The sequence below is a fragment of the Labrus mixtus genome, chromosome 16 (genome assembly GCF_963584025.1).
Source record: "Labrus mixtus chromosome 16, fLabMix1.1, whole genome shotgun sequence".
NCBI classification, from domain to species: Eukaryota; Metazoa; Chordata; class Actinopteri; order Labriformes; family Labridae; genus Labrus; species Labrus mixtus.
The window spans coordinates 6,116,385-6,180,671 of record NC_083627.1 but is presented as its reverse complement, the minus strand read 5'-3'; the positions used below and the strand labels follow the sequence as shown (position 1 = coordinate 6,180,671).

General features: G+C 41.9%; 4 protein-coding genes across 5 annotated transcripts in view; 2 read left to right on the top strand and 2 right to left on the bottom strand.

The window, feature by feature from the left end:
* Positions 1–24,894, bottom strand: part of rnf19b (ring finger protein 19B) — a 36,995-nt gene extending 12,101 nt beyond the window's left edge. The window contains exons 1-2 of the mRNA XM_061058978.1: positions 24,602–24,894; positions 8,695–9,961 (exon numbers count right to left, since the gene is read on the bottom strand). Of these exons, the coding sequence (XP_060914961.1) occupies positions 8,695–9,365 (671 nt within the window). The 5' untranslated portion in view covers positions 9,366–9,961; positions 24,602–24,894. The remainder of the gene's footprint in view (positions 1–8,694; positions 9,962–24,601) is intronic.
* Positions 24,895–26,744: 1,850 nt separating this feature from the next.
* Positions 26,745–40,024, bottom strand: ak2 (adenylate kinase 2). Of its 2 annotated transcripts, none has more exons than XM_061060529.1 (7): positions 39,822–40,024; positions 37,349–37,474; positions 35,568–35,678; positions 34,667–34,761; positions 32,631–32,703; positions 30,041–30,271; positions 26,745–26,980 (listed from the first exon to the last, which is right to left on the bottom strand). In XM_061060529.1, exons 1-7 carry the CDS (start codon positions 39,918–39,920, stop codon positions 26,966–26,968), a joined length of 750 nt encoding a protein of 249 aa, XP_060916512.1. In that variant the 5' UTR covers positions 39,921–40,024; the 3' UTR covers positions 26,745–26,965. The 2 variants fall into 2 exon arrangements, with proteins under 2 accessions (XP_060916512.1, XP_060916513.1); XM_061060530.1 differs by having other exon boundaries at positions 30,052–30,271.
* Positions 40,025–42,543: 2,519 nt separating this feature from the next.
* Positions 42,544–50,471, top strand: LOC132990924 (C-type lectin domain family 4 member D-like). The gene is made up of 8 exons (XM_061059415.1): positions 42,544–42,683; positions 42,901–43,020; positions 45,377–45,484; positions 46,661–46,738; positions 47,815–47,865; positions 48,049–48,200; positions 48,313–48,437; positions 49,898–50,471. Exons 1-8 carry the CDS (start codon positions 42,620–42,622, stop codon positions 50,085–50,087), a joined length of 888 nt encoding a protein of 295 aa, XP_060915398.1. The 5' UTR covers positions 42,544–42,619; the 3' UTR covers positions 50,088–50,471.
* A 2,082-nt stretch (positions 50,472–52,553) lies between these two features.
* Positions 52,554–57,323, top strand: LOC132990925 (hepatic lectin-like). Its single transcript, XM_061059416.1, has 6 exons — positions 52,554–52,690; positions 53,660–53,785; positions 54,709–54,783; positions 55,097–55,248; positions 55,360–55,484; positions 55,806–57,323. Exons 1-6 carry the CDS (start codon positions 52,663–52,665, stop codon positions 55,987–55,989), a joined length of 690 nt encoding a protein of 229 aa, XP_060915399.1. The 5' UTR covers positions 52,554–52,662; the 3' UTR covers positions 55,990–57,323.
* The last annotated feature ends 6,964 nt before the right edge of the window (positions 57,324–64,287 follow it).

Below are 64,287 nucleotides of genomic sequence, written 5' to 3'. Positions count from 1 at the left end.
AGATGGGTTTTTTTTTCAGCCATCTTACCTTTATTTATTTAGAGAGAGGAAACCTTAGGAGGAGAGGGAGGGAACGACATGCAGCAAAGGGCCGAGTTGGGATTCGAACCCACGACCGCTGCGATGATGACCACAGCCTCTGTACATGGGGCGCGCACCATAACCACTAGACTAAACAATGCCCCAAGCTGTTTATTTCTGCTGTGAAGTTGGGGAGTTTAAAATGGGATCTAATGGAGATTCTTTGGTTTTTTGAGCCAGCCTCAAGTGGACACTCAAGGAACTGCAGTTTTTATTTTTGCACTTTTGCTTTGGCTTCATTTTTTAAAACACCAGAAGTGGCCGCCTGGTTTAACACTGATTAGTTATGTGCAACATTTTGGGACTTGTAGCTAAGTATTCAGAGTTAAATTTAGCCGACAGGTTGACATTTTAAAACAATACAGGCAACAAAAAAAGGCAATTAAAAAGAGTGAGAGAAGGAAGCTGTCAATCACTGACGGAATCACAAAAGAGCCCGGTCATCAAATATTGTCACCAAGCAAAGTGTGGAGGAGGGAAAACAAAAGCAAACAGGGATTTAAACATTTTCTGCTGTCACACAAAGACGATGCCAGTTTAGTGCACGCTCCTCAGCTGCTTCAGTTATACTATTAGAAGAGAACAAGAGCGCGGGCACAAAGTGATTATTTGGCAAACTTGTAATTGTTTTGGAACGCCTCCAACACACCAGCGCCAACACGTCACTCACTTCCACCTCTTCAAAGAGCGTGATGGGCCCGTTGTCAGGGTGGACTAAATGAAACGATATCAGAGGAGACAGGAGGACAAGATGAGACAGGGAGCGTCATTCCTGCAGAGACGTCTCACTCTGCTCCTAAGACAGATAAAACCTGATGAAGCTGACTGGATCCACATCAGGCCTCAGAGGTCAGCCGGTCACCACACTGACTCCACTTTTAAATCCCAAAGTTTAAAACTTTCAATTCAACCAAGAGAAACAAAAACACAGAGATGCCAGTTTGGCATTTTTTCCTGCAGCGTCAGCGCTCTGCTTTGAGCTCGTCTAAACAGAAACAGAGCAGCAGAGGTTCAGATGACTAATGAACAAACTCCGCACTAGAAACACGACCTCTTCACCAATTCCTTTTTTTTTTTTTTCTAATCTGGCTCTTACCACCATGTGGAAACCTCACTTTTACATTTATGAAAAACCCGTTAGTCACTGTCTGGTATTTCCCAGACCACAAGAGTCCCCATGACCCGACCCGACCCCCCCCCCCCCCCCCCCCCCCCCCCCCCCCGTGATCATCTGATGTTCTACATATGTCTTTCTAGCTTCATATCGAACCTTTTGATTAAAGTATTCTCTCTATATTGTGACCAGGACTCAAAAAGAAAATTTATGGATGAATAAAAAGGGTTAGGGAGTTGTTGATGTTTTTAGAGGACTTTGGTTGTTAGCACAGGAAGTGGACTTCTCAGAACCACGTCTGTTTCTGCTGCAGCATACTTCAGCTGATCATTTGGTGATCAAAGTGGATACTTGCACGAGAAAAGGTCATCGCATCATTTTCTTTTAATCGTTTCTTAACTTTATTCATTTCTATCGTTTGATTGATTTCATTTCTGTGTTGCTTTAACTCCTTTGTGCCTAACTCATTGTCTTTGACTGATCTTTTTATGGCTCTTATTCTAACTTCTTTGCTTCCTCTTTGCTGTTTTTAAACATTTTTTTGCATCTTTTGTCCCCTTGGTCTCACTTCTGGTCATGGTGCGCCGGTTATTTCCTTGCCCCTCGGAGTTTCCTGATTTGCTTGTTTTTGTGATTTTCTTGTTAAAATTGGATTCGCTTTGCTTGTAAATCCATTTTAAAACGTGATTTAAAGCGTCTTATGGTTACTGTAGTAAAGGAAACATCAGTATCTTTTTACAGTCCTCTTCTTGGAGTCACCAATTTGAGCAACATTTTGCGGCATCAGTTTCAAAAAAGACACTGAGATATTTCAGTCCGGGTAAAATCACATGACAGGAAGAGACAGACACAGCCTCCCCTTCATCCTTAGCTGCTAGCATGCTTAATGAAAACAATAAAGATTGAAAAGCCTGCGTGTCTATTGGCTAACTCGGGACTTGTTGCGGTACAAAGCACAGGTTGCCACGACACCTTTTTCCTGGGAGAGCGTCCCCCTTCAAACGCCGTCTCGCGATTGGTGGATTTTGACGAGTCGCTGAAGGCAAATTGAGCTGAAATGTCCAGGATGGAAAGAGGAGACAAAGGGGCAGAGAGTGACAGAAAAAGCAAGGTGGGTAAGAGCGGCTCGTGTGATGATGTGGATGTAAAACGTGAAGCAGAAGGAGACGAGAGTGAGGGGAGGAGAGGCGGGGGAGTTTTTATGAGTGCTGACACGCTGCGTGTGGAGAGGAAACATGCATAGACAGTCCTGACAGTGTTCAGCTCCACCAGCAGCCACCTGGGACTCCTGCTGAGCCTGTTAACACAACACACACACACACACACACACACACACACACACACACACACACACACACACACACACACACACACACACACACACACACACACACACACACACACACACACACACACACACACACACACACACACACACACGCACGCTAACAGCAGCTTGTTGAACTGAATGTGCAGCAGATTCAACAAACAAACATGACGTGACACCGACGACAAAAAAAAAAAAATCCAGAACAATGGCATGCCGCACCGCGCGTCCAGCGAGCACGTATTGATCTGTTTAATTAAGTCCCCAACTCTGGTTACCCCTGGCAACGCTCCCTCTACGCAGCATTGATAGTCGCCATGGAAACTGACAGCCAGGGGGGAAGGCAGAAGGACACTCAGACGTGACAATCACACAGGATGAGACCTCATTGGTCAGATAAGAAGAGCAGGAGAGAGGTGAACAAATGTGTTCTTGTGCTTTAACAGCCTCAGGTTTCTACGGAGACGAGGTGGATCTTTTTTTTTTTTTTTATATTTGGAAGAGATAAAAACGTCACCTCTAAAGAAAGTCACCCTGGTTTTTTTTGTCTGTTTTGTGTGATTTGTCTTGTTTGGTTGTAGCAGAGATCACTGATTTAATTTAGCCAGAAAAGCTCCACTGATGCTTTTCATGGTGTCTATGTTTCATATGTTTGGGGATGTCATTTTAAAACGTTTAGCAGCTCAGGTTAACCGTCACATCGTTCCAACGTCTGTTGAATTGTAGTCAAGTCGAGTCAAACGTATTTATAAAGGCAAATTAAAAAACAACATGCACTGACCGAAGTTCTGCACAGTAAAGGAAGGAAGTGACATTGAAATAAAATCATGATAAAAGCGTCCGCAAACACTTGACAAATGATTTTGTAGCTTGATGATTTTCAGTAAGTTGTTTGTGTACAAAAAAAATCCCTTTAGATTTCCTCTCAAAGCAGAAACAATGCTTTTCTTCAGCCGTGTAATTGGCAGAAGAACGGACTTAATATATTTGCTCATTGGGAGCTGAACAGTGCGCAGACCTTCCCCCTTTTGTTCTGCAGTTTAAATACCTTTTCTATCCTGCACCTGTACGCGATGTGTTTGGATGAGCACACTCGACAACGCCCTTAAAAACTAACCTTGTTTTATTTTTGATATGCTAAAGATGTGTGAGCAGGTGGTTGCACGTTTACTCATCCTGCAGACACAAAGCAATTATTCTAATCATTCGTAGGCGTGTTTCTGTTCAGTACAGTTTGGTACAGTTTGGTTTAGTACGGTATTTCCTGATCCTGCTTGTGTTACCACAGCTAACTGTAACTGGAGATCAAACAGGACGCCGGCAAACAGTCTATGGTCACAGACGTCACCGCCCCCTCCTGCTCGCTTATGCTGTGTTTCCTCATGGACTGAAATCTGAAAATATCCTAAGACTCCTAAACCCTCACTGTGGAACATTTAATGGATACGCGCCCGTGAGATGTGATATGTTAAATTTAAATGTTGTATCATATCTAATAGGACACATGTAGGTCATACATATGTAAACACTTATGTCATGTTTATCTGTAACTTGTCACTTACTGTTATGGAGGCAAGACACAAGAAGCAGGTCACATTTACATAACTCAGACAAGTGGGTCAATATGCTGCGCGCACACACACACACACACACACACACACACACACACACACACACAGAGGCGGCCACATTCTCATCTATAAACACTCTATTCACAGATATAATGAAGGAAACTCACACCTATTTAACTTTCTACGGGTGTCACCTCTCCAGTGACCGACAGTCTGAAGCTGTAGCTGCCAGGTGTGTGTGTGTGTGTGTGTGTGTGTGTGTGTGTGTGTGTGTGTGTGTGTGTGTGTGTGTGTGTGGTGTCTGGACTGTTTGTGGTGAATAATAATTTGGACTCCGACTTAAAGAGGCGGTGAGTCACTGCTGGCGTCAGACGCAGGATCATCTCAGTGGATATGTAGGTCAGCAGTGGTCAACCCCTGCTCTTATGATACCGCTGCTGCAAACACACACACACACACACACACCTACACACACTCTTGGTAGGGTTATTTTTTCATAAGGTAACTTATATTGACCTAGATCTTCAATCTACCCACGAGCTCTCCTTGAACCGATTCCCTTATTTGAACTCTAACTCTAAAATCCTTCTTTTTGTCAGCGAGGTTTGGCCAGACTGTGCTCACCCTGATCGTGCTGTCCCTTTAAGACAGAGAGAGAAAGTCACACAGGGACATAAACACATGTACGACTTCTAGAATAAGAGTTTGAACAGAAGTTAAACACCCCTCTAGATGTTGATTTTCCTCTCCACTGGGAGTGAAAACCATCCCTCTCACACTTTTATTCTCGGGCTCAGTCTTCGGCTGAACACACTCTTACTAAAAGGAGAAACTGTAAAAACAGAAATGGATGCTCACTGTGACTCAGAGGTCACGTTGTTTAGAGGAAAAAAAAAAAAACACCAAACCTTTTGAAACTTAAACGGGCCCAATGAAATGTCTAAGAAAATGTGTTTGAAGCACATTCAGAGGGTACAAATAGTCCTTTCTTTCAAATGTGATGGCAAGTTATTTATGATTGCCAGATGTTTAGCTGTGATGTGTAAGCAACATCTGGGCTGTTTCTTTAGCGTCATCTCCAGAAAGCAGTTGACTTCTAATTACTCGACTGCTTTAGAACTAACACAGAGCTGATTAAGTGAAACTATGAACCTCTGACTCTCTGTGTTAACCCAATAACGTGTTTATCTTTTAAAGGTCCAATCAGTAAGCTATCTACTGACTGAAATGATAAAGTGATCTTACTATATGATCAGACATTAAGGTAACATGCTATGTTGAAGTGCTGGCTTCTCTGACAACAATGCAGCAGCCAGTATGTCCTCCTTCTAACTTTAGATTCTGCTCCTGAACGCTCTGGATTTGTTTGGACCAGAGAAGGTAGGCGGTTTCAAGGCGCCCTCACATGGCCGTTTTGGACGCCCCTCAGGCAAAAGCCAAACCAACAGGTGTTGGTCCAAGTCCAACCTGCTGCTCCTTTTGCCGCATTTGATTCTCCACTCTCTCCCCCGCCCTGTCTATACGGTCTGATCTAAATAAAGATCCAAATATGACAAACATGAACCTTAAAAAAAGAAGGAGTTAGTGTCCTGTGACACACCTGTAGTGTAACATACTGAAGACATGCTAACAAACTACAGATGGTTACACAGGAACCATATTTAACTCACCACTGTCAGTAAAGTAGATCGTTTCTGAAGTTAGAATTACTGTGATCGTAATGCTAAATCTGTTAGCCCGTTAATGGCCTTTTCCATTCTGTGTTAGCATTCAGCTAACCAAAAAACAACACCAGGCCGCCACATCATCTTTTTGCTTTTAATCACCAAAAATTGAAAGAAAACTTCTGCACACTTTCTAAATTGCAGAAATACATTAGCTACTTATTTGTGCAACGTTTAAGTATCAAAGTGTTGCCGTTGTATTTTTTGCAAATTTAGACAGAGCGCTCTCTTTCTTTAAGTCACAGCAGCTTCTGGTTTAAACTATGACTGAAGGTCTGGAGATAATTTAAAGCTTCTGTACTTTTCAATACTATCCGTCACAAAAACATCTAATGTCTATCAATCAGTGGAGGAAAACGTAAGACCAAAAAACATCGGTATAAGTCATCCTGTGTATTTTAATGTTTGTAGCCCTATGAATCAAAGGCCTCCCTGAGTGCCTGGACCTGGATTATTTACACCGATGTTTTACGGTCTTAAGTTTTCCTCCATGAGCACCGGTGGTTTGAGGGATACCAGAAGCGCTCCTGTTCTCTCTTTTGGTCATCAATAAATCAGTGTTTGGATTGTAAACATGTGGTATACTAAAGAATTGAAGTATCAGAAATGTGGGCAACTTCAGCTTACACCAGCTAAACATGACAATCAGCAAAAAGCTGCAGTGTTGTGAACTAAACCAGCTTCTTGAATTCATGTTTTCATGTGAGATTATGAGATATATATATCTTTCTTTAATCATGTCCAGGAGATAAAACGAAAACTTAAGAATATTTTTAACACTTTTCCAAACTCTACAGGTGGTAAACTTTGTGCAAATTATTGTGCTTGTCATCATTTAAAGAGGACATTTACTGCTTTAATTTTGGGAAGCTGTCGCATCAACTGGTTGTGAATACTAAAAATGAAGAAAACCTCGGTAGTGTGCGTGCTTCGTGAAGAGATAAGACATGTAGCAACAGAGAAACAGAAACAAATGCAGACAGATCAACACTTAGAAATACAGATTTATGCAAAGTTACCACACAGACTCTCTGGCCTTCCCCTGTAACAGTACCTGTAACCAAACCGCAGCAGAAAAATATCACTGAAATCTGGGTTCCTCCTTCCCACACACACACACACACACACACACACACACATACACACACACACACACACACACACACACAGCAACACAAACACAATGAATCACTCCTGCCTCCTATGATAAAACAAACGCCTCTCATTTGTTCCAGAAAAACCCAACCAGAGCAGCTGCACCTCCAAACCTCATCGGACCCTCCCCTCCTCCGACCGCAGGGCCGACTTTACCCGTCTCTAACCCACTTGCAGTTTCCCTCTCTGTGACCTCCACTTTCAAATTCAACTTTCACACCTCGTCGTTCTCGCTCTAACAGACAGCGGAGCTCGCTGGTTCCTGTTGTGTCTAACAAAGGAAGGCCGTCATTACGGTGGAATATGAAGCAACGGCGTTCAACTCAATCAGGGGAATTACAGCAGAACAGAACGAGGAAACGACCGGGAACAACAGAAAACAGTAGAGACGATTACATCGGCCTGATTATGAAGATTTAACCTCCATCATCTCAGAAGCTAAGCTCGCACTAAGCTAACAAGCGATGCCTTCTTTGTGACAAAGCTGATTCTGTCTCCGCTTTAATCCCGATATAAATCACAAATCACAAACCAAACTACCGCCAACATCAACCGTCTGTGTCAGAACATGAAAAGTACCTGAAAGCTTTTGCAACACTTTCACTTCTTGTCTCGCTTAAAATCTTTCAGTTTCTGTTTTTCACACAGCTACACGACCTGAATCAAAAGAGCAGGACGGTAGATTTCAGCTGAGGCATCCAGACAAATTCTTTAGCGAGAAGTGCTCTCGGGTTGTTTGTTTTTATTCATCACCTTAAAGTCATTTTTTTTTTTTTTTTTAAACTAGCTTGATTTTGAAAGTAGCATTCCCTCTGTGCTCCCTCTAAGCCCCCCCCCCCCCCCCCCCCCCCTCCTCACTAACATGCACGGGCGCCGTCGCTCCAGAAGTGGACCTCAGCTCATCTCTCGCATTGTGTAGAAACTACGTCGTCTCACGTCTCATGAGAGGCGTCTGATTGGTTCATCAGGTTGGTACCTCGTGGCAGACATTGGTTGAAGTTTTTACAGGCTTACAAACTGATACAGATGACGGATTTTCTTTGTTCCTTTTTCAGAGAACATGAGTTATTAATGTCTGTCGGGACCTAAAGACAATTTACACCAGAATCTTTAAAAGCGGATCTGGAGGAAATTACCAACCCTGCCTTTAAATCTCTGATTGGACAACTTGATACAGAATCACAGGAAGTTGAGATGGAAACAAATAAAGTTGAAAGTGGTGCAGATGAGCCAAGACAAACAACTTTTAAGTTTACGCTCGCCTCCTCCAAAACAATCATTAACTTTCGTTCAGACAGAACATGATCTCAGTGTGAAGGTTGTTTGCTTAAAGACGCTTTGAGCTCTATTATGTTAGTTTTTCTTCTGGGTTTTGGAGCCTTATGACTTTTGGTGTCTTGTGTGAAGCACTTTGAATCGCCTTGTTGATGAAATGTGAGTTTGGGGTTTTCAGAGTTTGTGTTAAATACTTAAATGACCTCGACATGCTTGATCAAAATGTCAGATGCAACCCAACACCTAGCAACAAGAATATTAGTCGGAGAGATTGCACATTGGCCTTGTTGGTTTTAGTAGCCTTGGGCAGCAGAATTACAAAATACAGAATTATCTCAAACAAAAGGAAATCTAAAAACGAGCACAAACAAGCCAGCTGATGATTAAAGCTCAGCACTTCAACATGGAGTTCAGCAGTAAGAAGAATCATCGTGTGCAGTTTCTTACCCGCAGTCCGGCGCTGGGCACCATCGACAATCTGGATCAGAGGCGAGGCACCTCCGCAGCAGGAACTCCTCGTACTTTTCCAGCAGCGCCGCATCATCCAAGATGTCCGCCACCTGTTGCGGGGCGAGTCTCTCGGCGCACTCCGGGCAGCTGAGCTGGACTCGGCTCTCTGTGATCTCGATGCGGAGGTACTGTCGCAGGCAGCAGAGGCAGGAGCGGTGGCTGCAGCCCAGCAGCTCGGGGAGCTGTTCGGCGGGCTGGCGCACCAGGCACAGGGGGCACTCCAGGAGGTTGTTCTCGCCAGCAGCAGGGGCTCCGCCCAGGGACGGCTGGCTGGAGGACAGGGGCTTTGACGGGGTGCTGTTGGCGGCATCCTGCGGGGTCGTCGCGGCTGTGGTGGTGGTGGTGGTGGTTGTCGTTGGCGTGGCAGAGGCTGCGGCGGGCACTGAGCTCAAGGCAGACGGGATAAGCTGTTGCTGTGTGTGGAGATGATGGGTCAAAGGGGGGGCCACTCCTCCTTTGGGGCCCTTGGCGCCCCGGGAGCCTCGTTTGCTGTGGAACAGGCTGTGAAAGGAGATGCGGCCCTGGCGCTTGCCGGCCGCTCGGCACTTAGGGTTTGGGACGCCGCTCACCGAGGAGTGAGGCGACTCCGAGTCCTTTTCTGATCCCATTTTTCCCGGAGGACACGAAACAGTCGGCTAACTGTCCCCTGATTCACGATAACGTATCTCACAGGGACGCTCGGCTACACAAACACACACTCTGTCACACACACACACACACACACACACACAAGAGAGGATTTGTCCCCTTGTGAAAGCCAAAGTAGAATGAAAAAGCTTCTCAAGTTCCTGTTAGAGAAACTTGAGTGAGTCACCTCCTCTGCTTCCTTTTCAGAGAAACAAAAAAACGTTATCTCGAAACCACACGGGGAGATAACAGAAAGGGGGAAAAAACTGAGAAAAAAAAAGCGATCGTGAAAGTTCAAAAGGAAAAGAGTTCCCGTCAGAGTTCCTCTAAAACTCAACGGTCAAAAGGTTCAAAAAGAAGAAAAACTAAAAGTCTGTCGTCTACCAGGCAGATGTGGAGGTCACACGTTACTGTCAGACATAACCATTAATGTCACAAAAAAAAAAGGAGAAATCCACAGCGCAGTGTTTTTTATTCCTCAGTGTGGATTGATCCTCTTCAGCTGCATTCAGAGCGTCTCCTCTGCTCGCCTCCGTCTCCTTCTTGTTGAACGCCGGGTCTCTCTGAACGCTCTTTTCTGTCAGGAAGAAGAGAGCAGGAAGTTAACACAAAGAGCATGCTCAGTATGACACACACACTGCTCTCTCTCTCTCTCTCTCTCTCTCTCTCTCTCTGCTCTTCCTGAGTTTCAGTGTGATCATTAACTCTTGTGACCCTGAACTGATGGGCTAACACTTAAACACACAGACAGACTCACACACGCAGGAAAACATCACACAATATGTGTTTAGTGACAACGATTAAAGGTTAAAAACACAAAAGCCTGATTTTAACATCCATTAAATTCATGACATCATCCGCCGACCTGACCAATGCTGTGTGTTCATGTGAAACACCTCTCTCTCTCTCTCTCTCTCTTTTTCTCTCTCTCCATCACGCTGAGCAGCGCAAGCTCTTCCTCCACTTCACACTGCGCTGCTAGTGCCGTTGCCATGACGACGCTCACTATGAGCGAGGCAAAACAGCGACCCGCTCTGTGACTCTGGTGCTTATGTTTACGCACACACACACACACACACACACACACACACACACAAACACAGACACACACACACACACAGACACACACACACACACACACACACACACACAGACACACACACACACACACACACACACACACACACATCAGCGTGAGCACAGCAGAGCACACACACAGGTAAAGGATACACATTTAAAACACACACACATTGGCACACACATCATACTCACTCATTAGCGCATCTTAAGCAACATGGAAATGATAACACATTTTAAATAACACACACACAACTTATAGAAAGACATAACACATACACACACACAAATACACACTCCATATGCTCACAGGTCGGTAAACACTCATTGATCACACATATTAATGTTTATTGTTTTTTTATATAATGCACTCTCACACGCTCACTCTCTCTCTCTCTCACACACACACACACACACACGCTCACTCTCTCTCTCACACACACACACACACACACACACACACACACACACACACACACACACACTAACAAACACACACTCAGAGAGACACGTTCAAACCTCTTGAAAAAAACACACAGGTTGAAAATCATTTCCACTCACACACTATACGCAGACACACACACACAAGCACGCACACAAGCATGCACACACACACACACACACACACACACACACACAGAGGCTTCAAGTGATATTTAAACACTCACACACGTGCCTGATAATTACATCCTGTGTTCCCACTATAATCACAGGCTGTGAGAGCTGTGTTAAGTCATGTGTGTGTGTGTGTGTGTGGAGCTCTCCTGTGTTATTAACTTACATGTAGTGTGTGGTGGAGTCCTAACGTACGTGATGTGGTTGTGTGTTTTAAATTTAGACGAGGGGTTACAACCCCAAACTGCTAGGATGAAGTGCAAAAAAAACTAAAACACTGAAAGAGCAAGAAACAAGCAGACTAGCAAATATCTAACCAGCAAAGGCCACACACACACACACACACACACACACACACACACACACACACACACACACACACACACACACACACACACACACACACACACACACACACACACACACACAGTGTAGTGCTGACTCAGCAAATGTCACACCATTTAAGAAATCGTGACCCTGTGTGTGTTCTGTTCTGGGTGCAGTCTTGGAGTGATTGACAGGTGAGCTGAGCGTTCACTGAGGAGCAGACAGACTGTGTGGGCTTCAGTCTGAGTCTGTTCTCATTTATAGGTCATAAAAGACACAGACGGCCTTGGTTTGTAATCTATATTTTTCTTAAAGACTTGTTATTAAGACGACTACATTGACTGTTTTGGTGTATTCATAGTGGAGTCAGGCAGGCTGTTTCTAAGAAGGGATCTGCATTTTAAAAGGAGTTCTAATATTTGAGGAATTTCATCAAAGGGCTGCAACTAAAGAATATTTTGATAGTCGACTAGTCACCAATTATTGAAACAATTAACTGACTTCTCGGACAATGTTTTGCGTGATTACTTAAAGGCTCTTATTCAGCTTCAAAATTCAAAACATACCTCTTAAAAACTGAAAGCATGCCATTAAAAACTGTAATCCAAGCCATATTTTCTGTCCTGGCTTCGAATGTCAGACAGGTGCTTTTGTTTTCATGTTTGGCCTGGTTACTATGGTAACATGGTAAGAGTTTTGCTCTGCTGATGGAAAAATATGAAGAGTTCTTGGGGTAGAGAACGAAAATGTAAAAGGAACTGCGTGGTTGTAACTTCGGCCTGCTGTTGTCATAACCTGAGAAAAGGCGATCCGTAGCTTTAAGAAAGAGCAGAGTTGGATGTAGCCTAGCATACCGTTTAAAGCCGACAATCGACGCCTCAGCTCCCCAAGACCTCGTTATGACCACGTAGGCCTACAAAAGTTACACAATCAAAACAAAAAATAGGGGCATAATAAGATGACAAAATGCTGGGACATGATCAGGGCGTCTCTTCCCTGTCAGCAGACGTGCAGCCGCATTCTGGACAAGCTAGGGATGAAGAGACGACTTGTCAAGACCAAAAGATAGAGAATTAGAATTACACCCGTTAAAAAGCGGGAGATGTTGATAACCTACATTTTATTTCCGATACAGGAAGAGGACGGATACATTCTTCTGAGTCCCAGTCAAAGATCAATAAAAGAGGAGGAGTTCCACAGTTATACACAGTAAATGCTGCCTTTTTTATACACACACACACACACACACACACACACACACAAGTACCAACACATACTCATGCATCCGTCCAACAGTTGCCATGGCAGCCAGCACTCGCCATCCTCTCAGGGTCAAACCGGGTCTCCTCCGAAAATGTGCGTAAGTGTATAAAAAGCCCACAGTTCCTAAATATACCCTCCCACAGGCTGAGTGTGTAATGGCCCTCTCCTCTGCTGCACCCTGAGCATCGCACGCACACACACACACACACACACACACACACACACACACACAGATGGCAGATTTCAAAAGTTTGTGTGTGTTTGTGAGTTGTGACAGATCCCTGAGCGTCCGATGCTTTTTGAGATGAAACCTTTGATTTCACCCAAATTTTAACAAACTTGAACAGCAGATCTGTGTGTGTGTGTGTGTGTGTGTGTGTGTGTGTGTGTGTGTGTGTGTGTGTGTGTGTTTGTGTGAGTGAGCGTGTGTTTGCTTTCATCCTTATACACAACAGGACTCCCATTAGGCCCATTGATCAGTGCTCCATGTACTGGAATCAAACTGGTGAATCATAAAACGCATTTTAAACCTGTGATGTTGCTTCATAATAACAAGTGATCTGAACAAACAACCTGATAAAGAAACACCTCTCTCTCTCTCTCTCTCTCTCTCTCTCTCTCTGTGTGTGTCTCTAATAGCAACACAAACACAAACCTCCAAAGACCTGCTTTTGTTTTGTTTTTTTACAGAGCGCGGAGGCGACATGCTCGAGTGCTGATAAAAAAGATTTCTATCTTTTCAAGGAGCTTTCTTCAAACGACAGATCAGAAGAGAGGACTTCTTCATCTTCTTCTGTCTTTACTCTTGTTCCTCGCATTTCTAATTGAAGACTCACTCCTGATTTGCTGTCCTGGTTTTGATTATCTTTAAAGGAATCTCAAAGGGGGAATTCAACAAAGACTGAAAGGAAACCCTGGACACTGCCCAACAAATAGTATCTGATGATGCCATGCCCTATACCTTCCAGTCATCATCACAGCAATCCTTCACAGTGAGCCAGAAAGTTTGATCATCCAAAATAAGTCTCTTTATCATATCTTGTCATGATTATTAGAATCAGGGGCTTGATTGGTCCGAGGCTGTTGAGGCTAAAAGCTTCTTCAGTGCCATTTTGCAGAATTTGGATGGTTCAAGTTATCAGCATCCCGGTTACATAACGTTAGATTTTGTTCTGTAAAGACATTCATGTTCACAAAATGTGAACTAATGATTGAATAATCATGTTTATGTTCTCAGTGTGTGTGTGTGTGTGTGTGTGTGTGTGTGTGTGTGTGTGTGTGTGTGTGTGTGTGTGTGTGTTGTCGTTTGGCAGATCGGTCTGAACAGCCTGAGAACTTCACAATCTGGGATTGATTTTTTATCAACATGCTCACACACACACTTTGTTCCACACTTCTCCTCTCCTCCTACTCCACTGCTGCTCAATTCAGCTATCACACACGCACGCACACGCACACACACACACACACACACACACACACACACACACACACACACGCAACCTCTTTCTTCTATGGTTTCACTGGTTGTTTCAGTTGCTCTTTCATTCCTTTTCTCTCTCTCTCTATGGTTGCCCTCGTGCACTACTTAATATTTCTTTCCTCGACTTGTTCTCACATCAAAGCTTCAGAAAAAACTCAGAAAAAAAAGAAATACTCAGATCTTAAACCTCGATTAAAGGTAGCAAAAACTGTCAGTTAACAATCCTCCATTCAAAAAGTTACTTTGATAAAAACAATAAAAATAAGAGTACTCGTTATCCTGAATGGCCTTTTTCAGGATAACGTATGTATTTGGATTGCAAATAAAAATGTTTATAAACTTATGACTAGCTTGTAAATCTCTCCCTGTGGATTCAGAAAGTCTAAGGGCGCGGTCACACTGGCCATCTGTACCGTGCTGCACTCAAGCACGATTGCCCCTCCGCTGTGCCAATCCCACGCTGGCCGGCACGGCCCGCGGTCACACTGGCCAGGACTAACCGTGCCTAAAAGCACGAAGCATGAAGTCTAATGTGGTTTTATGATGCTGAAAACTGTTTATTTTAATCATGTAAAGGCCCTGAGATTGACGTGGCGAACAGTCCAGGGTGTAACCCCGCCTCTCGCCCAACGACAGCTGGGATTGGCTCCAGCCCCCTGGGACCCCGAACGGGTAAAAGCCGGATAGATAACGGATGGATGGATAGTTTATGTAAAGTCCTTGAAAGAGACACAGGTTAAAAAATGAGCAAAAGCTACAAACTTTCTGTGCAACACACACACACACACACACACACACACACACACACACACACACACACACTGTGCACGCTTTAAACACAAACAGATAATGATTCACCGCTCACACGTCCGCACAGGATTCGCTGTGAAACCCACATCATCAATCAAACAGAGGTTCAGACATGTCTAAGATTGTTATTCGCCATTGTTCAAGAAAAAAGTCTGTACTGTCCTACGCACTTATTTAACCAACGCTCAGGAACCAGAAGAATCTGCACGCTAATATCTTAAGTGCTTCGGCGGATTCCTTGGTCCGGTCCCATTGCATTACTAACAGTAACTGTTGGCTTTTAAATCCGTCACATCAAACATCTCTATCTTCCCGTGAACCAGACGCCATGTAAATGTTTGAACTAGCTATCTAGCCTTGAGACCTGACGCTGCGGTCTCACTGCATGTGACCAATTTGACTAAACAAAGCAGTAACCTTTCCGAGAATCTCAAAGGGAAAATGCACAAGCTGCAGTTCTTCACAAGTGTCCACTTGAGGCTTACGCCCATATCAAAATGTATAAAGTTAGGGCTGAGATAGCGTTTCCAATATGGCGACCACCGTCCATGGACTTCAGAATGTCTCTCTAACGAAGGACATAACTAAACTACATCCATGTTTTATTCAGGCTATGGCCTAAACTTGCGTCCGTCCTGCTCTGCTGCTCGTTTGTTGGAATGAATTGATGAGTTTTTTCACTCCCAACAAGGTTCACTTAATTAACAGTGTTTCAGCTGTTCTTTAAAAAGGATCATTTTCTGAAAAGTGGAGCAGGCGAACGACCAAGAGGAAGGCCTTTTTTCCTAACTGGTGGGGTTTGTAGACAGAATAGGGACTCATATTAGTGTTTGAAAAACATGGTGAAGTGCATTTTGCATAATATGTGAGCTTAAAAAAGATACAAATACAGCTGCCTGAGTACATTAGACTAAAGAACAACAAATGTTTTATAAGTAAAAGAGAGAAGTAGAGTAAAGCCTAAGTGCAGTACTTGTTTGTGTACTTAATCAGCTGTCAGTTACACACTGCGCCTTTTTCTGGCCATGATGGTGAAATAAGTTCCTCCCTCTTCTGTATTTCTGCCAAACACATTACCATCAAATGTCCTGAGGTTTGAATTTCCCAAGAACTTCACTGGAGTTTATTGTCTCTGCCGATTCACAGGAAAACGATTACGCTGCTCTGGCTCTGAAGTCTGGACTTCCTCAAAGCTTCACACTCCCGCAGCTGCACAACGTCTCGTAAATCTTATGAGTGCTTAATTTAAAAATCTAAACAGTATCTTGTGCACCCACCCTTGCATACTGTAAACAATCACACACACACACACACACACACACACACACACACACGTCTCTAAAACTGTGTGTCCATGAATTGAGTACAGATTAAACATGAAACTATTATGTAACCAAAAACAACAAACAGAACAGGCCTCTAAAAACCAGTTTGACAGTGTGTATGTGTAAGGAATAACATTTTAACTCTTTTCTCACTCGAACAAAAGCAGAACAATGCAACAAATGTTTAAGAAGAATGGGGAACATTTAAAAGAAATCAAGTATATCATCTTTAAAAGTCTCTCTGAGTCATGTCTGTCTACAATGAGTGAGAAGCTCGAGTCCCGCTGGCTGTGTTGTTGTCAGTTTACATGGATGGGCTGGCTGGCTCCTCCCCTTTTGTATAAAAGCTGTTTTAGTCAAGGACTAGAGAGAAGAACATACTCACTGATTGTTTAAATGTCATGTAAGCGTTTAGATCCAGGCATCCTGTGTCGATTTACATAGACACAGGTGACTGCAGCTCGAGCAAAGAACAATTTTGTCCGTTGCTTACGCTCGACTCTTTTGTGAGGGGAGAGGGGTTGGAGGTGTGTCGCTGGAGGAGAGCGGAGGCTTCAGTATGGCGGAGATGTGGCAAAACAGCAGTTTGTTTTGGTTTTCAGGCTGGTGCTCAAGGGCGACATCTACTGGATCCAAAAGTTTCACATTATTCCTTTAAAAAAATGTGTTAAACTAGAAACCTCAGACCAGATCTTTTTCTACTTTCTACATCATTACTCTGTGGTGTTGATCAGTGTTTTATCACATTGGATAAGAGCGCCAGCTAAAAGCCTGCAGTCTAAACTGACTGATGACGTTGTTTTTAACGTGAATGGACAGATCCACTGAAGAGCAGACGGCTCAGATCAGACTTGTTTGTAGTGATACTGACTAAAACCCTGCTAATCTGAGAACTGGGGGCTCACAGTCTTTAACAGAACAGGTGGCCCACCTCTCTAAACCAGCAGCTAACGATGCATTATGTGTGTCCGTGTCTTTGTGTGTGAAGAAAAGCTTATCAGAAAGCATCAGGAAATAGGAGCCAGAGCAACAAAGGAAATGTGTGCTGACTTAGAGACTGAAAAGATGCGTCTTTGTCTGCTTTTCACGCTTCTCCTGAGCAACACCATCCTCTTATTAATAATAATAATAATAATATTTAACATTTGAAGGCGCCGTTCAAAACACTCAAGGTCACCTTACAAAGCAGAGATGAAAATGAACAACAAAGATCATTGTGAGGAGGATTCATGAGACAGGATGGATAATGGTGAGACGGAATATGCCAGTTTAAAAATGGAGAGAGAGTCAATATTACGGATGTATGGTGGGAGGGGGTTCCAGAGGCAGGGGGGGGGGCAGAGCGGCCGAAAGTCTGTGGACCCCATGGTGGTCAGGCGGGCGGGTGGTGCAGTGAGTGAATGGAGGATGAAGACCTGAGAGTGCGGGTTGGGTGTGTTGACGTGCAGAGAGGTACAGAGGAGCGAGGTTATGGGTGGCCTTAAAGGTGAGGAGCAGATTCCTTGAAGTTGTTGCCATAGCAACTTGTGCTATCGGTGTAATTAGAGAAAGCAGGCGAGGCTGCTTAATAAGCCACATGACAACAGTGCAACTTAAGAAGTAGGTTTTCAATTATCATAATTTGTATACGTTTTTACAGCATAAAGGAACATGTTGTCAGCCTGGTACAAAAGAAATATAGGTCTGTAACGGTTTGTCAAGAGGATTAAAACCCGCCTCAGCTCCAGCCCTCAGCCTGTCGTTAGGATGAGACAGCATTTCCAGCATGGTGGCTGCCGCCGATGAGCCTCCTGCACTAACAGGTGGGTGATGTCACTCAAGCTCGTCCATTATTATTTACATCCTAAGTCCGACCTGTGGCTCCTATCCCGCATTTAATTCCCCACTCACTCCTCCCTGGTTTCCTACTCTATCCATTGGCAAGTAAAGGAAAAGGCCAAAAATACATCTTACTACGTTGTCCTTTTTTTGACAACCTTAGTTTGAAGAAACTTAAAAAACTCCTGCTTCAGATAATCTAGTTTTCCACTACTAAATTGTACTCTCACTTTGTTTATAACACATAAAATGCTGAAAATGCTTCTTCAGCTGAAGAATAAAAGCTATAAAGAGGATGTTATGAAAGCAGTGCAATATAATCGAAATTACATTTTAATACGAGTATAGAATTTAAATTTGGTGAGACACTGGTAAGACTGTACCTGAAGCGGGGCCCGTATTAAAGGCCAGTGCAGCCAATAAAAGCTAGTGAGCAGAGTTATTATATTGTTTCAGCTGCGCTTATCCTACCAACAGTGAAGTAGTCGTGGTTCTGTTGTTAGGCAGCATCAGGCTTTAGCTAGATTTTATGGACCGCATAGATCAGCAGCACAGACTGCACATCCTCATTAGAAGAGGCTAAGTGTTCCAGTTACAGTACCAAGGTCAAGCAAAATGTCCTCACTTTAGAGGATTTCTGCAGAACATTTTGTCCACCACACACACACATACACACACACACACACACACACACACACACACACACAAGTCAAGGCGACTTCCAGTGAGCAGAAGAATCTGCTGAGTCACGCAGATTAAGATATCACGACTGATTAACGAGGGAATAATGACACATTAGAGCAGAAAAAAGCAAGAGCTGACCTCAGAGTTGATTCACAGTGTACTGTGTGACCTCACTGCGGCCTCGTTCCAAACAGCTGCTTTTGTCTCATCAACACAAAAAAAAGGTTTACAATATTTTTTTATTAAATGAATGATTGAGAAAGGCCCTGCCCTCTGTTAGCATAGCATCGTGTACACAGAAGCATTTCTACACTCACACCTGAGGACTGCTCGGTCCAACAGCTCAATATATTAAAAGAAACATGTTACATCTTTTTTTGTTGAGTCATTGAATAGAAAAGTGTAGAAAATTCAATTTTTAAGCTAAGCGAACTTAAGCTAACATGCTACATGTAGCTTCATATCTATTGTAGGCCTACAGACTCTAACTCTCTCAATAAAATCATATCACAAAAAGTCAAACTAGCGGTACTTCTTCACAAAGACAGGCTCACCAGAGGCTCTTAATGAAGGACATTTGGATAATCTTCAGTGTTACCATATTCATTTTGTGTTAGCATTGTAACTTAATAAGCTAGCTGGCTGGTTGCACCAATTGTTTAGGCAAAAGTCGACATATTAACCTCACCTTAATTTGAATTTAAACATTAATGAATACCTGTTCAGACAGTAAGATACGTCTCTTATTGTTACATGTTAATCATGAAAGAGAGTTGTTAATTTCAACCTAAGTCAACTTAAGCTAACATGCTGCTACATGTAGCTTCGTACAGACTTGAGAGGTGTCATTTTTATTATCTAATTCTCTCAATAACGACACAAAAAGTCAAACTGCTTCTTTTGGCTCTTAATGAAGAACATATGGATCATTTTTAGTGTTAGCATGTTAATTTTGTTTTAGCATCATAACTTAATAAGCTAGCTGGCTGGTTGCATCGATTGTTTAGAACAAAGTTGACACATTAACCTCACCTTAATTTGATTTTAAACTTTAATGAACACCTGAACAGACACAACAGTAAAGTACGTGTCTTATTGTTACATGTGAATCATAAAAGAAAGTCATTATTTTTAACCTAAGTCAACTTAAGCTAACCTGCTGCTACATGTAGCTTCATATCTATTGAGCAGATTTGAGACCGGTATCATTTTTATTATCGTTTCCTGTTGTTACATGTTAATCATGAAAGGCAGTCATTATTTTGGACCGCAATGTGCTAAATTAATTTAATTGAACTAAAGTAGAGAAGTTTATCAACAGTCGGTTTATCTGGCAATGAAAAGAGCAAGCGTCTTATCTATCACACCTCTTGGAACAGAACCGATATAAAAAACTGGATGATGATAAGATGTTAGTTCCTGAATGGACTATCATAAAACACACAAAGGGGAAACAATTACACTTCCCTATATGTTGAATAGTTGTATAAAAATCAACACTTCCAGTTAACTTTGCAAATGAAACTATGAAAACAGCCTGAAACTGCCGAGCTACTTGTTGTGTACTGTCATGTGTTTCACATTTCTACAAGAAACACTTTGCAGAGAAACAGAGAGGCCACACACCCACATCACAAAGCTGCACACGGCGTGTTATTTTGTAAGCAAAGTGATTTTTTTTTTTTTGGGTGTTCATGCGGGGGCGAGTTGATGGAGTTATATCAGCAATAATGGAAGCAGATCTTCAATCTGTGGAAAAATACACCCTGACAAGCAGACACAAACGCCTGCTCTTCCCAGGAATTCAGCTAACACACACACACCCTCACACATAATGTGAACACTGTCTGTTAAAGTGTGTTTGTGTGTGTGTGTGTGTGTGTGTGTGTGTGTGTGTGTGTGTGTGTGTGTGTGTGTGTGTAGGAGAGCATAACCCTCTCCCCTAGAAAACCAGCTAAACATCTGGTAAAATAAACCTCACTCTACGATGTGTGCTTGTTTAAACACCTTAAGAGGACGCCAATTTGAATAGAATAAAAGATGCAGCTGTTTGTGTGGACACAAATACACTCCCTTTTTCAGAGGAAATGTACGACACAGTTGGCCACTTTCCATATCAGCACTTTCATGACGCAGCATCGACTATAACAGAAACGCCTGTGTTTGTCTTCTTTCCATGTAACTATCAAGACTGCGAGTGACCAAACCTCTGAATCTGAATCTCAGGATTACTCTTGGACCAACAGATTACTGTATTTAGAGTTATCTAAGAAAACGAGCCAGCTGCAAAAGACAAAATCATATTTATAAATATAAGTGTGATATGGGCATGTGTTAAGAAGTGTGTTCACATCATATAAACTAAAGAGTGGAGAAGGACATACTGGCTAACAGAAAACATACTTCAGTAGTTACATTATGGGAATGGAGGTCGCACCAGTCGCGCGCGTACAGTCTATGGCGGAGCGCCAGTCGCGGGACATAAACGCCATCATCCACTCGAGTGGGACTCATTTCCTTCAGCTCAACCCGACTTCATGCAGGACATTTACAAGAGGGCTGGCAGGAAAAACTCCTGTTGAAGTCGTAGTGTAAAATGATCCCTCCATCCATTCATTGTCCATCCATCCGTTCGGCCATCATCCATCCATCCATCCATCCATCCTCCAATCCATCCTCCAATCCATCCATCCATCATCCAATCCATCCATCCTCCAATCCATCCATCCATCATCCAATCCATCCATCCTCCCATCCATCCATCCATCCATCCATCTATCCATCCTCCAATCCATCCATCCATCCATCCATCCATCCTCCAATCCATCCATCTATCCATCCTCCAATCCATCCATCCATCCATCCAATCATCCATCCATCCATCCATCCTCCAATCCATCCATCCTCCCATCCATCCATCCATCCATCCTCCAATCCATCCATCCATCCTCCAATCCATCCATCCATCCATCCATACACCCATCTATCATCCATCCATCCATCCACCCTTCTATCATCAGTCCATCCATCCACCTATCCATCCATCCATCCTCTCATGCATCCATCCACCCATCAGTTCATCCAGTCCATCCATCCAATCGTCCATCCCCAAAAAAACATGACCATTAGAGATAATGCAGTGGGATGAAGATGGGTGCACAAATGGAGAGTTTGAGGATTTTCTCTCCTTCCCACTGACTCTCATTTACACATTTCTATCTCTCCTACTCACACACACACACACACACACACACACACACACACACACACACACACACACACACACACACACACACACACACACACACACACACACACACACACACACACACACACACACACACACACACACACACACACACACACACACACACACACACACGTAAACACATCGTAGATCCAGAGTCCAGAGCGCTGCACTGGAAGGTGGAGGTACATAGAATCAGGCAGGGAGCTTCTATAATTAGAGGAGCGTTCAGGAGCCGTACTGCTGAGTTGCTGAATGTTTAATGCCGGGCCTGCAGGCGTTACAGTCGCAAAGAGCAAACCTCTGAGCCCCTTTACACCACCACTTTAACACACACACACACACACACATATATACTCAGAACACACACACACACAAAGGGAGGAGGTTAGCAGCAGTAACAGTAGTAAACTCGAAGAATGGATTCACATTTCAGAGAGGAAACAGCAGCACAAAGCACAGACACAGACACACAGTGCACATTACAACCGATTGTGTAATTTCCCAGCTATTGTGTGTAACCTGAACTACTAGATGACACAGGAACCCAAACTGCCTCTGAATGAGGTAACAGTCAAACACATCGTACCAGGAAGAGGAACTGCTCAGAACATAGACTGAGATAAAAAAAACACAGACTGTTTGCATTTATTGGATAGGACAGCTGAAGAGAGACAGGGAACGTTAGGGGGCCCAGGTCGGATTTGAACCCACGGCCGCTGAGATAAGGACTACAGCCTCTGTACATGGGGGGTGCGACATAACCACTAGGCCATCCAGCACCCCAATTTGCTGATTATTTTCCTGATTGTTCGATTCAGAGTTTTGTGAATGAAATGTAAAACATTTTTTTGATAAATTCAGTTTAAATTATTTATTTCTGTCAGTTTAACAATTGAAGAAATGAAGTTGAATATCACATTGATCAGATAATCCAGGAAGCGATCATATTTCAGTGTTTCTGCATTTTTAATCCGGTAAAATGTCTTTAATAATGAGAATAACCTTCATTCACTCCTTATATGGCAGTAAAATGTGCCTGTGATTAATGTTGTATAAGTTTTTTAACAAACCAATATTCGAGTTGGGCTCTAGATCTTTAGTTTATTCCTCATAGCTGCCTTTCTTATAAATCTTCTTTTAAAATCTTTTAAAAAAACACTTCAGATCTTCAGTCATATGTCTGTAACTCAAAGACAGAGAGCACTGCTTAATGTGCAGGAATACTTTTTGTAAAGCCACGGTTCGGATGCTAAAACTCAAGATTCAAAACTTAATTTGTCTTGAGCTCTTCCCCCATCCTGCAGCCTTAAAAGGACAACATTCAACATCATTCACATTTGTGCAATCTAGACAGTGTGCAGGGGTTGCTAAAAACAATTACCATCTACTGGGTGCCGAGGAGTCCTATTTTTGTTGTCAACGTATGGAAACAGGTATCAAAACTGTTAGATTTTTACAAGAATCGTGTCTACGTTTTGTGACAATCCCGATTTCACACATGGTGAGACTTTTCAGCATGCCTATTTAATTCTGCTGCTCATTTCCATCCAGTACAAAGGTTATGATTATTTGCAGCTGCTGGAAAGTTACACACCTGTCATCTGTTAAATCTGTACAAATCCACCGTTTCAGACTGACTGCTTAATATCGGCAGAACAATAGGACAGTGTTCACACTGACACAGAGAACAGCTTATTATACCCCTACCCAAAACATCACAAAAGAGCCGATTACACCTCTTAATGACATTATGAAACGCTTACAAAGCCTCCGTTTACTGAACCCACCTTGGCTCTGAATAGTTTGCTTTTGGAGTCAGAGTTCAACATTTATTTATTTCTTAACCGAGAAGGTCAGACAGAGTACATTTTTACCGCACAAAAAAAGTCACAGGAAAATGTCACTCCATCTTTTCCCACCATGTGTACAAAGCCTGTCCTCAACGCACACATAAACTCCCCAAATGTTGTTATAATAATCCCGTGAGTGGAGTTTTTGTGTCTCAGTGTCTTCATATCACCTCCACCTCTTCCAGCACACTTCATCCCCACATCTCGTCTGAGCTGGTACATCTATTCCCTCACACTGTTTTGCCCTCTTCACAGGAACATACAGCATGTCCTCAGCCTGAGCGGAGAGCAGGGAGTGGCGGAGCGGACAGGAATGTTTTGAGGGGAAGGATTTTAAGTCTCAGGCATCCTGGTGGACTTGGACAATGACTGTACTGAAGCTGAAGACATTTTGGTTTTTAGAGTTTGACCTGCAGCTGCACTGGTTTGTTTCCTCACAGCCAAATGCTCTCATATCTTCCTGTTTCTTACATGTTAGATGAGATTTTCCCTCCCTGGTATGATGATTTGGGAGGTTTTGGTTTGAGTTGACCCCCCCTGGTAGGCAGATGGATAATGTGCCTGACATGTTGTGATTAACAAAACCAATAAAGCAATAATTTAACGATTCATGTCCCATTATTGTACTACACTCCCCTTTCTTTACATACAGGACTAGTCCTATCCAAATAGCCTACCAGTGTTTTCTGTATCAAACAGCTCATTCAAGACTCACCCTGGATTTCTTCGCAAAGGAGCGATGCGGCGGCCACTTCGGCTCCCTCCCTCGGTGTTTCCTTGCGGTTTTATCGCAAAGCCGCTCGGTACAAAGAGTCCTCCGTGACCGAGCCTAGCTCTCTCGTCTTCTGTGGCCGCTGGCAGGTGACTGTCAGGCGGCCTCTGTTCTTTCTGCTGCCCGGGAGCGCAGCACCGAAACTCTTGTGTATTCACCGCAGCTCGCTCCGCTCTCTTCCTCCGACTGCCGCTCCGCCGCCGCCGCCGCCGCTGCTGCTCTGCTGCGACCGCTGCTCTTCTGACGTCATGGAGGAAAGCCCCGCTAGGTGACGTCGCGCCGTCAACAGTACGGAAACCCCGCCCCGCGGCGTCACCTCCTTCCCCTCAGGAACTTCAACAAGGAGTTACTGAAAACTGTGCGTTTGCTAGTAAGAGGAGTCAAAAAGAAACTAAGTGGGAAGCGTTTCGTTTTGGTGGAAAATTGACCAAACAGGAAGCTCTGGAATGAGATGAAACATATATAGGCCTAATAATATCTTCTGGTCGTTTGAAGGTCACAAAACGAAAATGCAACGCAGAAAATGGTCTACTCTTTACCTGTACTTGTCTTGTGCAACCAGTGGTGTAGTGGTGCCTGAAGAAGTGGGCATACTCTCAATTATTCCACCAAATGTTTTTTTTTTTTTTTTGAGAGACCCGTCCAGTGTCAAAGAAACACAACAACATGACCCATGACCCTGGGCAGCAACTTTTGAGCGCACCTCCGAATCTGCAGCCCAGCAAACCCACCAACATTGTAAGCGTCCCACTACCACAGAATCAGAGAAGGCTTCTGTTTGAAAAGCCGCTGAACCAGTGGAGAGGCTACAGTAGAGCGAGATCTAACCTCTATTTTCACTTATTCACTTACTACCCGGGGCCCTCAACACATCCCGGGCCCCTGGGTAATAACCCAGGTACCCTAAAGGTTGACCCGGGCCTTCATCCAGCAGAGGATAAACAGCCTCCCTGACACGTTAAGACTCCTGCATGTTTAGTTCACCTTCGCCTTTTGTATTTGCATATTGAAACTCAACTTGTGCTGCTAGACTTTAGGGAGTAGAGAGCGTTATGAAGTTATCATGAACCACAGAAGAGGAGCAGTGTTTATCATTTAACTGTCCAACAGACTAAAGGCGGAGACTGAGACATAGTGATGCTTTCTGAGTGAACTATTCCTTAGCAGGGTTGGGGGTGATGCCTTCCAAAGAAAGAAATGCACTAGTGTACTCAGATTACTTTTGTTGTAACAAATTGGTTTTGCAATTCAAGTAATCTTTAGGTTTTTTCATATTTGTAGGCATTATTTTTGGATCTGACAACTGTTTTTACAGTAAACTATCTGTGTTGTCATTTATACATCATGTCATTTCAGTGTGTTGAGCAGAGTACAGCTTGACTTTTTTTAGTCTGCAGTCCTCTCAGCTGAGCAGACGTTGGTCAACAGACTTTAATGGTGTTGAAGGTAAGGGGGACATTATGAAAAGTCCACTTTCACAGTTTTTTTAATTTATTTGAGTAACCTGAGTGTCTACCGACCCACAAAATGTGAAATAAACCCATCCAGTCCTTTGTTTGTGGTCTGCATAAATCTTACAACACAGAAAAATGCTCTGTTTCAAATGTGCTCTCCTTGTGATGTCACAGTGGGATTCTGCTAAAACAAAATCCCCTCCCCTCCCCTGATATCTCCACCCATGGACTCCACCCCCAGCCTAGAACAAAACTTTTGCACAGGTCCGCCATTTTTATTCTCTCTACAGAGGAGTGATGTCTACTGGGAAAATTCAGGGGGGGGGGGGGGGGGGGCTCGTTGCATTTAAAGAGACACACACACCAAAACAGAGCGTTCTGAGAGAGCTGGTTTATACAGGGTCACAAACCTCCTCTGGTGCTTGATTCATGTTATATTTTGACCACAGCACAGATGTTTCATTTAGACCACAGGGGAACTGTTTGAAAAGGTGGAAGAGGGGGATAATATTGTTAATTTTTACATACTAAAGATCCAACTTGTTGCAGGGTGTTCCGGATGAGTTTGTAAAACAGTGAAATTAAGACAGAGTCGTGAAATAGAAAAAACAATGTGCACAAAGTGATGATTGTAGGAAAGCTTGGGATTTATTAGAAGGGGAAACATGAGGAGGAATATCATCATAATTTTTTTTTACAAATTAGAGCCCCACAGCATCGCACAATTATCCTCATCTTATAAAGTCTCAGGATCTCCCCCACTTTGAAATCCCCTCCCCTCCCCTCCGTCTGTCCACCCACCCGACATCTTTCCCCAGCTCCAAATCCTCCGCCACGGTGGGAATGGAGCAGCTCAGGATTCAACCAGCTGGAAGAAAAAGGGAGAGAGGGGGAGAGAAGTTTGGTGTGAGTGAAAGAGAAACCACGACTCTAAATACTTCTGTGGTGATTTAAACGCTGGACTCTTTAGAGGGAAGGACAGAAACATTATTCCCATCCATCTCCCGAGTGCATTAGGCCAGCGCTGGCGTTCACATTCATAAGTCACATTCGTTTAGGTGTCGACAAAAACACTCTGCATGATTCAATTCTAAATCTTTACATTCACAGCGTTAAAAGGGGAACCAGAGATCATCGAGCACAGCCGAGAATATTAAAGGAAATTTAGCATGAAATTGTCCGGTTGAGCTGAATGAAGGGAAATCTGCCCGCTGGGACTGCTCAACATCTGCTATTGTTTTTCATCACAACAACCCCCTAGAGCACAGAGACACATCAGCATGCAGGGGAAAGTGCAGGTGACACAGTCTGCATGCGAGATGTTTCCACTCAACACAAACACCAGGTGACTACAGAAAGGAAAATCATAGGTCAAGGAGACACAAAAGGATTCAAGGACACACCCTCCAGAGATCGATGTCACAGTGTTCAGAGGCCGAGTGAATCATAACAAAACAAGACATGACTTCTGTGTACAAGTGAAGATTATTTTGACACAACCCCTTTTGTCCCAGTGAGTGGAAATCAAATGTTTTAAGGGAGAATTAGGTCAAGCCGATGGATCATAAATGAGGTGTTAAGTAAGACACCTCAGGGAGATCCACAAACAAAAGCCTGAATCAAAAATATTTCCGTGAGGGAAATTTCTCTGAAGGTTTCAGCGACCAACATCCTTCAGCTCGTCTCTTTGATCCCGCTCACTTCACACAAAGCGCTGACGTCTGAGACGCTGCCGAGCTACCAGACGAATCCACGCACGAGACGCAGACTGCAACTTTTGATATCAGAGACAAAGAACAATGTTTGTCACTTCTGTGTGAAAGGATGCCGATCCGACTGGTCTCTGAACACTGATGTGATGAACACATTTCCTTGATTTTTAAATAAACACAAACTTCACATTCAGTAAGCGGGGACTTCCTAAGAAACGCTACAAAAGGTGCTTTTTTTTCTAACAGTTCATTAATAAATCCGGTTGTCTTTTATATTAATAAAAAAAATAACTTAACACACAATGCTTTTAGGCGACTTCTGGAGTTAAAATAAGCGTCTTTTATGATTTTGTCTGAGTTATGGGGCAGCAGTAGCTCAGTCAGTAGGGTTCGAGGTTGGGAACCAGAGGGTAGTCAGTTCAAGTCTCGGTGTTGACCAAGTCTGGGAAGGTGCCAGTTCACTTCCTGAGCACTGCCCAGGCACCTTGAGCAAGACACCTCGATTTTACCTCGATTTTTTCCTGCCAGCCTCCTTGTCAAATTTTCCACGTTTAGTCGGGGTGAGCTGATGTGAGAACGCAGCAGGAAAAAAGTCATGAGACTCCAGCACAGGGGAGCGCGAGGGGCGAGTTAAGACACTCCCCTCCCAGAAAACTGGGGGTCAGCTGACACTTATTTAAAACAAGGCTGAAGACGCCCGTTTACAGCTGACTTAAAACATTTTAACAAATATTCTTTAATCACTATTATACTTTTAAATCTGGACTGAAACGTTCCTGCTTCTTTTTTTAAACGGTCTTTCTGGATTTTAGTTTCTGTTTTCGCTCTTTTTATTTGATCTTCTCTTTAATGTCATGATGTTTGAAGCACTTTGAAATACCTTGTTGCATAAATGTGATATATTAGTATATTTATATTTTGCCAATATGACTTTGACACTCCTTCGTTTAAACTGTGGATCTAATAACACGTAGCATTGTTATGAAGGTAAATATTATCATGACAGTGCCGCACTCTGCTTCACCTGCTATTGGACATCACGGCTGCAGTGACCTGAAAGTGTGAACATGCAAACTTCTGAACATTTTCAGGGGCATGCTGTCCGGAAAATTTCTAGACATTTTCAGAAGTGTATGTGTGGAAACAGCTCAAGTCAGGAGGAGTTAAAAATGTATGCATCATGTTTGCATGTTCAGAATTCAAGCTTTGACACTTTTTCTTCTTCTTCTATGATGGTCACATTAACACTACACATTATTTTCTTCTTCACTGTGCTCTCAACTCCTCACGCTGAAGACGCTACCTCATCATTAAATCTCTTCTCCTGGACTTTCACCATGTCTCCTTAAAATCTAGTGTTTTTTTGTGGCTTTTTAGTTTTCTCTTGTTACATGTTGCTGTTTTTGTTGTTTTTCTGTGCACTGTAAAATCACAATCGTCGACTGAGCTGTCTTGGAGGTTGTTGTTTTTTTTTGTTTTTTTTAAGTAAAATGAGGCACTCATAGGTGAAGCAGTGTTGGTTTTTTCCATCCCTGTGGGAGCAGGAGGACGCTGCGATGGCTTAGCTTTCTTGGGACAAAATAGCGATTAGCGATTAAAAATAATTCATGCATTCAAAAACCTTAATATCCGGAGATTAACACGTTCACGCTGCCAGCCTTAGTTTCTACCTCTGAGGAAGGAAAGATGGAGGAACTGTATCTGATGTGACAAACAGGAGGAACATTCTGTGATGAGAATCAGAGCGTGAGGGAGAGAAAAGGGCAAAGTCATCGATTAAACAAGAGCAAACCTGTCCAGCAAAGGCAAACAAATCTGCAACAAACATCTTCTGATGAAAAGCATCTCTTTAAGACGTGAAGAGGAGAAATCAGTCAGAAGTTTAAAAAAAGTCATTTCTACAGGAGCGGCAGCAAAGACCTCAGCACCGGTTTGTTTTGTTGTTATCGTTCACCTCTAAAGTGCTTGTTCTCTGATTGTTCACTTGATTTTGTGATGCTTTTAATCCGTTCTGTTTCTACAACAGGGATCACACTGGTTGATTATTGTGAACTCTCTTCCACACTGACGCTCCGTCTTCACCGCTAACCGCTGACAAAGTTACATTTTGTTGCCGCTGTGACACTTGATCGACTCTTGTATAACCTCCACCCTTGATAGAAGGAAGAACCCGTCGAAGGGAAAGGATGAAAAAAAGGGTTTTAAATGAAGAGCACTTGATCTTTACAGGCGGTGGCGCGTGCCGGGATTTCCGTGGCGGCGGTGAAGGCAGCTACGATGGAGGCGAAGACGACATTTGGACTCTTGGCGGCGTCGACGGCCGTGTGCAGGCCCCGAGCTCTGTAGTACTCCACCAGAGGGACGGTCTGACGGTGGTAGGCGTTCAGGCGGGAATGCAGCGTCGTCTCGTTGTCGTCGCTGCGGCGGATGAGCGGCTCACCTGTCAGCTGAGAGAAGACAAGAGGGGGAGAAAACACATGAGGAGGGCGAGGAATACACATGCTGAGGGAACATTAAAGGTATGAGATCAATTTTTACACACTGAGCTCATCAATGTTTACCTATGGAAACCTGATCAGTTGTCATGGCAACAGTCTCACTTTCCTTCTCTTGTACAACTTTCTAGTTGCTGCACTGAAATCTTTTTGTTTTAGGTAAAGGGGCTTTCAGAAATACTGCGTTCGTAGTGACACCGCATGGCCGTTAGGCAAACTGCACCAGTAACATGTTGCTCGCTCTCCCGCTCTCCCTCCCTCGCGTGCTCGTCATACGTGCTCGTACGTACACAAACGAGCATCATCATCATCATCGGCCGTGAAACACTGGCGTAGTCATACACATGTGAAAGTCTGTGAAGGAGTCTGTGTGCCTGTATTCATTCTCCATCCTACAAACGACAGTCTCGGAGGGCACTGAGCGGGAGTGTGTGATGAGTTTGTATTGTCGATCTCTGTAAGCAGAGCGGAGGGAGGAGGACGTTGAGAACGTGCATTAAATGTCACTTCCTGGAGCTTTCGCGAAAAATACGACCCGGGGGAAAATTTTATACAAGCAACACAGATAGACAGTGAACATCTACTTTTTCACATCAGTTAACCGTTCGCTTATTAATGGGCAATAAAAAACGATTTATACATGTAAAAAGTTACATATAGCCCCTTTAACTAAACAAAAGCTTCTGGAAACAACACTTTGATTCTGCTTCTTTTTTTAAAATCAGATTTTTTTGTTGCTTTTTTTGCAGCTTCGTTTTCCAACAAATAATTAAAGCATTACGCAGGGAAACTCAGCCTTATGAATTATGGGGTTATTGTGCAGTCATGTGGATTTACAATCTGCAGCATTCATAAACAGCAGCATGACAGAAATACCTGACCTCATCATACCATTTAAAAAATGTGTACATTGCAGTTTCATCTACCCAGAGCTCAGCATCCGTCCTCTTCTCATCTACAACATCTGTTGTGACTACACGTTCGGCTTAAAGTCACCGGTTAACAAGGTCACCCCTTTAAACCGAAACACCGGCGGGTCGCTGATCAGGACTGAACAGGCTGAAAACAAGCGGCAACCTCCAGTGTTGAAAAATGAAGCGAATGAGGAAGTGCCAAAAAAGAAAAAAGGCATTCCTCGAGGTGTCTGTTTGAGGCTGACTGCAAGAACACCTGAAGTCACATAAACACCACAGCCTGGTACAAGAAATGATATTGATTCGTCTGATGAGTTATTGTCCTCATGGGGACACTGTGCAGGGGGTCGAATTTATTTTTAATAACATATCCGTTTTGATTTGATGGATGATGGACAATAAGAGTTATCCATAGTTAGGGGCGTAGCTGACATGATTGACAGGTGGGCGCAGTGTAACGGTTCATCAAGAGGCTGAAAACCCGCCTCAGCTCCAGCTCTCAGCCTGTCGTTTAGTCGACTGAAAGTTAAACTGAGACAGGATTTCCAGCCTTAAGAGCCGCCTGCCATAACCGATGGGAGACGTCACTCAGGCTTCATCCATTCGGCTGCAAATCGCCAGATTCAGGTCAATCAATTGGTGCACGTTTCCTAAAAACCTGTGAGATTATAACTTGATAGCTTGAACGTCTGTCTGCACTAATCTATGAATTAGCAGAAGCGGCTTGTAAAGTATCTCTACTCTGTAGTGTTTTATCATGTTGTGTGAAAAGTCATCTGCGTCACTTCATTAAACTCCGCAGCCGCCTGAAGGCAGCAGACACACACGCTGATGAATCTGCAGCGTCTGATTGGAGAAGCACCTCAGCACAGCGCGAGGCCGTTAACGACAGACGCATGCTGCTATTAATTCAGTTGATGATCATCTACACAATAGCCTCGCTCGTTTAATGTACGACCTTAACTGTGCTTTATTTAATTCAGCGTAATTATTTCCCCGTGGGCGACGGCATTGGCCAATCATTACACAACAATCGAGGACAAACTGATCTGTCATCCCCTCGTAAAAGCTTTTAATCACACCGATTAATGAATCACACTTAAAAGGCCATGATAGACATGAAGGAAATCATACCACAGATATTAAGTTGAACAATCTGCATTTCAGATTTTTTAAATACTCTGAGTCTCTCTGAGTAAATCTTCTCTTTTATAATCGAACTGGGTTTAACGAGATGAATCAGAGTGAAGAGTTAATGTCCAGAGCGTTTTATATCTTCCAAATACGTCAGAGTAATTTGTCTCAAACTGGCTGATTGTCACCAATGTCCAGTCTGGAAATGATTTCAGGTAGGAGGCAGTTAAGCCTCTAAGTGGGTTGATAGTGAAACTACTTACGTCATCCTTCATGGGCTCTTTGGGGGGGTTGAACTCCTCGTGGTAGGATCGTCCACTCGGCTGATGAATTAGTCTGGGGAAACGGAGGGGAGACGGTGAGCGGGGCGGCACAAGGACGGGAAAGAAATCAAGAGCAAGAGCAAGAGGAGGAGGAGGACAGATGAGGGTTAGGCAGCCGCAGTGACTCACTAACTACTTCACCGTCCTTTTTCACAGCCCACATGCCCCCCCCTTGTCCTACTTGGGCCTGAAAAGGCAGCAGCCGGCCTCCTCCTCCTCACAAAGGACCCCCACAGACAGCGAGATGGCTCTTTCCAAACTAACTGCGCCTTTTATTCGCCGCGGTGTTGGATAATGTAGAGTTGTTATTGTAGAGAAAGAGGACAAGCAGCGTGCTGAAATAACAAACACCACAAACAAGCAGCAAAGTGTTCAGATGGTTCAGTTCTGCCTGGTTGGTGTGTGGGTCAGCGTCAAACGAGAGCACAGCGTGTTGTTGTATTCAATCGTTTCAGAGCAGTTATGTAAATAATGATTTGTTGCACAGTGGGTGCAGAGGAGCTGGGAACATGGAAATGTACCACAACACAACCAGATGCAGCCAATTAAGTTGTTAAACTTTCTCTTCACTCTCTCTTTTTTTTTGGCCACAACCTGTAGAGCTTACATAAGTGAACCAGCGCCAGGTCACACCAGAAAAGTAGAACAGAGGAAATAATCAGCGCTGGAAGATGAAGAGAAAACATGCAGGTTGTCGGACCCGGTTCGTTTCAGTCCAGTCAAATGAAAACAAAAAGAGGAACCTGGATTTCCTCTTTGTGCAGAACGTTATTCAGAACTGAGCTGAAGACAGGAGGACACAAGCCTCAACACCTGGAGGGATGTCTACGTACACCTGCACAATAAATCTCAACTTAATTATTATCTCAATGTGAGGATTTGCAGTAACCACAAAAGTCTGAATTAATCCCAATAATTACGTTATTTTAAAAAATGTAAACAATAGAGCCGGCGGTTCAATTTGTGATTATTTGAGCAGAGAAGGGAAAAAAAGTTAAAAAAAAAAACATTTGGGTGAAGAAATGTCCAGGGAGATGAGGACAACATGTGTTGTGTATTCTTCTTGTGAAAAGCTGGAGGTCAGATTGTAACCGTCAGATGCATGACAGCTGTCTGTCCTGCGGCCGGTCACCACTACAGTCCTCCAATTACTGTCCTTTCATATCTATCCACATTATTGTAGGCACACCTAAATTCAAAATAAAAGCCTGAATATTTGTATTAAATTGCGAAATATGGAATTTTAAACATGTGATTAACGACTGAAATTTTGCAGTTAATTGTTTGACAGCCCTAATATTAATATTAGGTATTATTCTATAACTTATTTCAGTGTGCGTCACTAACGTCTTTAATCTTTCTGCGTTTCTGCTCTCTTGATAATATTCATCCACTCGACGTTGTAGCGTTCTGAAATGTTTCACTGGATACTCTGAGCTTTATTGATGATTGCATATCTCTCTCTCTCTCTCTCTCTCTCTCCCTCTCTCTCTCTCTCTCTCTCTCTCTCCCTCTCTCTCTCTCCCTCTCTCTCCCTCTCTCTCTCCCTCTCTCTCTCCCTCTCTCCCTCCCTCTCTCCCTCTTAAATGTACCTGGGCGGCCCCTCTGGAGTCCCATCTAGGTTTGGGAAACATTGTTCTGATATTCACACTCTTCCATGTTTTTTTTTTTTTTTTTGCACCTCTTCAAGGATTGAATGTTCGACCTTCCAGCAGCAGACGCTCTCGACTGCCTTCGAGGCACCGTCTCTGTTAATCACATGATTTCACGCTCCACTTCTCTCCCAACACTATCTCACTGTCCCCACACTCTTCTGTTCACATCTATCTACCTGCCCAGGTGGATTCAACACGCAGGCTGTGTGAGGAGATTCTCGGCCAAAAGAAAAAGCACCAGCCGGGGAAACCAAAACCCAGCGGGAAATAGAACAGCTTGACTCTTTTCTCTGGTGCTGAATAATTCATTCTCGGTCCTACCTGCCACAGATCCTGCGGACCAACAGAGAGTCATCGACGGCGAACTCAATCACAGAGTCCAGCTGCTCGCGCCTCTTGTCCAACAAGTCGTCCAGCTGTGAAGGAGACGAACACAAGAAGAGTCCAATATTAGTCACGACCGGAATCTACTGTTCCATCACAAAATGTCCTTGACTCTTTCATTTCCTGAAACTTACATTATACAAATATCTAGCTCAGTGTTTAAAATGTTAAAAGGTCCAATCTGTAAAATATCTCCTGACTGAAATGATAAAGTGATCTTACTATATGATCAGACATTAAGGTAACATGTTGAAGTGCTGGCTTCTCTGACAACAATGCAGCAGCCAGTATGTCCTCCTTCTAACTTTAGATTCTGGCCCTGAACGCTCTGGATTTGTTTGGACCAGAGAAGGTAGACGGGTTTTAAGGCGACCCCCCACACGGCCGTTTTGGACGCCCCTCGGTTTGCCAGAAATGAGAGCAGTTAACAGGTGAGACCAACAGGTGTTGCAGCGATGGAAGCGGGCAAGAGAAGTGGTTCAGATAGAAGTGATTGTACCCGACCTAAAAAGCCTCTGCATGTTTCTAATAAACTCCACGAGCAGAAACGTGTCAAACTAGGATCAATATTGGAGATGCTTTTTGAAAAATGGAGAGAGGTTAGAACGCAGAAAGGTTTACAGACCAATGCAGAGCTGGATAAACACTGAAGCTTCAGTGTCCACGATACGGCAACCTGTGTGAGCATCGACTCTAGAGAGGAGGGAGCGGGGGGAGACAGCTCTCTACAATGTTTTGAATTTGGACTGCAGTACCAATTTTTTACAAGTTATCAAAGTTAAGTTGAATCTTTACATAAAAAAAAAAAACAATCAACAGCATCAAATTGAATCCTCACCATCTCTGCCTGTTTGACTGTGCGAGGGAATCCATCCAGCAGGAAGCCGTTCCTGCAGGCCGACGTGTCGAGGTTCTTCTCTATGAGCTCCACGACCATCTCATCGCTGACCTGCAGGCAAACAAAGATCATCCTCTGATTGGTCTATATTTACACTCAAATCTGCCACATCCTGCACAGCAACAGCTCCGTTCAGGAACCACATGAAGAGTGTCAACAATGCTGAAGTCCCATTTACACAGCCTGTTCAAGGAGGTGAAGTGTTACATCTTTGTTCTGCCAGGTTCTTCTGCATAACAATTATTTCTGTTACGTGTAATACACAGAAAACGTCCCGAATATTAATAAAAGACGTCTTGTGTAAAAACAAAAACAGAAATAAGAACTAAATAACAGGAACTGATTCATACATGATTGATCACTCCAAGACCAACAAAACAAAACAGTGAAAAGAAGAAATAATCTGAGAGGAGGAGGATGAGGACAGGGTTTGTTAGTGGTTGTAGGCGATGTAGAGGAGGAGAGTTTTTAGGGATTTCTTGAAGGTGGAGAGTGAGGGGGAGTCTGATGTTTTATGGAAGTGAGTTCCAGAGGGTGGGAGCAGCAATGGAGAAGGCCCTGTCACCCCATGGACCGGTGGTTTGGGGGGGGGGGCAGGGACCTGATAGTGTGGCTTGGAGTGTGCCAGTGAGGGAGCTCAGACAGGGAGGGGAGAGAAGCCAGGTTATAGGGGGCTTTGAAGGTGATAATAAGGACTTTGAAGTGGATATGCTGGGGGATGGGGAGCCAGCAGAGGTTATGAAGTCAATAATATGTAATAGAACAAACTCCTTCTAATTTGTAAACATTTTTAAAGAGCGTCTTCTGTTGCTTCTGAAGTTCTAAGAGGAACCTCCTTCTAGGGATGTAATACCTGGTTCACGATACGATTCTCTCAAATTATTTTACAAAATGAGACTGTAGACAAATGATGACTGAAAAAGATTTGCTTGTCAGTGTGGTTTGGCCTTTTAATGTTTTTTTTTCCTCACAACAAGGGGAGGTGATTGGAGCTTCTCGTTGTTGTATCGATTAAATGCTGCATCATGTTGGTCGTGCTCTATTCGTGCAGTTCTCTGTCTTCTTGTAATATCTGCACACAGTTTTTATCTCGTCTGTTATCTTCTCACCTCTTTCATTTTCTTTCTTGGGGGAAGCCAAAATGTTTCCACACCTCCGATTTAAAAGACGGTGGTGCGTCCTCAATTTCTAAATCTTGCAGCTGCTGATTCTCACCATATTACTGCGATTCATTTCTCAGAGTACCGATGTGAATCTTGACACCTTTGAATCAATTTATCATGATTTTACAATTAATCTTTACATCCCTACTTCCATCTATTGCAATACTGCACATGGCAACATGTTATTATTCTGCCAGTAGTAAAGGTCAATAAATTATTCAGAGGTTTAAATGATTCAGTAGTTTGACGTTTAGTACCATTTGGTTTACCGGATTCTGATGTAATTATTTTATTTGGAGGTTTACTTTTCTGCACACACAGCTGGAGAATGAAAGGGAATTGATTGCTGTCCTACAAAGGTTGCTCAGCATGTTTGTGTTTTTCTGCATCCTGGGAGGCCATCTTAGTAACAAATGTCAATGAAGACAATTGAAACCTTAGAAATAAGTCATGTGGGACTGAACATGAAGCGCTGCGATGTCAACACTGAGCGTGAGAGAGGACAGAGGGGTCAGAGAAAGAAAAATACACACAGATCATGAATAGCAGCAGAGTTACCAGTTTTCCGGCGTCCATGGTCTTCTTTAGTCTCTTGCCGAGCTCGGAGCCCGAAGCCACCATGGCTCTCAGCATGTCCCCGGTGGCCAGGTGGCACACACAGTACTTTTCTGCTAGCCGAGGGGCCTGCGGGGAGAAGGAGACAACATTGTTATAAAAAAATCACCATTTAATGATTCGAGTTTTACACGATCACCTCGTACCAACAGACTAATGAAGACAAGTTTGGGTGTGGATTTTAACTTTTTCTGCACACTGCTCAGTCAGAGAGTCAACCACCTGCACTGCTGGCCTGCAGAAAAGCCGCCTGTGAGACCAAAGAGTTTTCAGCAGAGGAGAATATTATTTGCCTACAGTTATTCACCAAAGAAAAAAAATGAATAGTCCTGCGGGCCAATCAGGTTTTCTTCTGTGAAACAGACTTATGACATCAGCTCATGTACCCTTTAATTTAGTCAATCAAGGTGAGTGTTTTCATCTAAAGTCAAAGTCATCTTTACTGTCAGTGTTGCCATACATACTGGACATACAGAAAAATTGTACAAATAAAGTAAGAAGATAATGTGCAAAAAGGTGTGCATTCAAAACTAAAGCAAAAACAACGAATGTGCATCGACTTGAAGTGGATATAAATGTATAAAAGGCACTTATCCAGTCAAAAGCTGGTGCTGCAGTGTATTATTTAAAATCCTTTAAAGTGACAGATGCTCCCGGTTGCTGATAAGGGTTCGGACAGTACACGTGCCAAGTGTCTGATGCTTAAGGGCGACAACAAGAGGAGACGAGTAAAAGATCTTTTTTGAATAATAAGTTACAGGTAGGTTAGTGATGTAAGAACCCTTACACTAAAGCAACATGATGTATATTTTGCATTAGAACAGCAGCTTCATAATGATTTTGAAGGTTAAATGAGATGTAACAAGGGGAGTGGTGACTCTTGCATTTCCACTCTGCACCCATGAATGCATGTTCTGTCTTGCTCTTCATGTTTATGGCTGAGTGGGTGTAATCATCTGAATTATTGTGCAACTGTGTTTTTAAAAGCAAAAGAGAAACGATGAGCTCTTCAGAAGGACTTGACCTCCTGTAAGCTCTCAGTCTACACTCCTCTTTACTACTCTGAAACTGTCCTTGGATTATAGTTTGTAGGCGTAAGAACAGTGCAAAAGAAAACACAATTCCATTTGATACTGGTGTTAAAATTCAGAAAAATACACAACATGCTAACCAGTATTTAAATAAAGGAACGGTGAACCCCCTTCAGCTCAAACAAGACTAGCTGATCCACCAGAAGCACTGGTTCTTCCAGAATAAGATCCCTCTTAACATCCACTTGAACTTTGGGACAATGCTACAATAATAAATCAAAGTGACTGTTGGTATTCTGGTCTCAGACTTTTCACCTAGTTTTCCATGAACGGACGGACTGCGTGATGCAGCACCAGCACAGAATAACTACACTATGATAAATATAGAAAGGGATTACATGATTCTAACTCTTGTGACATTTTTTTTACATTATTATATAATAAACCCATTAACTGTTGAATATGAAAGTACTGAAGCTGTGCATCCCAGTTTTCTAACATTGCTGAGTGTATTTATTTTAAACACTCCCAAAGCACATATCCTAGTGTCAGACGCAGGAACAATTCCCCTTTTGAATTAATGAAATGTACATTATCCTAATTATAAAAACAGAACTCAAGCACCCAAATATTATTAAGTAGAATCAGGAAAACACACAACACACTTCTTGAGAGATGTTTAAACCTTTTCAGCTGGTCTTACCACTTTTACTTTTGAAGTCATGTTATTTAAAAAAAAAAAAAGGTCTTTGTGTTTTATATTTGTTTGCACTTTGTTCTACTTTTTGCTATTTCTAAATGCACTTTATAAACAGATTTGGTTTAAGTGAGATAAAGTTTTTATGAAAACATGACAGTTGATAATGTAATCGTTAGTTAGAAACAAATATGTCCTGATTATTTTTATTATTAATTCAGACCATTTTTATTTCATACGATTATAAAAACAATAAAAATGAGTTTTACCTCGTTTTCCACATTAGAAAATGTGCATGGAAACTTATATAGACGTATTAAACCAGCTTTAAATTTGACAATAACAACAAATGTGCTGCTACTTATAATAAAAAAAAATAGATGAAAAAAACTATTTCAGTGTTTTTATGTTGTAACTTCGTGAATAAATGTGATTAAATGCGTAAATGCTGCATACGAATTACTAGAAATGTCATTTACAAGCAGTAAACTTGACACACAAACCGACAATTATCTAATATAATCTTATCTGAACAGACATATGTTGTGTTTTCCTGGGAGTGGACGCTAGCTGAGTTAGCCTAGCATCAGTACCGACCATGCGCTTTAACGCTGCTGTTAAGGCTAGCAGCTAGCAGCTAGCGGCTAACAGGTAGCTTCATTAGCTTGACTGGGACTCTCTCGCTCACCTGAGTGCCCTTCCCGGCTCCGGGGGGTCCGAGCAGGATGGCGCGGATACCGTCCTGCACATCGGCTATAGCCTCCTTCAGCTGCGTGCTAGGAGCCATGTCTGGACCGGGACACCGGCAGGGCAGAAACTTCTGATAAAGTCTGTCGGTGTCGTCCTGGTGACACTTCAGCCAAGTTGGCCCGGAAAGGAAACGCCTCCTTTTTTTTTAAGCGACGAGGATTAAACCCCGCCCACTACTTGGTTATCTCGCGTTTAATTGGCCGTCAGACTGTTCTGTCGATCATTCTGTGCGGTGATTGGATAATAATCTATAACGCCTCATTGTGTAACATCCGAAAAGGGTTTTAGCCCAAAAGCTTTTCATTCACGAACAGAAATTCTCCAAATCGATTTCTTTTTTTTTTAAAGGAGTCGGTACAAAAGTTCACAAGTTTTTACCATATCTACCTTTAATATGTGTAATACTTTTGTTATTTATCAATTATTAATTAATCATTAATATTTTTTAAATGTTATTAATTAACTTGTTTAATATTGTTTTTGGTGATAAAAGCACCGATATAGTCATAAAACCATAAAAAAAGTATTGTTGATCATAGAAGTGTATGTGTGATCATAAAGGTTTATGATCATTCAAATTAGTTTAGGGTCACTTAAGGTCTTCTGTAGAAAACTACAACCTCTGATGAAGGTCATGAGATAATTGGGAGGGAGCTCAGCTTTATCTTGTTTCACCATGACAGTTCATTCTTATTAAAGCCATAACTGGTCATGTCTCCAAAGTCTATAGTGACATCTTTTACCCCATTTTCTGTTATAAAGAGTCATGTAACAGAGCTGGTGTTCTCATTACAATGAATTAATTTATTTAATTATCTTCAGATCACAAAGTGTATTCTTGTGATAAGCTGATCATTTTTTTTTACCAGTGCATGATCTATTCAGTGTGATAGGCTAGATCACGACAGGCCATGCTGACTACTCTTCTACGCCTACTTCCATGTTTGTTTTGTTGTTTTGCAACTCTGGAGCTAAGGAACAGAAGTAGTCAAGCCCTCAAGAAAACAAGCAGAGAGTCATTACAACGGCAAAACAGAGTAAATATAAATGTGTGGTCACATCAGGCCTTCCATAGATTCTGGATGTTGGAAGTATTACAAAATAAATAGAGACATTAACAACAGAAAGAAAAAGGGGTTGAAGTGGGTCAAACAATGTGGAGGAGTCAGGTGATCTTTCAGAACAAGGAACAGAAGTCAAATCACTTATAAATACAGTGAGTGAATGACTGTCCTGATTACAAAACAACGTTCAGACACATCCCTGTTTTTAAAGGATTTCTAAAATTGCATCAGTGCACCTCAGACTTTCAGTTTAGACTTCACAATGCACTTTGTTTGTAATCATGACGGTCGTAGTTATAGACAAGAGTCTTATAGAAAGGCATAGTAAGAGAACATTTGTACTTAAACCTTTTTTTCATAATATTCTTTTACCTAAATTTAGGCAATCAACATTTTTTCTTTTCTTACAAACAGCAGGTGTGTGGTCTCCCAGTCTGGCTCAATGGTCTAGTGCAGTGGTTCTCAACTGGAAAATGCCTGGAAATGTTTTTGTTGTTGTTGCAAAAAGTCTATGATGCGCAATTAAACCATGTTCGTTTATTTCACATTTTGTTCCAGCTGAGGTCCAAACTATAAAAATTGTCATTGAATAACTCTGAGTGGTTGAACATTTTTGGAATCTTGGGTCACGATTTCTCGTTAAAGAGGTGGTGGGTCCTGAGACTAGATCAGTTGAGAACCACTGGTCTAGTGTGTGTGTGTGTGTTCTGAGTATTATGATGTTAAAAAAAATACTTTTTACTCCCTCATTTTTAAAATTGTCATGTGTGAACCCAGCCTAGTGAATGAGATGTTTAAAGGGGTAATAGGTGAGAAGAACAGGGATTATGGCGTCTCTCAACCTAAAGGTCGAGGGTTCGATCCAAACAAACACAGTGAGAGTCAGGTTGTTTTTGGATGTGGAGGCTGTAGCCCCCTGAACCCCGCCCCGGACCCTCCTCTCCCTTCCATCCTGTCTCCCTCCTCCCCCCAGTGTCTGATTGGTTTGGAGGTAAGAAGAAAGAAAGCTGACCCACCCTCCCTGTTTCTCTCTCCTTCCTCAATGACCCCCACCCCCCTCCTCCCCGAATGTAAGACATGTTAAACCCTTCTGTTTCTGAATAATTGAATGATGCAGTCCTGGATGTTCTTTACTAAAATCAGAAATGATGAACCAGCTCCTGCAGCAACATGTCCGATGTCACTTAACCCTGAATTGCTCCCGCTGCTTCGTCAGCTGCGTATGAATGGATTAGGAAAGGATTTATCCTTTTACCATTTTTGTTTTTGTTTTAGGAAGGCACCACGTAACCCCCACTCCTTTTTCCTTATTCTCCTTTTGTTTGACGAGATTGTCAGCAAAGTTGGAAGGAGGCCGATGGAGTTTTATGTTTGATTAATATCTTCAACTTTAGTACAGATCTTTAAAAAGTAAAAAAAAAAAAACAACTCACAGCTTCCTCTATGAAAGCCTCGAACTTCAACCTCTCTCTGTCTCTCTCTCTCTGTTGGTTCTGCACTGAATAAAAAGGAAATGAAACGTCATTTAAATACAAAAAGGGCTATGAAAAAAGATGGAATTGCAGAACTAAACACCTCATTAAGCCCTCCCCATACAGGAAGGATATATGAACCCATCTGTGTAACTTCTGTTCTGTTCTCTTTTAAACTCGCTGATGCTCACTGTCGTAAAATGCCTGACGCTGAGGTGTTATACTCTGATGTGAAGTTCAAAAAATCAACGGGTAAAGCCAACGGTAAGAGCTGAAGAACCTTACATCTGTTTATTTAGGAATTTAAATGTGATATTTCTATTTCTGAATCGTTACCACCTATTTCCCTATTAGATCTTTTCAAGAAATATGCTTACCACATTGTGAAATTGTGATTGTGTGGTCTCAGATAATCCGTTGTCATAATATGTTCTCACTAATTTATCTGATTATTTTTTGTTTTTTGTGTTTTGGTTTGCAGGCACAGCTTCTCCCTCGGAGGAAACCACATACGCTGAGGTGAAGATTGCAAAGAGTCCACAGCCGTCCTTGCCTGGTGGGGACAGCCGCCATACATGTGACACTAACCACTGCGACACAGGTGCCCCAAAGTTTACTTTTATACAACTCTATTTGTTTCCTGTCGTCAGCCTAACCCACAGACTAAAGTGGAATCATCATTTACAGTCTAGGATCTGATATCTGTCGATTTATATCTTTGGTGTACTTTATTTATTTTTCAGCTTTTTATGCCTTTTTATTTAGAGACAGGACAGAGTCAGTGGATAGAGTCAGAAATCGTGGAGAGAGAGAGAGAGAGAGCGAGAGGAATGACATGCAGGAAAAGAGCCACTGGTCAAATATCGAACCCGGGCTGCTCACTTGGAAAAAAAATGTAAATGTAAATGTAAAAAGACATACACATACATTTACAATATGACAAAATAAGGCACATTATTTACAACCTAAAGCAAAGCTTTGAACATAATTCTGTGAAATTAGCTGGAGTCATCACAGTAATAGGAAGGCTCAGCCTCAGTGAAATGTTTTTAGGTAAGAGGGTTCTTGGGTGCGCGCACTAATCACTACGCTACCGGCGCCCAATTTATTTTAATGACTCATTTTTAACCTACCTTTTAGTGTCTTTGCTTTTTTTCTTCTCACTGCTCTTTTTATTTATTTAATTTGAATAATTAAAGAGTAACGCAAAAGAGTAAAAAATGTTGAACTTTAATTTAAAATTATAATTCAGGGGCGTGTCCAGACTTTTTCCACTGGCTGCAAAAACAAGGAACAGACGATACAAAAAAATAACTTTAACGAGGCTTTTAGTTTCCTGTTAGTCCGTTTTTTCTGCGCTTTGACCCTTCCCTTTCTCCACAGGCTGTGTTTAATAATACGTTTCTAACACGTGTGTATGTGTGAACAGATGTGAAGCTCTGTATTTGTGTTTCTGCGGACAGTTTAACACGACAACTGTGAAGAGATTCGCTGGTTGATATGTGATATAATTAAACTTGAAGTTACAGCAGTGACATGAACAGGAACAGCTCATCAAGTGAAGATGTGACAGTGTGAAATGTGAGCTGTGCTGTAAGAAAGAGTGTTTGCAGAAGTTCCTCACAAATACAAACCAAGGTTATGACAGCTTTGGGGCTGTTTGGGCGTGTGATTGTGCAGCGTTTCTAACCATTAAAAAAGTGCTGATGTTGGAGAAAAAAAGTCTGCATAGTAATTCATGATAGAAGTAATCGTTAGTCCATTGCAAATGATCTGCACCTCAGTCTGCTGAAGCATCACTCTTCAAGTTCCCCCTCTGCAGAAATCGGGCCCCAGTTGGGCCCATCCAGTCAAAACAGTGCGGACACGCCCCTGACCCACATTTTCATTAATAACGACAGCTTTCTTTTTTTTAATGTAATTAAGTAAAAAATGCCAGATAGTCAAGAAATGCTGCCCTAACGTTTTCCTATCAAAATGTCTCCTGTGCTTCTGGTCTCATGTACAAATGTGGACAGTCTCATGTTAAATTAAATGAACAGACTGGAACATTTTTGGCACCAAATCCTGTTCATTTTACTTTATTTTCGAGCCATGATATAAAAAAGAACAAATTTAAGTCATTTGATTAAATTCACGCATTGATTATTGCAACTCTCTACTGACAGGTCTTCCTACATGCACTATCAAACCCCTGCAGATGATACAAAGCGCAGCAGCACGACTGGTCTTCAACCTCCCTAAAAGAGCACATGTCACTCCGCTGTTCATGTCCTGACACTGGCTCCCAGTTACTGCTCGCATCAAATTTAAAACTCTGCTGCTCAGCGACAAAACGTCTCCTCCTTACCTAAACTCTCATCCAGGTCTACACTCCCTCCCGCCCACTACGCTCTGCCAATGAAAGGTGTCTGATCCAACCTTCACAACAGGGTCCTAAGTCTCTGACTAGACTCTTCTCCTCTGTCGCCCCCCGGTGGTGGAATGAACTTCCAAACTCCATTCGATCTGCAGAGTCCCTCTGCACCTTTAAGAAAAAGCTAAAGACCCAGCTCTTTATGAACACCTACTAACTTAATGATGATGGTAATGACGATGGTTTTGTTGTTTCTATACTGATTAGAGCTCTCAAGAACTGCCGTCAATGTTGTGCTTTGCCTCTGGTCACTTCCTGTCAACACCTGTGTGTCCAATCAGACTCAAAGCTGATCGTTTGCACTTCCTGACGATGTTTCTTTGTTTCTAGATCCTTGTTTGTGTTGTACTTACTCTCTGATGTACGTCGCTTTGGAGAAAAGCGTCTGCTAAATTAATTAAAACATATCAAAGTAAAACAGTTCATGAATAGAATCAAACAGTTACTATTACTTACTAAGATATTGTATTTACTTTAGCATCATTGGATTATCTTTTCAAATCCTCTGATCGTCCTCTCCCGTCTTTCTGCTGTTTCACAGGTTCTCAAGCTGCGTCACATGGACGACCAGGGGTCACATCGGAGAGAGTGGCCGTGGTGGTTCTGTCTGTACTTTTGGTAATCGCTGCTGCTGCTCTTGGATATACCAGTGAGTTTGTACATTTATTAAAACAACTAATATACATTAACACAAACTCTGGTTGTTGTTGGGCTTTTTTTAAAATACCAAACAAGTAGTGGCTTTGAGTTGATGAATGTCGAGCTTCTTTTTACAATAAGAAATTTTAAATATAACAAACATATTTGTTTTTTTTAAAGGTTATATTTTTAGCTTTAGCCTTTATATCATAGGACTGATATATATATATATATATAGAGAGAGAGAAGTGCTCGTCCAACTGAGCTAAACTAGCCTCTCATTTCTCCGAGCTTTAAAATGCAAAATTATTAAATTAGAAAAAGTAGCGAGTTTCACATTTGCAGTTTAAAAAAAAAGTATTTCTTGCGAGTATGCTCCTTGTAAATGTTCAGGAAATTGGCAACAAAAAATGCAGATGGGGAAACTGATTCCCAGGATCCTTTGTTACCCAGCTCAATATTCTTCCAAGATCTTGTCCATATTATCAGTCTGACGTCATACTCTTTCAAAACTACCTCTTACTGTCAGACGTCTACTAATTGCTTCTGTCGCTCTTGTTCTCAAAGGAATTGGCTAGTCCAATTTAGAGCACCTGGACCTGTTGCTATCAGGGCATTAAAGCCCAACCCCGGTGTCTCTCTCTCTGTCTCTCTCTCTCTCTCTCTCTCTCTCTCTCTCTCGCTCTCTCTCTCTCTCTCTCGCTCTCTCTCTCGCTCTCTCTCTCATGCCACATGGACCAAACCATCTTCTGCACATTCTGGTCTTTGCTATATTTTGCGTCACATCATCCCACAGTTCATTATGGCCCATTATTATACAATGGTGGTCAGACAAAAGCCTAAGAAAGCCTCTAGAACAAAAAGATGGCCTAGCGGTTAGGTGGCGCCCCATGTACGAAGGCTTTAGACCTCCCAGCTGGCGGCTAAGGTTGGACTCCGACCTGCGGCTCCTTTCCTGCATTTCCTAATTTCCCCACTCTCTCTCCGGAGTTCCTACTTTACTGTCCTATGAAAAAAAAAAGGCAAAAATAAATCTTTAAACAGGGACAGGTGAAATATCTGGAGGAGCAGGTGGGCGGGTGAGGTCAGAGGGCATCTGTTAAGGCTCCACGTTTCTATTGCATGATATACTTTTATCAACGAGTGTTTATTTTCTCTTGACGACACTTTTTCCTTCTTTCATCAGCTTATCAAAACATGAAAACCACAGAATGTCTTGTGAGGCAGAAAGCCGAGTACGAAGCGCTGAAAAAAAACTGCACGGGTAAGCTCGACAAAAGGTTCAGGTCCAGACCGTCTGAAAGTCATAGTTCAGGATCACACTTGCTTTGATTTCTAAAAACTGGTTTAATTCAGACTTACACTTTCAGTTATCACGTCTTTATGAAATGTTTATTAATAACTTTTGTCAAGTTTTCAACATTTTGCAATTTCTTTTGTTTGCTGATGACACCTATGATTCTGGAAAGGATTTAAAGGGGATATATTATGAAAAATCCACTTGTACAGTGTATTTGAACATATATTTGGGTAACCTTTTTAAAGTCTGTAACCAGTTTAAAGTCTGTCTCATTTAGAAACATTTTCATAACCTGACACATCATGAAACGATAAAACAGATGATCAAATTAAGGTTTTGTTCGTTGTCACTTTACTTCAGTGCGTACTGGCACGCTCCATCGCTCTCCCTCGTCAATGCAGACTCTCTCTCTCTCTCGCTGAAGTTGTTGTAAAGTTTTTAAAAGAGTTATGAAGTAAAACTCAAAAGTCTAAAGAGACATTTAGTCAGGCCCGCCCACAGAGTGAAAGCGTACTCTCTGAGACTCTACCGACCCACAAAATGTGAAATAAACCCATCCAGTCCTTTGTTTGTGGTCTGCATAAGTCTTACAACACAGAGAAAAATGCTCCGTTTCAAATTTACTCTCCTTGTGATGTCACAGTGGGATTCTGGTAAAAAAAATCCCCTCCCCTGGTATCTCCACCCATGGACTCCACCCCCACCCTTAAGCAAAACTTTTGCTCAGATCCTCCATTTTTATTCTTGCCACAGTGGAGTGATGTCGACGGGGAAAACTCAGGGGGCGGGGTCATTTCATTTAAAGAGACACACACACCAAAACGGAGCGTTCTGAGAGAGCTGGTTTATACAGGGTCACAAACCTCCTCTGGTGTTTGATTCATGTTATACTTTGACCAAAGCACAGCACAGATGTTTCATTTAGAACAACAGGGGGACTGTTTGAAAAGGTGGAGATGTATGTATAATATGTCCTCTTTAAAGACAATTACAGATACTAAAGTGTTACAATTTCACTAAAGGCTATTTTTCTTTCACAGATAGAAAATGTGAAGTTAAACCGTGCATCCCACAGCCAACATGCCCAGCAAGTGAGTGTATTTCACCTTTAACCTCTCACACAGATTTGCATCCTCTCATGATGAGTTCACAAACTGACAGATTACACACGAGGTCGATCGTGTGCTGCACCCGTTAAATACTTCAAACCATGTCCTGCTGCGTCTTATCAAACGAACAACAACAGTTAACTGAAGTCTTTGATCTCTTTACAGGTGGATCATGTTGGAAATGTAAAGACGGCTGGGAGCGACATGGAGAGAAGTGTTATTCCTTCTCCACCACTAAATCAACATGGAATAAGAGCAGAGATGAATGCAGCGGAGGAAGAGGAGACCTGGTGAAGATAGACAGCACAGAGGAGCAGGTAAACACACTGCTGCAGGATCATGGAGCTCACTGGAACAGTTCTCTTTGTTTTATCACTTTCTAAAGAGTCTCTCATAATCTTTGTTTGTTGTATTCATTTCATTCTTCAGACATTCCTGGACATGAGACTGAGAGACAAAATGACGGAGGCTGAGGACAAATTCTGGATCGGACTGACCGACTCAGAGAGAGAGGGCACTTGGTTGTGGGCGGACGGATCTCCACTGAACCCAAGGTTTGACTGATTTTAGGGTCATTCAACAGAAACGTACGTTGTTCTGTCTCAACCCTTTACCAAAATATTTTTGAAAAACTTGAAGTGACCATTTTTTTATACTTCTACAAAAAACAACAAGTTATTTGTACAACTACCCCTTCCTGAGCTATTCATTTGTCAATATTTGTTATTTAACCAGTTTTATAGATCCCAAGCACCAAATCAGTACCTGTCCCCACAGTCATGTAAAGAGGACAGGGGCAGTATTATGACAAGTAGATGTTAATGACATAAAACAACAACATTTCAAGTAGATATTATAAAATATATAATGAAATTACTGGTTCCTTGGAGTCATGTCACTGTGTTTTAAAAAGTCCTTTGTTTTGATATTAAATTAAACTGATGACATCACCCTGTACCTCTTTCCTTCAGATCTACGAAGAAATGCCCAGGGTTAAGTCCTCTGTCGCTATAATTTTCTCAATTTTCTCATGAAGCTTTTAGATGACGCCACTGGTGTGACCTCCTTTTTGGTCTGGGAATTGTCGAAAATAAGATTACAACTGGATTAAATATCATTATTTTATGAGTAGCCTAGGCTAAATAATATTTGAGAAGATTTGGTTTGGTGCACTTAGCAGCCATCTTGTAAAATGAATTTTTCTTGTCACTGGTGTTACTTAGGCTATGTGTAGCACCTGCAGTGACAATCAGTAAATAATGAACTTTTGGTCAGTGGTTTCACTAAAATGTCAATTTTCATCCTTGATTTTTATGCTAATTGCAACATTTTGAATTGAAAATGTTGAAGAATGAAGAACTTTGGACTTATCAAAAAATAAATTACACATTTCCTGTCAATTAAGCGACATCACACCAGAGGGAGTGATGTGAATCGGTCACAGCAGTGTTGAGATCCAGAACAACATCTCGACCTCGAGTGTGATATTACTTTTACAAAACGGTTATAGAAGCAGAAAGAAGAAGTGAAAAATTAAAATCACCAACAGATTTTGTTGTAACTCCACCAACTCAACTTGTTCCACAATTTAACTGAAACTAGACTGTTGCCAAGCAACCCAAACATTCTACTGCCCTCTGTTGGTGTCCATGGTAACCACAGAGAAGCTACTTATTGGCATGATTATTTACTTTTAGGTTAAAATAAATGAATGTTTTTATCATATAACCAGAGAAATAAGAGTGTGTTGTGTGATTCTGAGGTATGAGATGATAAATAAAAACTTTGTCAGCTGTTAATTATTCTCTGTCTTGCTGCTGCAACGCCCGAATTTCCCCACTGGGGATCAATGAAGTAGGCCTATAATCTAATGTAAATAAGAGTATTCAGAACTCCTGGCTGAGGCGGAGTGATACATGTTGTGAAAAGTCACCACCAATCAGATTTCTTTATCTGCACCAACTAACCAAGAGTTATCAGTTGTAACTACTTTTTTATTTTCTTTATCTCACAGTTTGGTTTTCTGGAGCAACGATGAGCCGGACAACTGGGACGGAGATAACTCTGATGGGGAGGACTGTGTGAGGATGGGGGAGCGAGGAGGAGCTGTAGAACATAAGAGCTGGTTTGATAAATCCTGTGAAATCCCTCATAAATATATTTGTGAGAAACCCGCAGAAACAGGAGAAATTAAGTGCACCTGAAGTACTTCAGCTGAAGTCTCACTCAGCTTTTTCAACATATCAGTCGGGAGCATCGCTATGATGAACTATTTTTTATCAGATGAGCAATGTTGGTGGATTAAAATCAGTAAAATATTCTTAAAATATTTAAAGTGGCCCAGGTTAGAGTCTCTTTCTCTCTGATTTCTAACTCCACTATCCACTGTCCTATCTCTTATTAAAGGCATGAAAAGATATCGCTTTGCACCGGGCTCGGGATGGGGGGGGGGGGGGGGCTGTGAATATCAGTGTGATGTTGTTAAAACATTTTTTTTTAAATGTATATGTTACTATAATGAACATTATGTTGTTGTCTACAGTGGAACCATTGTTTTGGATAAAATGAATTAAAATGAAATAATTTCAGGTTAAAATGTATTTTCTTCATTCTTCTTATTTTGTAATCTCAAATTGTTTGTGTCTTTAAAGGTCACATATTATGCAAAATGGACTTGTACCATTTAGTCAGTTATGAGAAAAGTCCAAGTGGTTGTCATGATTAAATAGTTTGAATAGTTTCATACTTATTTGTTGCTGTGTGAGTGTTACAGGAGGAAGGAAACGCACACAGCTTTGGGGGGGGGAAAAGTTATTTCTCAGAAAATATCTAAAAATAATCTGTCAGCAGAAGTACAAACAGAGATAAAAATGATTTCAGATAAAGTGGGGTTTTTACAGAGTCATAGTCTAAGGTCGTTTGTTCAGTTTAAAGTCTGTCTCATTTAGAAACATTTTCATAACCTGACACATCATGAAACGATAAAACAGATGATCAAATTAAGGTTTTGTTCGTTGTCACTTTACTTCAGTGCGTACTGGCACGCTCCATCGCTCTCCCTCGTCAATGCAGACTCTCTCTCTCTCTCGCTGAAGTTGTTGTAAAGTTTTTAAAAGAGTTATGAAGTAAAACTCAAAAGTCTAAAGAGACATTTAGTCAGGCCCGCCCACAGAGTGAAAGCGTACTCTCTGAGACTCTACCGACCCACAAAATGTGAAATAAACCCATCCAGTTCTTTGTTTGTGGTCTGCATAAGTCTTACAACACAGAGAGAAATGCTCCGTTTTAAATGTGCTCTCCTTGTGATGTCACAGTGGGATTCTGGTAAAAAAAAAAAAAAAAATCCCCTCCCCTGGTATCGCCACCCATGGACTCCACCTCAAGCCTAGAACAAAACTTTTGCGCAGGTCCTCCATTTTTATTCACACTACAGAGGAGTGATGTCTACCGGGAAAACTCAGGGGGGGGGTCATTACATTTAAAGAGACACACACACCAAAACGGAGCGTTCTGAGAGAGCTGGTTTATACAGGGTCACAAACCTCCTCTGGTGCTTGATTCATGTTATATATTTGATTAAAGCACAGATGTTTCATTTAGACCACAGGGGGACTGTTTGAAAAGGTGGAGAAGGGGGGCTAATATGTCCTCTTTAATACATGTGTTGGCTCGTTAGCACGAAAGCCTTCTGGGAAACATTTGCCTTCTGCATTCGATCAGAATTTGGAGCGGACTGAAAAAAAAGCTTGTCAACAAGTTATTGTCTGGGTCAAGGTAGCCTCATTTCTTTTTAGGCATCCGTGCACGTCTACACATCCCATTAAAGTGGTAAACATAAGTTCAAATTATTTTAAGCTGATGGTTATAATTGTGCCTGACTTTAAGGGCAGCACCCTCAGTCCCCCCTACTTCCTGCGCCTGAGTTTAATCTGTAAAACTACCAGGAAGCCGTCACCACCTCAACCCACTCTACATTGTTTGAATTTCCCTCGAAATCAATAAAGTATCTATCTATCTATCTATCATCTATCTATCTCTATCTATCCATTGTAGAAAACATACAAAGACCACAAGGGGGCAGCATATCCAAAAAAGCAGAAACAGTTATTCACACCTAACATGACAAAATATGTTTTTAGGGGAACTTTAAGATCACAGCTCCGCCCCAGAACACAAAGTGTCACCTCCTCCTCCTCCTCCTCCTCCTCCTCCCCCCCCCCAGCCCCAGTTTACAGATGATGTGCTGTATTACATGTGAAAAGCTGCAGGAATAAGTTAAAGGTGAGTGGATATATCTATCTATCTATCTCTATCTCTATCTCAATTTAAATTTTAAATTTCAGCATGGGAAACATACGTTTACATTACCAAAGCTAAAGTCAAAATAAAACACAAAGATTAAATATTAAAGTAACAGAGCTCTGCAGATTTACAGTTTTGTATAAAGTGGCTAAACTTAAAAACTGTTTGTGTTTATCTTTAGAAAATACACATAAAAATGTAACTTAGCTCTTAAAATATTTACAGATAACTAACAGATATATAAAATATTAAGATACATTTTTTTAAAGAAAGAAGATGTATTTGCAGCTCTTTGGTCTGTGTGTATGTACAGTTATATACAGATCTAATTAGTGCGGATGATGGTGCAGTGATGCTCTCTCTCTCTCTCTCAACAGAGAGATCCATCACTGCCTAAGCTAAACATTTCAGTTTTGTGTCTTCTGTTGCAGAGAAAGTTTCTCCTTTGAAGTCTGAACTGAAGACTCAACTTTTACAATGAGCCGTCCGCAGCGTCACAATGACGGTAAGAAGGAAGTCTAATGTAACTGAAGATATTTATTGAAATACTTTTATGTTCAGTCAACATGTCGAATATTTCACTCGAGTGTTTTCTCTTCATGTTCCGTTGAACTTCTCCCCAGCTACATCTCGTTAGCTGGATTCTATTTGTTATTTCACAACATTTATCTGAAAGAAGGAGTTAGTTTAAACCTAATTGTTGAGCAAAAAATAAAAGTAACTCTAATAAAACATGTTTTTTTTAATTCATGAAACCATCCACTGCTGAATATAAACTCAACGAGTTGATCTACTTACAGTTGGTCGACACAAAACCAATATTTTGATCAATGTTTGACTCATTTTTTATGAACAAATACAGGTTTTATAAGTTTGATGATCTGCTAGCTGTACTTTTTAATTTCTATCATCACAAAGATCAAACTGTTGGCTGAGTTAAAGCGGAATTATTTTGTAAAGGCATCACTTTGGGTTAATCTCACCATACACACGAGACAAAAAACTCTTTAGATCAGGAGGAAGTAAGACTGAAGAGAAGTGAAGAAGAAGAGGAAGAAAAAAGAGAAGTGACCATGAAGAAGAGTGATGTTACTGCAGAAGTTTCAAGCTTCCTGGTAACTGTTCGGCAGCCCTCTGCTGCCAAACCAGAAATAATAATCCTCTGCTACTTCTGTGTCATTCTTTTCACATCATGTCCTGCCTCTTTAACTGAACGTCAGGGACGGGGATAACCTCCTGCTTTGAGGTGCTACATGTGTGAACAACCAACTCAGGAAGATATCGGGGGCAGCACATTTGTGAAAACAAGTTTCATATTTGCTAACCCTTTGCTCCTCTCATGCCACATCTACTCATCCAAATATGATCACTTCTGGCTTCCAAAAAACAACAATGGCTGCAAGTACCACATCAAATGTTTATATGTGACCTGTATGTCTGTTTAGGTTTATTATGTCCATCCTCTGTTTAACAGGTGAAGTGTCTGACACCCAACAGCACCCAGTGTCCTCCAGGGGGTCAAAGGTCCCCTCAGAGAAAGTGGCCCTGCTGGTCCTCAGTGCTCTCCTGGCAGCTACTGTCGTTGTTATTTGCCAGCTTTGTAAGTTTCTCGTTTACATCTTCAGCTTGAAAAACGACACAAAGCTTGATTAAAGAATCGGGACGTTTTCTCAGCATTTAACCCTTAAAGTTAAGACAAGATCCTGGAAAAGATGACAAACATGATTGAGAAAACATGAGGTCATATTTCTCTTTAAAGGTGCGGCAATTTCTGAGAGAAACCGACAAGCTCAGTGTGTAAGAGTTTCTTAACCACTTTGGTTTTCCTGTTTTCTGGTTCTCCTTCTTTCTTCTTGTTTTTCTGGGTGATTTAAAGGCAGGGTTTGTCATTTTAGGGTCCTGACAGAAATGAATAACTCATGTGCTCTGAAAAAGTAACAAAGAAAATCCGACATCTGTAGCAGTTTGTAAGTCTGTAAAAACTTCCACCAATGTCTGCCACGAGGTACCAACCTGATGAACCAATCACACGCCTCCCTGTCTCCCTGCTCGCTCTCTACCGCTTGTGTTCACTAGCCCACACTCAAAGCGTGTACTTGATGACTTTAAGAGTTTATACTGTGAGTTTACTTACCGCTGAATGAGACGTGAGACGACGTAGTTTCTACACAATGTAAGAGATGAGCTGAGGTCCGCTTCTGGAGCTTGTCAGTGAGGGGGCGTGGCTTTTGAGGGAGCACAGTGGGAAGTGGGTGTAGACGGAGCACTGACGGGGATGCTACTTTCAAAAATAATGCTAGTTTTAGAAAATTACCAACCCTGCCTTTAAATGCTGACCAACGTCACTATTTACAGGTTTATCGAGGCTAGACAGCAATCACAGAAACGGATGAAAGCTGAGCTGTTCTGCCTCCTTAGTGATCTCCATTTATCAGATTTAATACCATGTCTCTGATTTCTTTCTACAAACGAACGATGAAGCACTGCCTGATGTATGATGACTCATGTTCTTTTTTACAACAGCTCTTGCTTTGGTGCGAACGAATGAACGTTTCCAGACACTGAGAGACGACTCTGATGCTGTCAAAAGAAATACCGGTAAGTCAGTCAGGTTTTTAAACTATCTGAAAGATTTGGTGTAAAAGTTGTAAAAGAAAATCTACTCTAATCAGCGTCGCATGTCACTGTCAAAGTCTTTCAGTTTAATGTCAAAAAAGTATTTAAATTAAATTGAAATGTTCTGCTGCCTCCACATTACAAACATCATTAGAAATGTTGCACCAGACTAAAATCACTCGCCCTGATCTGTTTTTTGTTGTATATAAAGCCGCTTAAATACTTCAAACCATGTCCTGCTGCGTCTTATCAAACGAACAACAACAGTTAACTGAAGTCTTTGATCTCTTTAAAGATGGATCATGTTGGAAATGTGAAGACGGCTGGGAGCGACATGGAGAGAAGTGTTATTCCTTCTCCACCACTAAATCAACATGGAATAAGAGCAGAGATGAATGCAGCGGAGGAAGAGGAGACCTGGTGAAGATAAACAGCACAGAGCAGCAGGTAAACACACTGCTGCAGGATCATGGAGCTCACTGGAACAGTTCTCTTTGTTTTATCACTTTCTAAAAGTCTCTCATAATCTTTGTTTGTTGTATTCATTTCATTCTTCAGACATTCCTGGACATGAGACTGAGAGACAAAATGACGGATGCTGAGGACAAATTCTGGATCGGACTGACCGACTCAGAGAGCGAGGGCACTTGGTTGTGGGCGGACGGATCTCCACTGAACCCAAGGTTTGACTGATTTCAACATGTTTCCTGTCAAGCGACATCACACCAGAGGGAGTGATGTGAATCGGTCGTTGAGATCCAGAACAACACCTCGACCTCGAGTGTGATATTACTTTGATAAAACGGTTATAGAAGCAGAATTCACTTTGTTGGTATCCATGGTTACCACAGAGCAGCTACTTTGTAGTATGAACATTTACTTGTATGCAGAGGAGTGGCCAGAGTCACCTCTTGTCCAATCAGATTGCTTTGTCTGAACCAAGTGTCGAATAATTTACAATATAAGACTTATCCGTTTCATTTTTTATGTTCTTTATCTCACAGTTTGGTTTTCTGGAGCAACGATGAGCCGGACAACTGGGACGGAGATAACCCTGATGGGGAGGACTGTGTGAGGATGGGGGAGAGAAGAGGAACAGTAGAACATAAGAGCTGGTTTGATAAAGCCTGTGAAATCCCTCATAAATATATTTGTGAGAAACCAGCAGAAACAAGAGAAATTAATTAATTCCCTGAAGTACTTCAGCTGAAGTCTCACTCAGCTTGTAGAACAATCTAAGTCAAGGATAAGTGAATGTGGAGAAATTTTGTTAATTTTTATACAGCTAATTTAACCAGCAGTTAAAGAAATATAATCAGTGTTGTAGGCTATATATAAAGTAGAGAGTGGGGAATGACAAGAGGGGAAGGAGACACAGGTTGGACTGGAACCTGGGCCGCCCGCTTGGAGGACTATAATCCACATTTTAAACCCTTTTGCAATGGACAGCAGTTAAGTTTGGTTAATGGAAACGTCTGGAAAGAGGGTGTAAATGTCGGAAATGTCGTCACAATCCACCAGAGCTCAAAGTGACAACATGACACAAACGTTTCAGTCCAAACCACAAAGTTCAAATAGTTGTATGAATTTCAAGCGACTGTGGTTCAGTGGACTCAGTCGTCCCTCAACCAGAAGGTCGGGGGTTCCACTTAACATAGTTTCTCAAGTTTCAACTTTGTGCTTAAAGTCCCTCTGAGTGTATAGATAGAGGATGTTTTTCTCTTTCTAACCAAATCAATAAATAACTTCCAAGAACGGATTGTTTGTTTGATTAGCGCTTCCTGTTTTCAATCAGCCCTTCCTGACAAGCAAACCGCAAAAACTTGCACAACACAGTGACACAGCATGAAGCTATAAAAAGAAACCTTACAGATAAGTCCCTCAGGTTTGATATTATCTAGAAATGTTCAGTCTGGTAGATTGAAACGTGCAGTATGTAGGGTGAATTCGCTTAATGTGGGACAATTTTTGCATTTAAGACTGTATTGCAACATGAAGCTATACATTAAATCCACACCCAGTACCACTCTGAAATCCCCAGGATGTCACCTAATCAAACCCAAAGAGAAAATCCAGTTATCACACTCATTAAAGAAATAGTAGACATATCAGTAGTCTTAGTGCCAAATTGTCTCTGACAATCTGCATTTCCTAATGTGGGACAGTGCTGTTCTAAATGTGGGACACTGAAAAGTCTATGTTAAAAGGCCTAAATCACCTTAATTCTAGTGTGTCACACTCAAGTCTAAAATGTGCAATCCAATGTTCTGTAATTTTACCACTTACAATGTTATTGGTGTTACAAAACACTAAAAAAGGACATTAATCATTTTGATGTATTTAGTAGAAAGACAATAGGCTATTATATCACCATATCTGACATGCAGAGAAAGCAGAATGTAATGAACATTTTATGCATTAATTTATTTAAAGAACTGCAATGTAACTATGTTAAAATGTTAAAATGTTTTCTATTCCATACATCTGTCCTGAATAAAATAAATGCTTAGCCAACTAACCAATACTATTTTGTTGACTAGTTGATTAATTGATCGACAAGTCTTCAAAACTGGGTTTTTCCACAGAAATATGCAACATAACCAATTTAATCGTATCTTCACCAGAGATGTACTAAGGTTTCTTAAAAATATGTCATTCAGCATGGAATAAACGACCAATAAGTCAAGAAATGGCTCCACTTTAGGAAACATGTTTCAAGGAAATATACACACAACCGAAGAAATAGACGGTGTTAAAAATAAAAGCGAATGCATGGTTATTTATTCCTAAAAAGATGGATCCTCTGACCACTTTAGGAAACATGTTTCCTAAAGTGGTCAGAGGAAATTTTAATTTAAAATAACAATTATAGAATTTATTTAAAACATAATATAATATTTTTTGATGAACAAGCATATCATAAAAACATCCAGATAAAAAAAGTAGGATTGTTTTATTTATAAGAAATGCATATCCTTAACATTAAGTTTGTCTAAACAGTATGTCTAGATATGGGTATGTATCATTCTAATCTATGAAGTCATGTTATTTTGATCACATGACATCACAACTTGTGTTAACCCTTAGTTTTATTGACTTTCATTTGTTGTAGGAAGACCGAGGGCGAAACAGACCTGAGGAAGAGAATATGTTTACAGACGAGCTAATGTATCCAAGTATAATTTACATTACCTTCTTATCTCAGCAGCACATACAGCAACAGCACAGCAGCTTTCAGTAGCAGCTCCAACTTCCTTACGCAGCGGTCTTTGATGTAACATCCGGTGTTTCCATGGCAACGATAAACATGTCGCGGCCGCCACAAGAAGATATATCTCGTTACATAAACTTTACAATTAAAAGATTTTTTCTGGCTTTCATAACAGTCGGAAATATTTGAGGTAATGCTAGATATTTTTGTTTAAAAATTCTAAATATTATATCGCTAAAAAAAAGAAGGTATAACACACACACACACAATTTGCTACGCTTAGCTGGAAGTGCATTTTTTTTATTTAGCCCACAGTGTCATAACTCTGGGAATCTTTCTCAGTTAAATTGAAGCAGTTAACTGATCTCTGATATGAAGTATACACCATAATCAAATACCAAATACAGGCAGCTCCGCTTGTTGTCACAAAGCTGTGAGTAACAAATAAGACATGTCTGCAGTCTCATCTGAAGTCAGTAGAGTTATGTTCCAGATGTGGAAATGGGACCATCGGAGAAGTACGCATATGCAGATCACAACCTGTTTCAAACGCCAGGACACGACCAAACAGGTGAGTCGACCTGTGTGTGTGAGTGTGTGTGTGTGTACAGTCAGCATGAACTGGAAACACCTCAGGGATTATAAAACATGCAGACCACAATTTGAAGAACTTGAAGCTGAAGAACTAACGAGTCGTCTCAGAGCTGTTTGAAAGAACGTCTACTTTTCTAACATAATCGTGTGATTTGATCTGAAAGGAGATCAAAAGAATCCTAAAACGAGGATGTGAGCCTTCAGTGTTTTGTTTGGTCGTCTTTAAGACGTCTTACAAACACGCAGATGTACGGCAGCCCTAAGCGGACATACATCCATAGATTTAATTTACTCCATCTCTCAGCGGTAACGAGTCATTTCAGATTCTTTTCTCAAGATCGCAGAGTTTGAAAAGTTTCAACACAAACACAGAAATAGGCTAACCTTACCTCATCATGGCAGCATGGTACGTCTCGATCTATCACAGTGAACGGTCTGTTGTTTCGTTATAGATCGGCAGAAAATGATGACGTTATCATGAGAAAACAAGCTTTGATACCTCGGGATAATGAGGTGAAATAGATCTGTTCTAATAGGAAACCAGCTAAGATATCCTAAAAAAAAAGCACCAAAAATATGATAATAAGATCTAAAGAAAACACCTGAAATTAACACATCATTAATAAATGAGCATTGTTATGTCGATATAAGAAGTAAAGTAAGTTAAGATCTCGAGAAAATGTCCAGAAATTACTCGTTAAAATGGTAAAATCCAGTAAATAAATGAATGGATGCATGTCCGCTGAGGGCTTCTGTCCAGACGACAGGTTTTTGATTGTTCCACTAATTTAAGGTGTGAGATTGAGATGCTTCAAAAGTCTGATTGATAGATGGTACTGAGATCAAAATATACAATCATCTCTCTTTGTAAAATAAGGATTTGCTCTCTCACTGCCGTTCATTCTGATTCCTCCTCTTCAGGTATTTTGATCCCCTGACGTCAGCTGATCCCAATCACCCTCATCCTCACCCCACCTCCGTCGGACGGCGAGGATTCGAACAAGCATGGCCTCCATCATGCTGTCGTCCAGACGGCTGGAAGAGAACCACACAGGGCTGTTGGGAACACTTTGGCGGTCTGGCTGGAGGTAAAACAGGCCGGGCTGTCTCCTCACCGACTCTGAGCTGCAACAAAGGAGAGAACAGAGTTGTGAGTGGATGCAGAAGAGACACAGGCTTCATGGATTTTTATTCTGACTGTTTGTATAATACACACAGTTTAAACTTTATGTACAGGATCGTCCTGAGATGTTCTGTACATATTTTTATGTTGTAAATATGGCAACTGTAATGCAGGACTAATTTCACACTTTCTTTGACAAAACAGTTCATCTATCCATCCAACCATCCATCTAACCATCCATCTAACCATCCATCTAACCATCCATCTAACCATCCATCCAACCATCCAACCATCCATCTAACCATCCATCTAACCATCCATCTAACCATCCATCTAACCATCCATCCAACATCTAACAATCCATCAAACCATCCATCCATTCATTCATCCATCTAACAATCCATCAAACCATCCAACCATCCATTCATCCATCCGTCCAACCATCCAACCATCCATCCATCAAACCATCAAACCATCCATTCATCCAACCATCCATCCATCCATCCATCCAACCATCCATCCATCCATCCATCCATTCATCCAACCATCCATCCATCAAACCATCCATCCATCAAACCATCCATCCATCCATCAAACCATCCATCCATCCATTCATCGAACCATCCATCCATCTAACCATCCATCAAACCATCCATCCATTCATCCAACCATCCATCCATCCATTCATCCAACCATCCATCTAACAATCCATCAAACCATCAAACCATCCATCCATCCATCCATCCATTCATCAAACATCCATCCATCCATCCATCCAACCATCCATCTAACAATCCATCAAACCATCAAACCATCCATCCATTCATCCAACCATCCGTCCAACCATCCATCCATCAAACCATCCATCTAACCACCCATCAAACCATCCATCTAACCATCCATCCATCAAACCATCCAACCATCCATTCATCCATCCGTCCAACCATCCAACCATCCATCCATCAAACCATCAAACCATCCATTCATCCAACCATCCATCCATCCATCCATCCAACCATCCATCCATCCATCCATCCATTCATCCAACCATCCATCCATCAAACCATCCATCCATCAAACCATCCATCCATCCATCAAACCATCCATCCATCCATTCATCGAACCATCCATCCATCAAACCATCCATCCATTCATCCAACCATCCATCCATCCATTCATCCAACCATCCATCTAACAATCCATCAAACCATCAAACCATCCATCCATCCATCCATCCATTCATCAAACATCCATCCATCCATCCATCCAACCATCCATCTAACAATCCATCAAACCATCAAACCATCCATCCATTCATCCAACCATCCGTCCAACCATCCATCCATCAAACCATCCATCTAACCACCCATCAAACCATCCATCCATTCATCCAACCATCATCCATCCATCCATCCATCCATCCATTCATCAAACATCCATCCATCCATCCAACCATCCGTCCAACCATCCATCCATCCATCCATCAAACCATCCATCCATCCACACTCAGCGCTGTTTTGTATGCCGGTGTTATGTCGTCTATTGCTACCCATCAAAACGTGGTACCAAGGGGCTCAGTTATGTGAGAGGGGTTATCAACGCTCCCTCTGAAATCTTCAGTTTAAGTTTGATCATAGAGTATCACAACATGCTTCCTTTTCCTTAGAGAGCGAGTGCAGCTAGCAGAGGTGTTTTACTGTAGAGTGATTCTCAGTCGAATATCCCGCCTCGAACTGGCATTGAACCTGGTACCTGGTAACACGGAAACACAGACCACTGCAGCAACACAATCACGCCTAATGAATAAAACCATAAAGGTACAAACCACTTGGAGAGGTAGAACTCGTAGAATCTGACCGGACAGCGGAGAGGGTTCTGTGTTCTCCATCATGACGGTGATACCGCCGTCTTTCTTTACGCTTCTTCGCTGGGACTCCATCATCATCTGACACACACACACATTATTTAAGTGTTGGATAACAATGCAAATGTGCATGTGACAAAGTTTACAAAGTCCTGCTTTTAAAAAAAATGCAGTGGAAGAGGGATAAGAAAAAGAAAAATGTCACTCCTCTTTTACCTCCTCTTTTGAAATTCTGTATTTCATTGGTGAACTTGTTGTACATCCAATCACTGAACATGTTCTCCACACGACCGTTTTCAAACAGGCACTGAAGAGAAACAACAAAACAACGACAAGAACACAAAAAAAAAATCAAAGGCTAGATGTACATGCACTGACGCTTCCAGCAGAGGACGCTGATGCTACATATGTTAGCTTCCCAATATTTATAGCGTCAGAAAAATACTCACACTTTATAAATACCAAACTACATTTTCTGAGAGATAGAGTTTGTAGGTTAAAAAAAAACAACAACTTGAACTGTGAAAAAAAACTCATGAGAGGAATACTCTTAAACCTTTAAAGGAGAATCATGAACATGTTCATTATTTATTCATCTTTCCTTTTACTGACTCTGTTCAGATTATGTGAACAAAAAAAAGAGACAATACAAAGATGACATGAATAAGGTGAATAACATCACACCTGTACAACACTTCTAATGAGGAAAGGAAAAAGTATTATGAAAAGAACTTTATGAAAAGAAGAAACAAAGGAGTTTAGCACAAGCGGCGGTCAAAGTTGACCTCGGCTTGAGCTGCAATTGCCTGTGTCCTGCATTGTTGTGTTAACAGGCTAATGCCATCACACTTTGGTTTAATCATAGCTTCATATTGTACATAGATTTACATAGAATGACCGAGATCTAAAAACACTTACATGACGTTCAAATAAGCAGTGAGTATGTCATTCTTTTCTCTAGTCTTAACTAAATCAAGCAAGGCCGTCCCGTCCACGTAAACACTATGTAAACACAGATCCGACAACGATACAACCAGCGGGGCTCGCAGTTCTCAATCCTTGTCGACGGTCATAACTCAGAGAAACATTTACAAAGGTTTGATTTCTGCTATATTTATGTGTAAAATGTCGCATAGACCTCCTTCTGGTTGTAACATTTCTATATTTGGTGTGCCTGTTTAATTACTAGTCAACCCCAGACAGTTTTCTCTTTTCAACAAACATGCTGTAGTCTTGCCTGTTGGATGCTGAGACACAGGTAGAACAGCTTATCGTAGGGGTACGGCGCTCCATCAGGCTGTTTCACCTCTTTGATGATACCACAGAGACCGTCACTCAGCTCCATGGCAGAGCAGTGAAGAACCTCCTCCTTTAATGTCACGGCAGGAGCTGATGGGCGAGAGCGGGAAAGAGGGTGAGTCAGCCATTTCTTTACTTTGTAGTTTGTGCTCTCGATGTTGCGTTTCATGGGGAATACACATCTTTTAAAAATTTAATAAGAAACACAGAAACACATACAAGAAACACCTTCCGGGTTTGTTTGTGTTTTCCTCCGCTGCATCCATCTCTTCCAGGCCTCAGGTCCACACTGACTCTCCAGCTTTTGGTGCTCTCTTAAAACCGCTTTGGAAAAGCCTCTGGGAGTGGTTTCCTCTTCATACTCCTCGGAGAAATGTTGCAGCTCACGACCCTTTAACGGAGACAAGAGAAAAGATTACTCAACAGACAGATGATACCTAGGCATCGACACTCATTTAACAAGTAGTTTGTAACCTTGTTCTTGTTGTGTTTGCCTTCAGTTTGTGGTGATGTTGGAGGAGCCTGTGCAGGGCTCTGTGTCATCTCCACAGCATGGGGAAGAGATGAATGTGGGAGCTGAGAACGAGGCTCAACAAGACCCCCAACTCCCTCCATTGTCGCCTCTCTTTCCTTTGGCTCGTTCCTCTCATCTTGGGCTTCCTTTCTTTCAGATTTCAAGTTGAGCTCTCCCTTAGAGGAGTCGGGCTTGATCTCCTCCTTTGTCGATTTCACAGCTTCATTGAGGCTGTCTGGTGTCCCAGGAAGAAACACAGGTACAGGCAGCTGGACAGTTTGGGGGGAAAAAGCAGAGTCTGTAAAATCTGATAATGGTAGCTGGAGGCAATTCTGCCTAAAGCAAATCAGTCAAACATCAGAATCAGACTCAGTTTTATTGGTGTAAGGACCACGGTGGTAGTATTCAAGTCCAACTTGAGCCCTGACTTTCAAGGGTCATGACTCCACTCAGACTCGTGCACTGACGACTAATAATGAGCCCTTCAGAGAAAAGGCTGACACGTGTGTTCACCTACAGTTCGTGTGTCGTGGTGATGCACTCAAAAGCTCCTTGTCAATTACATAATGAAACCATTGTAAGGAACGTGGTTCTGAAAGGAATCTTTTTAAAAGCTTTTGAAACAGAGACAGGCGTAGCTTAGTTTTGAACGGGACATATTTCACATCAATAGATGTAAGCCTATTCAAAGTTTCAAGTTTGGATGTAGCCCGCATCAGCAGGTCTGTGTGTGTGTGTGTGTGTGTGTGCACTTGTTTTCCTATCAATTTGAGGACCTTCTCGTCGTTACATATTCACCAACCGAGGACTCATTTTAATTGGCTACTAAAAACAAATGTAATATTGGACTTTGGCAAGCCCTTAAAGTTGTTCAGTCCCAA

Bases quoted from the DNA above. Each gene is read 5' to 3' on its own strand.
- LOC132990925 (XM_061059416.1), top strand. From the start codon at position 52,663: ATGAGCCGTCCGCAGCGTCACAATGACG. The intron at 52,691-53,659 runs GTAAGAAGGAAG...TCTGTTTAACAG, and splicing joins TCCGCAGCGTCACAATGACG to GTGAAGTGTCTGACACCCAA. The intron at 55,485-55,805 runs GTTTGACTGATT...TTTATCTCACAG, and splicing joins GGATCTCCACTGAACCCAAG to TTTGGTTTTCTGGAGCAACG.
- LOC132990924 (XM_061059415.1), top strand. From the start codon at position 42,620: ATGCCTGACGCTGAGGTGTTATACTCTGATGTGAAGTTCAAAAAATCA. The intron at 46,739-47,814 runs GTAAGCTCGACA...TTTCTTTCACAG, and splicing joins GCTGAAAAAAAACTGCACGG to ATAGAAAATGTGAAGTTAAA. The intron at 47,866-48,048 runs GTGAGTGTATTT...ATCTCTTTACAG, and splicing joins ACAGCCAACATGCCCAGCAA to GTGGATCATGTTGGAAATGT.
- ak2 (XM_061060529.1), bottom strand. From the start codon at position 39,920: ATGGCTCCTAGCACGCAGCTGAAGGAGGCTATAGCCGATGTGCAGGAC. The intron at 37,475-39,821 runs GTGAGCGAGAGA...TTCTCCCCGCAG, and splicing joins GAGCCGGGAAGGGCACTCAG to GCCCCTCGGCTAGCAGAAAA. The intron at 34,762-35,567 runs GTGAGGATTCAA...TCTCCTTCACAG, and splicing joins CAGTCAAACAGGCAGAGATG to CTGGACGACTTGTTGGACAA.